Source organism: Mesoplodon densirostris, chromosome 16 (assembly GCF_025265405.1).
Source record: "Mesoplodon densirostris isolate mMesDen1 chromosome 16, mMesDen1 primary haplotype, whole genome shotgun sequence".
NCBI classification, from domain to species: domain Eukaryota; kingdom Metazoa; phylum Chordata; class Mammalia; order Artiodactyla; family Ziphiidae; genus Mesoplodon; species Mesoplodon densirostris.
Window position 1 is genome coordinate 28,610,457 of NC_082676.1, and position 71,632 is coordinate 28,682,088.

General features: G+C 46.0%; 2 protein-coding genes across 3 annotated transcripts in view; both read right to left on the minus strand.

Annotated features, from left to right (window-relative positions):
* Window positions 1–14,293: 14,293 nt before the first annotated feature.
* FKBP1A (FKBP prolyl isomerase 1A) lies at window positions 14,294–39,695 on the minus strand. The gene is made up of 5 exons (XM_060078372.1): window positions 39,514–39,695; window positions 39,387–39,434; window positions 21,035–21,147; window positions 17,320–17,484; window positions 14,294–15,387 (listed from the first exon to the last, which is right to left on the minus strand). Exons 1-4 carry the CDS (start codon window positions 39,548–39,550, stop codon window positions 17,356–17,358), a joined length of 327 nt encoding a protein of 108 aa, XP_059934355.1. The 5' UTR covers window positions 39,551–39,695; the 3' UTR covers window positions 14,294–15,387; window positions 17,320–17,355.
* Window positions 39,696–64,310: 24,615 nt separating this feature from the next.
* NSFL1C (NSFL1 cofactor) overlaps window positions 64,311–71,632 on the minus strand; it is a 20,062-nt gene continuing 12,740 nt past the window's right edge. For both annotated transcript variants that reach the window (XM_060120340.1, XM_060120341.1), the window contains 4 exons: window positions 71,330–71,439; window positions 70,813–70,950; window positions 65,861–66,025; window positions 64,311–64,712 (listed from right to left, as the gene is read on the minus strand). In XM_060120340.1, the coding sequence (XP_059976323.1) occupies window positions 64,550–64,712; window positions 65,861–66,025; window positions 70,813–70,950; window positions 71,330–71,439 (576 nt within the window). In that variant the 3' untranslated portion in view covers window positions 64,311–64,549. The remainder of the gene's footprint in view (window positions 64,713–65,860; window positions 66,026–70,812; window positions 70,951–71,329; window positions 71,440–71,632) is intronic.

Sequence of the window (71,632 nt, forward strand, 5' to 3'; positions counted from 1 at the left end):
ATTTCTCTGGCAGGGTCTCAATACTTGCTGGCATTTCAGACATGGCCTCTGGAGTCAGGCCAAGCTTGGATTTGAATCCTCTTCTTGCCACTTATTACCTGTGTAATCCTGGGTTCTTTCCCCCGCTCTCTGAACCTCAGTTTCCTCACCTGTAAAATGGGCTACAAAAGCCCATCTCGTGGGGTCGATGTAAAATTTCGGCTGAGGTCAGGGCTGAGCACAGCCTGACTAGTAATTAGCCTTCATGATCAGCTGTTTTCTCACTACCCGCTCCTGTATGCAACATAGTTATTGTCATTAATGATCACAAAATAAAATAAATAATAAGAATAATGTACAGAAAAGAAATTCAGTGTGAAAATGTTCTTTTATTAGACTTCACATTTATATAATTGTGGCAGTGAAAAAATGAACTAAATCAACAAATACAGTATTATAGTACAAAAAAAGGAAAACAGTAATGAATTAATACTTTTAAGTCATATTAATGTGTTTTTTTTGTTGTTGTTGTTTTTACAAAAAACAACACATTAAGAAATGCTTCCAAAAAAGTGAATCCGAGAAGTTTGGAGTGTGATCTGCACATGGAGCGATGGTGTGAGGTCATTCGGGCTCTGTTTCTGCCCCTCACGGTCACAGCGCTGTCACTGCTTATTCACTTGCTGTTCAGGTGCAGGGGTGTGCAGAACACCGGAGGGTGCACCAGCTGTGTCTGGAGTTGAGTTTAACCGTTACAAAATGTTACCAAACTTGAAACGGATGCCTGTAGTTGAATCTGGGTGTGTTGGGAGCCAAGTGCATGATGAAGTTCTCTGCATTAGCTTCCATGCAGAACACAGTGTTTATTACAGGAAAAGTAGTTTTAAAATGTGCTAATAGCCTATTATTAAAACTTAACAGTAACTACAGTGACTATTTAGAACCTAGACTAACAAAAAATTTTTACCAGGAGGAGAAATTTAATCACTGACTTCGGTTAGAATTGCCAGTGCACGGTGATAACAAAAAGCAGGCAACTTTCAGTGCTTTCATTATTGCTTCTGAACTCTCTACAGATAACACCCCGCTCACTGCCTGCACTGCGCAGCCTGCCTTTGCCCACCCTTGGCCCTCCACTGTGCTCATCCCCTGGTAAGTGTCATTTTGATGATCAACGCAAGCTTTAACCATTGGGCATCCCCAGAGAGGGGTGAATGAGGGAAGGAGGGAGGGAGCCCAGAACAGGGAGCCATCGCCTCTTGAGTCCCAGGCCTGACTCGTTATAACAAGCTGTGTGTCTTTAAGAAGTCACACCCTCTCTGTGCTTCCAACGGGATGGGTTATCCCTCCCCTGCTTTACTCAGCCTGGGTGATGGAGAGGTCGGGCCTAGGGGCAGAAGCAAGTGACAAATGCATGCCTGCTCCAACCCTGGACACCTCTCTAGGAGTCGAACCCACGCTGGCACAGCCTCGCTTGCTGTTACCCGTCCTGCTTCAGCTGCCTAGCTATCCGTAGGCCTTTAATGCCCCCCGCCACGTGAAGGGGCTGATCTCCAGTGCCCTGGATGCCCCCAACTGCCAGTGACCCCCTGCCACTGGAGTTGCCACATGGTTGCCACTGTGGCCACCTCTTTCCCAGCCTGTACAGTAATGTCCTCCCAGTGTCCAGCTGTTGCAGAGGCCCCACAGGCCCGGACTGGGGCCCCAAGAGACCTCCTCTTTCAATCCTGTCACTCGGCCGTCTGCTTTCTTGTAGGCTGTGCTGCAGGGGAGGTTGGTTAAGAGGCAGCCTCATTCCCTGCTCCGAACATCTGCTCCCTTTCCACGTTTAATCTGATGGCCGTGGGGACACCAGGCTGCCTGGAAGAGAATACACACTCAAATGCACACCCTAATATCAAAAGGATTTAGCCAAGGGTACAGATCTCATGGAAGCAAGGTGGCCACAGGGGCAAGAGCAGATGCAGCAGGTGGTGGCTGGGCTTCTCCCTTTCCCTGTAGGACCTGGCAGTTGTTGCTACTTTCTCTGAGTGGGTAGGATCCTTCCAGAGCAGAGAAAAAGGCTGAGTGCTTGCTATGCCACAAGGTCTTTCACATTCACATTCCCTCGAATTCCAGGAGAACCAATATAGTAATATAGGTAGTTCCCCAAAAGGAATGGTTACCAAGGTTTGTTACTAAAGTTTGTTTATCCTTTCACCAACGGAAGGACATTTTGGTTGCTTCCAGTTTTGGGAGATTATGAATAAAGCTGCTATAAACATGCATGAGCAGTTTTTTGTGTAGACATGTTTTCAGTTCAGCTGGGTAATACCTAGGAGCACAATTGCTGGATCGTATGGTAAGAATATGTTAGTTTTGTAAGAAACTGCTAATCGTCTTCCAAAGTGGCTGTACTGTTTTACCGTTGCATCAGCAGTGAATAAGTGTTCTTTTTGGTCTGTATCCTTGTCAGCATTTAGTATTGTCAGTTTGGTGGATTTTAGCCATTCCAAAAGGTATGGAGTGATATCTCATTTTAATTTGCAATCCCCTAATGACATATGATGTTGAGCAATTTTTCACATGCTTATTTTGCACCTGTACATTTTCTTTGGTGAGGTGTCTGTTCAGATCTTTTGCCCATTTTTGAATTGGGTTGTTTGTTTTCTTACTGTTGAGTTTAAAATGTTCTTTGTATATTTTGGATACCAGTCCTTTATCAGATATGTGTTTTGCAAATATCTTCTCCCAATCTGTGACTTACCTCTTCATTCTCTTAACATTCTAACACAGAGCAGAAGTTTTTACTTTTAATAAAGTCCAGTGTAATCAATTTTTCTTCTATGGATCGTGCTTTTGGTGCTGAATTTAAAATTCATCATCAAACCCAAGTTCACTTGGATTTGCTCAAATTTATCTTCTATAAGTTTTATAGTGTTGCATTTTACATTTAGGTCTAAGATCCATTTTTAATTTACTTCTGCAGTAAATTTAAAGGCTATGTCTAGCTTCACTTTTTTTGCCTATGGATGTCAAATTATTCTAGCACCATTTGTTAAAAAGACTTCTAGCACCATTTGTTAAAAAGACTATCCTTTTCCTTATTGAATTGCCTTTGCTCCTTTGTCAACGATCAGTTGACTATATTTGTGTGGGTCTATTTCTGGGCTATTTATTCTGTTTCATTGATCAATCTGTCCTTCACCAATACCACACTGTCTTAATTACTGTGGCTTTATAATAAGGCTTCAAAGTCAGGTGGTGTCAATCCTCTGACTTTTCTTTAGTATTGTGCTGGCCGTTCTGGATCTTCTGCCTTTTCATATATACTTAGAATCAGTTTGTCAATGTCAATAAAAAAATTTACTGGGGTTTTTATTCAGATTGTGTTGAATCTATAGATTGAACTGGAGAGAACTTACACCTTAGAAATATTGAATGTTTTTATCCATGTACAGGGAATATCTCTCCATTTATTTCTTTCTTTCATCAGAGTTTTATAACTTTCCTCATGTAGACCCTGTACATATTTTGTGAGATTTATGCCTAGGTATTTAATCACTTTTGGTGCTAATGTAAGTGGTATTGTGTTTCTAATTTCAAATTCCAACTGTTCATTGCTGGCGTATAGGAAAGCAATCAATTTTTACATATTAATTTTATATCCTGTGACCTTGCTATAATCATTTATTAGTTCTAGTTTTTTTTGGTCAAGTCTTTATGATTTTATAAATAGATAATCATGTCATCTGTCCACAGACAGTTTTATTTCTTTCTTGCCAATCTGTATACCTTTCTTTTACTTATTGCATTAGCTAGGATGTCCAGTATGATGCTGAATAGGAGTGGTGAGAGAGGACATCTTTGCATTTCCTAATCTTAGGAGGAAAGCATCCAATTTCTCACCACTAAGTATGATGCTAACTGTAGGATTATTGTAAATGCCCTTTATCAATGTTTGAGAACGTTCCCTATTATTCCTAGGTCGTTGAGTTTTTATCATTAATGGGTGTTAAATTTTGTCCAGTGCTTTTTCTGCATCTATTGATACGATCGTATGATTTTTCTCCTTCAGCCTATTGATGTGAGGGATTATAATAACTGATTTTTGAACGGTGAACCAGATTTCCATACCTAGAATAAATCTCACTTGGTCATGCTGTATAATTTCCTATACATTGTTGGATTCAATTTGCTGATTTTTTTGAGGCTCTTTGCATCTGTGTTTATGAGAGATATGGGTCTGTAATATTCCTTTCTTATAAATGTCTTAATCTGCTTTTAGTATTGGGGTAACACTGGCCTCACAGAATGAGTCAGGAAGTACTACCTCTGCTTCTATAAGTATTTTCTGGAAGAGATTATAGAGAACTGATATCATTTATTCCTTAAACGTCTGGTAGAATTGGCCAGTGAAACCATCTGTGCCTTGTGCTTTTTGTTTTGCGAGGTTATTAATCATTGATTCAATTTCTTTAATAGATATAGGTCTATTCAGATTATCTATTTCTCTTTTTATAAGTTTTGGTAGTTTTTGTTTTTTAAGGAATTGGTCCATTTCACCCGTTATCAAATTTGTAGGCATAAAGCTATTCATAATATTCCTCTACTATCCTTTCAATGTCCACATGATCAATAAACGTGACCCCTCCTTCATTTCTGATATTTGTAATTTGTGTTTTCTTTCTTTTTTTCTTGATTTTTTTTCAAAGAACCGGTTTTGGTTTCATTGATCTCTGTTGATTTCCTGTTTTCAATTTCATTGATTTCTAGTCTAATTTTTAATTATCTCTTTTCTTCTGCCTATATTACTCTTCTTTCATTTATTGAGGTGGAAGCTCAGATAATTGCTTAATCAATAATTAAGCAAAAAGGTTAATCAATAGTCTTTTCTAAAGTATGTATTTAATGTTATAAATTTCCCCCTAAGCACTGCTTTTACTGCATCCCCCAAATTTGATAAGTTGTATTTTCACTTTCGTTTAGCTCAAAATATTTTAAAATTTCTCAAGGCTTCTTTGAGCCATGTGCGATTTAGAAGTGTGTTGTTTAGTCTCTAAATAGTTTGAGATTTTCTAGTTGTCTTTCTGTTATTGATTTCTAACTAATTCCATTGTGGTCTATAAGCAACCTTTGTATGATTTCTATTCTTTCAAAATTTTAAGGTGTGTTTATGGCCCAGAATGTAGTCTGTCTTGGTGAATGTTCCATGTGAACTTCACAAGAATGTGAGTTTAGCTGCTGTTAAGTATTTTGTAAACATCAGTAAGATCTAGTTGATCATTGGTGCTATTCAGTTCAATTATATCCTTACTGATTTTTTGCCGGCTGATCTGTCAATTACTGATTGAGAGGTGTTGATATCTCCAACTCTAACAGTGGACTCATTTGTTTCTCTTTACAGTCCTATCAGTTTTTGCCTTGCATATTCTTTTTTGCTCTGTTGTTAAGTGCATACAAATTAAGGATTTTTATTGCTTCTTATAGAATGACTCCATCATTATGTAATGCCCCTCTCTATCCCTGATAATTTTTCTTGCTCTGGTCTGCTTTGTCTGAAATTAATATAGCTACTCCAGATTTCCTTTGATTGATGTTGGCATGGTATATCCTTCTCCATCCCTTTACTTTTTAATCCATGTGTGTCTTTATAAAGTGGGTTTCCTGTAGAAAACATATAGCTGAGTCTTGTTTTTTCATCCACGCTGACAATGGATTTGAATTGATCTTTTAGTTAGTGTATTTAAACCATTCACATTTAAAGTAATTATTGCTATTACTGTTTTGTAACTGTTTTGTATTCATTCTGCTTTTTCTTTTAAAATTTTCCCCTCTTTTCCTGACTTTCTCTGGGTTTTAATTTTATGATTCCATTTTCTCTCTTCTCTCAATTACTTCTTTAAAAAAGTTGTTAACGGTTTCCATAGAGTGTGCAATATATGTTTGCAACTAATCTAAGTCCACTTTCTTTTATGTTTTTAATTATTGAGATACAACTGACATAACATTATATTACCTTAAAGGTGTATAACATAATGATTTGATATTTGTTTATAAGTCCACTTTCAAATAACACTATACCACTTCATGGGTATACAGTACAGGTGCCTTATAACAGTGTATTCCCAATTCCTCCCTCTCATCCCTTGTAACATTGCTGCCATTCATTTCACTTTCCATATGCTATAATCACCCAGTTCATTCTTGCTATTATTACTTTGGACAAATAATTATCTCTAAGACTAGGAGCAAAGATTAGGAGCAAAGATTTTACTTTACCTTCATTTCTTCCTTCTCTGATACTCTTCCTTCCTTATGTAGATCTGAGTTTCCAACCTGTATCATTTTCCTTCTCTCTGAAGAACTTCCTTTAACATTTCTTGCAGGGCAGGTCTACTTGGCACAAATTCCTTCACTTTTTTGTTTGTCTGAGAAAGAGTTTGCTTTTCCATTTTTGAATGATAATTTTGCTGGATACAACATTCTAGGTTGGTGGTTATTTTCTTTCAGCACTTGGATATCTCACTCCACTCTCTTCTTGCTTGCATGGTTTCTGATGAGAAAGTCCAGTGTAATTTTCATCCTTGTTCCTCTGCTAGTAAGATGTCCCCCCGACCCTATGGTTTCTTTCAAGATTTTCTCTTGTCTTTGGTTTCCTGTAGTTTGAATATGATATGCTTAATTGTATATTTTTGGGTATTTATCCTGCTTGGTATTTTTTGAGCTTCCTGGATTTGTAGTCTGGTGTCTATCATTAATTTTGGAAAATTGTAATTCATTACTACTTCAGATATGTCTTCTGCTTCTTTCTCTCTTCTCCTTCTCATTTTCTCATTATGTGTATGTTATATCTTTTGTAAATGTCCCACAATTCATAGATATTCTGTTCTAGATTTTTTTCCACTTTGCATTTTTTCCAGCTTTATTGAGATATAATTGATGTATAACATTGTGTAAGTTTAAGGTATACAATGTGACGATTTGATACACTTATGTATTGCAAAATGATTACCACAGTAGCATTAGATAATACCTCCATCACTTCACATAACTACCATTTCTTTTTTTGTGGTGAAAACATTCTTAGAAACTTTCAAGTACATAATACAGTATTGTTAACTATAGTCACCATGCAGTACTTTAGATCTCAAAATTTATTCATCTTACAACTGGAAGTTTGTACCCTTTGACCAATACCTCCCAGTTTCTTCCATCTCCAGCCCCTGGAATCCACCATTCTACTGTCTGTCTCTATGAATTCGGCTTTTAGTGCATACTATTTTAGGACTGTTATGCCTTCTCAGTTTGGGGTTCACTCAGCTTCTTAAATCTGAAGGTTTATTATGTTCTTTTGCCAAATTTGGGGATTTTCCTGTTATTATTTGTTTGTATATTTTCTGCACTGCACTCTTTCTCCTCTCCTCTGGGACTCCAATGACATAAGTATTGGCGGATTGGGTATTGTCCCACAGGCTCCTAAAGTTCTGTTTGTTTTTCTCATCTATTGTTTCTTTGTTCAGGTTATATAATTTGTATTGGTACATCTTCAGGTTCACTGCTTCTTTCCTCTGTTATCTCCGTTCTGCCACTGTGTCCACTGTTTTTTATTTTTGTATTTTTTAGTTCTAAAATTTCCATTTGGTTTTCCTTTATATCTTGTATTTCTGTGTTTCAAGGGTGTTAATAGTTGCTTGTTGATCCTTTTCCTTTCTCCCCCTCCCCTCTTCCTTTTTTCTTATGATGGCTGCTTTAAAATCCTTGTCAGATGATCCCAACATCTGTGTCATCTTGATATTGGCATCTGTTGATTGCCTTTTCTCATTCCAGTTCAGACTGGTAATATTTGATTTTATCCTGGACTTCTTTGGGTATTATGTTACAAGACTCTGTTCCCTTTTAAAACCTTCCATTTTAGCATGCATTCAACCTGTTGCAGTTCAGAATGCACATCATGGCTCACTTTTGTGGTCTGTGTGTTTGAATGTCAATTTAGTTCCAAATTCAGGGCTATTTTGGTCTGCCTCGCTTGTGCGCTACCCAGAGGCCAATCTGAAACCGTGCAGTATTCCACGTCACAGTTCAGTTCTCAACGATTTTTCTGTTAATTCTGGTGGGTTTCACACATAGGACACTTGAGTGTGTGCCCAGGACTTCATACACAAACTGAAAGAATCTTTCTGCAGCTCCCCCTTCTCTGTAACCCTCCCCACACACTCTGGCTGTGAGGGGGTGGGTGCTGCCCCTTTGTCACCTTTGCTTAGTGCAGAGCAAGGAGAATGACAGGGCTCCACCCTGCGCTGTCCATAGCACGCTGTGGAGTGTGTGGGGGGGGCAGGGGTGTCCCCCTGCCCCCCCCACCCTGATCACATTAGTGCAGGGTGAAGCTGAGACCACCATGCTGTGAAGAGGCCTGGGCATGTCTACTGGAGGACAAGAGGCCACATGAGAAGATATCTAGAAGTGATAGGTCGAGACACAGAAATGTAATGTAAAATTCTTAGAGTAGCTTAATGTTATTTTCTACTAAATTGCCTTTTTCTTTAGAATTATTTATATATTTAGGGTATGAGATTTTTGTTGTATTTTGCAAAAATTTTCTCTCCATTATGGCTCTCTTGCTTATGGTATTTATGATACAGAACTTTTGTTCTTTATTTCATTTTTAGGTGGTCACATCTATCCATAATTTCCCTTATGTCTCTGAGATTCTGTTTCTTGATTAAGCAGGCTCTTTCCAAAGATTTACTTTAATCTTATATTCTTCAACAACAACAACAGTATAAGCAATTGGTGCAACATGGTGGTAACTGTAGAAGAGACAGTGAGGAGTTTGAACTAGTTGCCTCTACGGATTGGCTGGAGTAAGGGCCAGGCAGGAAAGGAGAACTCCTTCCCTCACAGTCCAGCCTGAAAGTCACACTGATGAAGTGTGTCCTGAACCTGACCGCTTCCTTACTACCCTCGCTCCTACCAGTCGGGTCAAGGCCTCCTTCATCTCTGGCCGAAGCAACCCCAACAGCCAGCTCCTTGGTGTGTGCTTCCCTCCTTAACCCCGTTTCAATCATCCATGGCTGTGAAATAAACCACTTTGAAACCCGGGTCTTAAGTCTCACGGTTCTGTGGTTTCCCTGAGCTGAGGTGGTTGATCGTTTACGTGCTGTTGCTGGGGCCTTGGCTGGGCGGAATGTCTAGGTGTGGCTCACTCAACCTGGCTGGCAGTTGGTGCTGGAAGTTGGCTGGGTCACCAGCTGGGACTGTGGGCTGCAGGCCTCAATTCTCCTCCATTTGGCCTTTCCGTGTAGCTTCCAAGAGGAAGGAAGTGGAAGCTGGCAGTCCTATTAAGGTCTGGGGTTGGAAGTCCCGGAACATCCCTTCCACTGCCTGCTAATGGTGAAAGCAGTCACGAGGCCGGCCCAGAATCAAGGGGAGTATAGGAATCACCGGGGGCCGTCTGTGGAGACCAGCTACCATGATCTCCTTCAATTTTCCGGTTTCCAGAGACATCTTCTAAAAACAAAGACATCACTCCCCGGCTGAAATCCACCAGTGCCACGACCACGCTCACTATATAAACCTGTAACGTAACACCCTGCCTTAGCTGGCCCTTGCCCAACTCCTCCCCTCACACCTCTGCTCTCCTCAAAAGGTCTTACTGTTTCCCCGGCACCCCTAGTTCACCACCTCTCAGAGCCTCTGTACTTGCTGTTCCATTATCCTGGAACAGTTTTCCTCCCAGCCTTCAGCTGGCTACTTCACTGCTCTCCTCACTGCTGTCACACTCTGGATACTGGACACTATTTATTTGTTCATGTTCTGGAACTCCACTAGAATGGAAGGTCCTTGCAGGTGGCACCTTTCTCTCTCCTATCCTGTACTCACTTCTAACACCTAGAACAGCACTGATCACAGGGATGGCATACCATACATATACTCTGTGATTAACTGTATTTCCCTAAATCTTGGGCATCTATTGCTTTGAGAAATATACAAATTAATTCTCAACTAGGAAAAACTACAGTGGCATTTGGCAGACAGATCCAACAATATATCGGACCTACATACTGACTAGCAAATATTTCCACCTTCCTAATAAAAGCTGACAGCTGTTTTCCCGTGTACTCTATAGGGCAGCTGCTGCAAAGCCTGGCTTCTGATGGTCTGTAATCAATCTGCCCGATGCATGTAGGGAACTCGGGGAACTCAGAAGACCCACTCTGGGCAGAAGCCAGGGGAGTGCTGCCCTTGGCATTTTAATTTTAATGCATTTTTGGTGTCAGCTGTCTCTTATTAATTCACTGAATTTAATTAGAGAGCTGAACAAGAATCCCTAAACTCTGCTTTCTCGGTGGTTCCTAAGAACACGGTTCAGTCCAAGGCTGTCAACCAAAGTGAACCCACATTTATCCAGGAAGCAGGTGCATGCTGAGGGCAGAATTCTTACAGACACACATCTCACATGTGTCAAAGACAAATCTAAGTCCAAGATAAAGTTAATAAAGCCTGTTTATTCAGAAACCTGCAGCATGGGAACTCTTTTGCTGTCACCTTTGCTTCAGCAGCGGTTCAAAGGTGTCAGGGAGTATATTTTATTGAATAAAAAGGAAATACTGACGCAGTATCTCATTGGAAAACGTTCCCGTAAGGCAGGATTTGTGGAACGAGGGACAGACTAACCAGTCAAGTACATTTGGCCATCCTCGGTTAGCTGCAAGGGGCCAGGCAGTTTGGGGACATTTCAAATAAGGGGCAGAGGGTGTGTGGCCAGCCCTTTCCCGGAACAAATAGGGGTCAGTAGAATGCTTTTTTATATTCAGAACTGTCATCCTGGTTATTGGGGGGCGGGGGAGTGTGTGGCCAAATGATAATTACAGTTTTAGAGCTGGAAGTTATCTTGAAGTTCACCTGGTCACTCTGACCTACCATGCATGCCCCAGCCCCCACCCTGAATCCATTCAACAAATGGAAACACTCAGACACAGGGTAGTTCAGTGTCTAAGCTGTAGCAAAGGTCAGAAGCAGAATTAGAGTTCTCCTGAATCTTAGAACTGTGAATATAACCGTCATGCTTCTCAAAAATAAAACAAAAATGAAGAAAAGGAAAATAAAGTCAGAAGATCCTGGATACTGTTCTGGGTGGGGCTCAGAGGCTCTGGGCTTCAGGGGAGCCAGCACTGGGGAAGGGGTGATGTGTCTCTGGTCCAGATCAGTCAATTCTCCACAGATTTGATTCTGACCAAGGAACATGAGGGAAAAGTGGGTGGGTGGGTGGGTGGGTGTCTCGAAAAAGAAAGTGCTTGTTTTTTAAGGAGACCATGGAAGGGACAACCCATTTTCTGCCATGCAACGTAGGTGGGGTTTGTTTTCGGTGTGTGGGAAAAGGCTTATACAACTTGGCAACACAAACTGAAAGTCATAAAAATCTCTTTTGACCCTACAGTCCTCCTTCTAGTGTTTTATCCTATAGAATCAAGATATTTAGGAAAGAAAAAAACTACATGTTTAAAGATGTATATTGACCTTTTGTTTTAATAAAAGCAGAAGATTGGAAATAACCTAAGTAACCAACAATAGGGTGTCAGGAAATGTGAAAGACTTTGAAAGAGCTTCCTTCCCTCCCCAGTTACTGGGTGTTCCATTTACCCATCCACCCTCCACCCGCTTCTGGGTTGTCTCCACCTTTCACTCTCTTTAAGATACTTTACAATGATGTACATTGAGGGAAACTGATAATGCAGATGATTCTTGTGCAGAGAAATGCAGATTTCATCCAGTGGAATTTAACTCATTGTGTGTGGATACTGGCCAATTTTGCCAGTTTTGTATCTATTAAGCAAATTCATTTCAGCATTCCTACTGGGCTTATTATTAAAACGTCTTACCGGTTCTCTCATTAATTAATGAGTTAACTAAAATCTTTCACATGTTCATTTTGTATTTGAGTCATGATTTTACTTCCTAAAAACATTTGTCCTTTAACAAGGTGGTTAAGGGAAATTCCCTGGCGGACCAGTGGTGAGGACTTGGTGCTTTCACTGCCGGGGCCCAGGTTCAAACCCTGGTCGAGGAACTAAAAGATCCTGCAAGCTGTGGACAAAAAAAAAAAAAAAAAAAGGCAGTTAAATTTAGTGTATTCATTTGATTTACAGCCCTCTTAAAATAGTTATAAAGACCTTACAGCAACAAGAACAAATATTCTTTTTTTTTTTTTTTTTTTTTCTTTTTTTGCGGTATGCGGGCCTCTCACTGTCGTGGCCTCTCCCGTTGCAGAGCACAGGCTCCGGATGCGCAGGCCCAGCGGCCATGGCTCACGGGCCCAGCCGCTCCGCGGCATATGGGATCCTCCCAGATCGGGGCACGAACCCGTATCCCCTGCATCGGCAGGCGGACTCTCAACCACTGCGCCACCAGGGAGGCCCAAGAACAAATATTCTTAATCAAAAACATTCAGTGGAGAAAAAAACAGAATGCAAAATTTATACTAGGCTGTGTGACTAAAACTAAAAATGGCAGGTGCCTAGGGCAAGAACTAGAGGGGAAGAAGGAAAGAAAACTGAAGTCTGATTTGTTAGAGCTGTAGCATCCTGGAGATTTTTTAAAAATCCTGATTTGTTATTATTCTGTTCTGTTATACATTAAAAGAAACAAAGACCCTGTATGAGTTTCCTCTTGCTCAAACTGCCACTGTAACAAATCACCACAAACTTAGTGGCTTAAAATAACACAGATTTATCATCTTACAGTTCTGGAGGTCAGAAGTCCAAAATGGGTCTCACAGGGTTAAAATCCAAGTGTTGGCAGGGTTGGTTCTTTCAGGTCCTAGGGGAGGATTCTTCTCCTCACCTTTTCCAGCTCCTAGAGACTGCCAGCATTCCTTGGCTTGTGGCCCCTTCCTCCATCTTCAAAGGCAGCAGCATGGCATCTTCAGATGTCTTTCCGTCCTCACATCTCTGACTCATTTAAGGACCCCTGTGATTACACTAGACCCACCAATGTAATCTGTGACAGTCTCCCCACATCAAGGCCCTTAATGTAATCACATCTGCAAAATCCCTTTTGCCATGTAAGGTACTCACAGGCTCTGGGAATCAGGATGTGTGCATCTTTGGGGCCATGAGTTCTGCCTGTCACAGATACCTGACCCTGATCCAGATGATTTCTTTGAACTTTTAAGTTCGGTGAGAACTAAAAGCTTCCCTCTGTGTCTGAGTGCAGGAAGACATAGCATTTAAGATCATACTGAAATTTAATTCTGTAACAGGCAACACTATGGTAGAAAAAACAAAACAATTGTTGCCTCTGGGAGTGGGGTGGGGACTGACTGGGAAAGGGCATAAGGGAACTTTCTGAGATGATTTTCTGTATTTTGATAGGGTTTTAGGGTACAAAAGTGTAAACAAACATTAAATTCTAATGATACCTATTTAGGGGAAATTGTAGCGATGTCTGTTTATTCTGAAATGTAACATAAAGGGACAGACTGACAGAGGGATGAATAAATATGTGATAAATAGGTACAGAGTAACATGTTTATGGCAGAATCTAGGCGGTGGGTATATGGATATTCACGGGAAAAATCTTTTATTTGTTGTTTGGCAATTTTTATAAGAGAATTTTGGGGAAAATAAGACATAACCCTGAAATGATACTCTGGTGACTTAAATTAATAAAAGGATGGATTTGGAAAAGCATTAAGCAAGTCTTTAAACCATCTCTTTATTTAAAATCAAAGGCTCTCAACCAGGGAAATTGTGGAAGGTGTCTAGAAAGGTGTGGGACACCACAGTTTTTGGTGTCCATGACCAGAGGAGGGGAATATTACTAGCATATACAGGGTAGGGCCAGGGAAGCTACCGTAAGCAGACTGTCCACGTGACAAAAAGCCTCCACACCAAGTGTCACCAAGGAACACCTATTTAAAACCCAAATCTTCCCTTCGTAACATTTCATCAATTTGCTGGTAGCACATCTCCAAATGGGTGGTGGCTTAGTTCTTCTGCTGGTTGCATCCCCGACTTCTTGGCAACCCCAGGGAACCCAGCATAGAACTCTACCCAGACCACACATTTAATGAACATCTGAATATGGGCAAGGGGGTGGGGCTCCCTGAGGACCCCAGCCTGACCTCCACAAAGTTCCCTCCATGGGTGAAGATGCAGATCTACTGCCCCCCATCCCATCTCCCAAGAGGGCAACGGGGAAGGATGTTCCTGCTGCAGTTCTTCTGCTAAGACACAGCCTCCAGCACTGCACCCCCACTGCCACACCCCAACCCCATCCCCTTGCACCAAAGGGCAGGGGGAGGCACCTAAAAGTAACCACCATCACGCAGAGCTGAGAAAAGCCAGCATAAAGCACTTTTATTGCAATAATAAAACTTGAAACTCATATGTAGTGCAGGGGGTGGGGTGGGGGTGGGCGAGTAGGCAGCAATTTCTCTCACCAAATCACTACACAGGACAGCAGAGGGTGAGAGGGAAGAAGGAGAAGCCAGGAAACTCTGAGATCAGCAGGGGGAGCTGAGCATCAAAAAACAGGAGATGCTGAAGCTGTGATGACCAGCATCATTTTCTTAAGACAACACTCAAGGATTTGTCATGATGGCTGGGCTTTCATGGGTGTTAAAGTGTCTACAAACAGCACCTTCAATTTAACTTTCGATTAAAGTTCTTAAAATTTAGGAAGTGGAGCCTGGATAGCTATGAGATTACAAAAGTCCTGAATATCCATTAGAAAAACCACAGGATGGAAAAAAAAAAAAAAGCCAGGCCATGAAGAAGGCTTCAGAGGTCCCTGCTGGCCTGGTGACACACACCTGTAGTGTCCAACATCTCAGTGAAAATGATCTGCTTTCAAAAGGCAGAGGGTTAAGGGGAGGGTGGGAGTGGGACAGTGGAGGCAAAGGCTCTCCCCTTCCCACTTTAGTTTTGGGTAGGGCTTTTAATTCAACCCGAGGACATCTCTCAACTTGGAGAATAATTCGGCCCTCAAAAGCGCCTCAAATCTGCTATGGCTTTGCAGCGCAGCAGCAAGAATGTTTAATATATAATAGATAAAACTTTCATCCAAAAAAAAAATAAAATAAAATAAAGATTCTTGCACTCCCCCCAACACCAATTCCTATTCTAAAGTTAACCCATTATTTGTGCTGTTAATACTTGACTAGTACTTAACTGGAAACCTAGATCCAAAGGACTGAAACTCAATCTTCACCCCAAAACGAAAACAAACTAAAATGGGTAACTTGAGGTTTATGGCATATAGTTCAGGTCAACACACATACGAGGAGAAAGGGGAAGAGCAAAGCCGGTGACAGAACACATTCAGTCAGGGAAGATGTTTATACAAAGAGTGTAGTGGAACATCAGGAAAAGCTCCGTACGGACTCGCTGTGCGCATCTGGAGGCGCCAGATCCTTCCATGGCACATCTGTTGGGGACAGAAAGTTGGTGAGTTCCAGCAACTCAATGCTTTTTGGGTGCAGTAGGGACAGCCACAGGCTGCTGCCACACCAAGTCCCTTCCCTAACAGCTGTGAGGTCTGACTTGGCCCTCGCCCCTTCTGCTCCAGCTGGGGAGGGCCCACTGGGCTTGGGCTGGATTCCCAGGTGAGCAGCCTCCTTCCTGCTCACCTTGGTTGTGTTTTTTTAAACCTAAGGTCACATTTCTGTTGCTGAGGATAGCAGGAGAGGCAAAGCCCACCAATGCAGCTGACAATACAGTTTCCGATTATCAATGAGTCTCCAACCTGGCTGCATATAGGAATCACCTGGGGGCTTTAAAAAACCTGAACACTTGGACCCCACTCCCAGTGGTGGCGGTTAACTGGTCTGGGGGGTGGCCTGGGCATCAAGAGAGTCTTTAAAGCTTCCCAGGGGCTTTAATGTGCACAGCCCGAAGCTGGTTTTCCTCATGTTGAACAGACTGAGAAAACGTCTGCAGTCTTCATTCACTCACTCGAACCTGTAACCTTCTGGGTTTGCCCTTGGGCTTTCCCTCAAGACCCTTTCGAGAAGCTCTGAGCTGTGCTTCGGCAGTGTGTGGGGAGGCTTAGGCCAGGGTGACTCATAGCCATTCAGCCCTCTCTCCCCTCTTTCTCCCCTTCCCCTGTCCTTCCAGATTTCCAGAAAGGCTGTTCCCAAATCAGGGTAACTCCAAGGCTTCCTCAAGTATATTATGTTCAAAGGACTCAGCTTTCCAGGGTGGGGACTAGGTGTAGACCTCTGGGCAGAGAGAGGCTCTGTAAAGTGTCAGAATTCCCTCCCGGCTGGAGTGACAAGTGGAGTAGCCAGAGTCCTCAAACCTGACCAGGCCTGGATGACCCAGGTGTTTAGGGATCAAACCACTGGGAGGAAACAGCTAATAATAAAAAAGGCTCCTCTATTTAAAAAAGTCCATAGTAGGACAAAGGTACTCCATAACAGGCTGGCTGCCACTTGCTACCATTTTCAAACAAAAGCATTCTCACCCAGCCCCTGGCTGTGGCCCTCTGGTTCCAGGGGCGGGAGGGGAGCAAATGCAGAGGTCTGGGGCCATGTGGAAAGAAGATGACAAACATTCATGTGTTTTATGATTCTAATACCCACACGAAAAGTTAGGTGCCATTAGGATATTGAGTTTGGTTGCCTAGAAATGAGGGTAGAGGAAGGAAAAAAAGGTCCAGGAAGGAGATGCAGGAAAGGGTTCTGTCCTAATTTGCCACTGTCTGGATGTGACCTTGAGTAAGGCCTCTCTCTCTGGGCCTCAGTCTCCTCACTTGTTGCACAGAAACGCTGACTTAGGTCCCTAAGAGCCTCTCCTAGACTGAGAGCATCCTTTACACTTCGTAAGCATCCTTAGGCCTCACCTTTCAACCCACTGATAACAAGCTGGCCTGCTGTCTGTCCTCGTGTGTCCTGGGCTTGCTCCCCGAGGCAGGTGGCCCAGGTGGTAATGCCTCTCTCATATCCTCTAACAGGCAGTAACCACAGACTGTATGGATGAGGGAGCTGCAGAGACTAGGCAGGGCAAGCAAAGTCAGTCATCCCAATCTTACCTCTAAAGAACTAAAATGCTGGCACTAAAAATTTGGCCTATATTTCCAGTTCCCAACTCAGTTTTAGTTTACAGGCTACATATAAAAATACTTAAACAGCTACCATCAGCTGCCCCATCCCCATGAGTTCTTTCAAGAGCACATGCCGTCCCTTTCCAAGGTGTACACTTAAAACTGAAAGGATAGCCAATAGAGGAAGAATGTAAACAGAAAAAAAAAAAAAAACCATGGCATTTTTGGTTCTCTCTGATGCTCATCAAACACTGTGCATGACGTGGGAGGAGCAAAGGGAGTTAAAGGAAGGTCCTTCAGCACAAAGTTCCTTACCCAAGAATGGGGAGCTCAGGGAGGAGGCCATTCCTGTCATTCCAGTTTTAGAAGCTCCACATCAAAGACGAGAGTGGCATTTGGTGGGATGATGCCTGGGTGCCCAGTGGCGCCATAGGCATAGTCTGGGGAGATAGTCAGCTTGGCTCTTTGACCCACGCTCATCTGTGAAAAGAGCAAGGAAGAATGAATGAGCTGAGGCACCCCCCAAATGTCTCCTTAAGAAGCAGAGCTGTGGTTACCTGCCAGGACGGTGTGACTAGGACATTCCAGTGACTGCACGGCTGCCTGGGCAGCGGGCACGCCCTCTATGGGATGTGGAGGTAGGCGATCAGGCTGGATGAGCCCTATATCTGGCTCCAAGGTAGCCGACAGCAGATGAAAATCCCTCTCGACTCCAGAACCATCAGGCTCTCAAGCTTTCTGTCCAGGCCTCACTGATCTGACTCTGGGCAGCCATCACTCTAGAAGTGTCACCACCTAATCCTTCAGTGGCCTGTCACTAGAGGCATCTATGCTCTTCAAAAAGGAGTGCTTTGATCAAAACTTTGCTTTAAAAGAAAACACACAGAAAGTAATATTTGAGGCAGTCTACTTTTCTATACTTTCTAGATTTATACTTGTACTCAGAAATACAGAAAAACTAAAAAAGACAGTATGATTTTCTGGGGTACAAACTACACTGTACAAAGCAGCATGCTACCAACTGTGTGAAAAAGAGTAAAGTATATATTTATACCTGCCTGTATAAATAGAAAACATCTTTGGAAGGACACAAATAATACCACCATTTCTCTATGGGGAGAACCGAGGGTGGAGGGAAAATTTTCACTTATTAAAATGTATTTGTAGTTTTTCATTTTTCTAATCAAATACACAAGCTTAAATATTTATTTTCTGAATAGTGAGCAGGTTCTCTGCTCTATTCCCACCCTTTACCTATCTTTTTTAAGTCTCCATGCGTGCGTTCCTGGCTCTCTGACCCAGAACAAGAGATGGTGACTGAAGAGAAAGCTGCAGGCTTACTTCCTACAGCTCCCCTCAGAAACTGGGACATGTTGGACCAAGGTAGTAAGGACAGTTGAAAGCATATGGCTTAATCTAATAAAATTCAAAACAATCATATCCTTTTACCCAGCAATTCCACTTCCAGAATCTGCTAGCAACCCAAATGCCCACTGCAAGGGGAGTGGTTTCACAGCACATGTGCACCACGGGTTAGCCAACAGAAAGAATACAGTGGCCTTAATTATACTAACGTGGAAAGATGTCCAAGACACATCGTTAGATGAAAAAAGCAAGCTGCCAAAATAGTACATGTGGCAGGATTGCAGACCTGTAAACACAGAAAACCAGAACACAACATCAAAAGAATAGGAAAAGGGGCACAAGACAACCCCCCTTCTTCCTGTGCTTTTAACTTAGTTGCTAAATAAATATTCTACAGAGGAGTTTAAAAGAAGATGCTCTATGTAGGTCTCAGACCACCCAGACTTCTCACAAGTAACAGAGCTGTGACTGACCCAAAGAACCCTGGGTGCAGGGGGAGACTGGGCATCTCCCCAACACCCCGCCATGCCTCACCAAGCCTGGCATGTGCAATAGACTGGTAACACTATCTTGGGGGCAGCTATGGCTCCTGGAACACACAACGCAAGGACTGTTCCAGCGCTGGAACAGCCACAGAAGATGAGTTGTGGGGTGGACAATGGTTGGCACGGGAGATGGGGGATGGGCTACAGACCCAAGAGCCTGCCAGACTTCTGGGGTGGGAACAGGACGGGACAGAAAGGTATAGTTGAAGAGGTTTCCAAAGGGAAGTAAGCCACAAAGATCCTCTCCTTTTTGTACTGCCAACCCTCAGTCATGCTGGAACAAAAATCTAGACACCCGGGAATGGGACAGCTTAAAGTTTCTGAAAGTTCAGCAGTTTATTTGGAGATAAATCAGTGATATTTTATAGAGGAAGTAGAGCAAAGTGTATTCTGGAAAAGAGAAAGACAAATCCTTCTCTCCACACTGGTTAAATCTCCAATTCTCTTTGGTGAGAGGAAATAGATAATTCATCCATCGTGGCAGGGCCTATTATAAAGCTCGCTGGGTCTCAGGCCACCGTAAACATCCCTTTACCTGGTTAGTGCCAAGAAGAAAATTCCTGGGCTCAGTGGAAGGATAAAATCCAACTGAAATTTGGCAACCCTGGGTCCCCTACTATCTACTGGGAATTTTGAAGAGTTGGCAGAACAAAAGCTGTTTACACAACTTTGGAGGTGAGAGGTGAGAGGTGAAGAAACACACTTAAGACAAGCAAAATGACTCTCTCCGTGAGTCTGACCTCGCAGAAGTGGTCCTACACAACATGGTCAACAATAAGACAAACACAAATTAAAATGATACCGAGATAACCTTTTTCACTCATTATATTGTCCTGAAGCCAAAAGTTTTTAACAACACACCGTGCTGGAGGGCCTGGGAGGAGCAGGCACCTTCACAGCCCGCTGGTGGCAACTCAGAGTAATCCCCACAGATGGCAACCTGGCCGTATGTCAAAATCCAGTGCACACAGCCACTGAACCACTCACTCCACTTTTAAGAATTTGCCTATGGCGACACTTGCACAAACGTAAAATAAAGTCCATTCAAGGTGAGTCACTGCAGTATTGTTTACAATATCAAAATACTGGAAATGACCCAAATGGCCATCAACAGGGTACTGGTCAAATAAATTATAGCACACCCAAGGGAATACAGGGAATACAGGCACACCTCATTTTACTGTGCCTCACAGATACTGTGTTTTTTACAAATTGAAGGTTTGTGGCAACCCTGTGTTGAGTACATCTACTGGTGCCATTTTTCCCATAGCATTTGCTCACTTCATGTCTGCCACATTTTGGTAATTCACTCAGTATTTCCAACCTTTTCATTATTATTATTTGGATGGCGATCTGTGATCTTTGATGTTACTACTGCAAAAAGATTATGACTTGTTGAAGGCTCAGATGATGGTTAGCATTTTTTTGCGATAAAATATTTTTTAATTAAGGTATGTACAGTTGACCCTTGAACAACACGGGTTTGAACTGCGTGGGTCCACTTAAACGTGAATTTTTTTCAATACTAAATACTACGTGATCCGTGGTTGGTTGAATCCCTGGATGAAGAACTGTAGACACAGAGGGCTGACTGTAAAGTTATACGTGGATGTTCAACTGTTCAGGGGGTGGGGGAGGGATGCCCCTACCCCCACATTGTTCAAGGGTAAACTGTCCATTGTTTTTTTAGACATGACGCCATTGCACACTTAACAGACTACAGTACGGTATAAACATAACTTTAATATGCCCTCAGAAACCAAAAACTTCACGTGACTTCTTTTATTGCAAGATTTGCTTTATTGTGGTGGTCTGGAACCGAACCTGCAATATCTCTGAGGTCTGCCTACACTATGTAGCTCTATGAGGAGGAGAGCTTCCTCCTCTTTTATGTCCTGGTATATAAAGTATCAGAGATGGATTAAGTGAAAAAGCAAAGCACAGAACAATGTGTGTGGGGGTCTAAAAGAAAAAAGGGGGGGCACTTAAAGAAATTCTACAAGATACATTAATAAAAGGAGTTATTTGGGTGAGAGAGCTAAGAGTAAAAATTTTCCTACCTATAAACGTAATTTAAGAAGTAGACACTAGGAAACACAACGAAACAACGGAGAGCATACCTGGGCAACCCCTTCTTCCCAGCCTCGGATCACCTCCTGCTTACCCAGCACAAACTTAAAGGGCTTGTTTCTGTCCCGGGAGGAATCGAATTTCTTTCCATCTTCAAGCATCCCTGTGGAAAAGGGCAGTTGTAACATGAGCAACGAGGAGTAATGACATGAGGCAAGTCAGAGTCAGCAGCAGAGTGCCGGTCCCATGGGCCAGCACTGGAGGGCCCGGCAGGGTGTCCTAGGAGGATTTCCTGTGTCCTCAGTGGGCCTCTGAGGAGCTGGGGTAGTCCCTCTACTCCAGGCTTGTGAACGCTCTTCCCCAGCTCCAAGCAGTAAGTTGATACAGAGGCAGGCAGCAATCTACCTTGTTCTGGAGAATGGGGAAGTGGACACACTGCTAGCAGGAATTCCCAGCACCCTGTGGGTTTCCTCCTAGACAGAGTAACTGTGGGCCCTTTAGGCACACACAACAGCTCAAAGTCACTCCATGTGCAAGAAGCCATATTCCTTCCTCAATTCATTAGTCATCTTTTACAGAAATGTGGGTAGTGTCAGAACTTAACTGAACTGTAGGATACCAGTTGGTGTCGGAGAATCAGAGAATCGGAGAAGTGGCATTGGAAGACACCAAAAACCTTTCACCAGTGAACTGCTAACGACGCTAAACTGTGGGCAGTGTTTCCACTACGAGTAAGAGACTGGGCTAGGCACTCTCCACATATGAACTTATTCAATCCTTCCCACAGCACTGTCCCCATTTCACAGAACTGAGGCAGAGAGAAGTGAACTTGTAAAGCTAGGCTATAAATCCAAAAACCATGTTCATTCTACTATTCCAGTTTCCCAGAAGCGAGACAACCCATAATGTCAACCTCGACTAAAAGGGGGCATTCCAGAGATGGAGATGCCAGTGGGTGAGTGCCACGACAAAAGACGAATAGACACCTGCAACTCCTTGATCAAAAAAGACCATCACATTGGTTTCTCCGGAAGCCAGTATCAGCCAATTGTGATAGCTGTCACTGAGGTCCTGAAAACTCACTCCAGGATCCTAGACGGGAAGGGCCCAGCCAGTTGCTGACATGTAACTAACACAAAGCTGATTTCATTGGAGGCAGAGATTGGGCAGCCACCATGGTTCTAAATTAAGCAACACTCAGAAGACCCAGCAAAACACAGAAGTCTGTTGTGTTTGTATGTTTTCAGAGGTGGAGGGAAATCCCAGCCTAAAAAACAATGTCAACACTGGTAGGTGGAATGGGGAAGCAGAGCTCAATTGACAGCTTTATCACAGCTACCAGACTTTCTGTATTTTGACAAAATAGGAAACAGAGTGGGGGAGGGGGGAAGGAATTGCTGTCCTAACAGAATAGGAGGGGAGACAGATGTCCTGGGCGCAGAGTGGGTGCTGACACTGCCTGAAGCCTGGAGCTGAGGACTGAGAGGGAGACAGGAGGATGGAGATCTACCCCTGCCAAGTCAGTGCAGAGCCAGGAACTGGCACCCCAGAACTAACAAGTTGGGGTGTAAATGTAGCTCCTCCTTTACCAGAACACAATCACTACCTGATAAAAGGAATGACAAACGGCAGGACTTGAATAGTTTTTTATAAATGAGAAACTGGGAGAAGACCAGGTCTCCACTTTCCATAATACTACGGACATTCCCTTTAACCCATTTCAAGTTCTTCATACACTGACCCCACCCCAACTGAACTCAGCATTAAGGGTGAGAGGAGACTGAAGACCAGAACTAGCCTCTTCCTGGTCTATGCTCTTTAGAGCAGACCCTGAGTAGAGCCCCAGGGCTTCCTGAGCAGCCACGGTAGACAGGTAACTACTAGGTGAGGAAGCCACGTGGGAAAGAGCCAAGGATGGGAGGGTGGTCTCTGGCCTCTAAGTCCTGACTATCTGCAAAGCTGGCTGGACAAAACTCAAAAGAGAAAACCTGCCCAGAGGGGCACCTGAAACACAGGCTGTAGCACATTCCAGACCCTTGGAAAACCCAGACCCAGCACCCCCACCCCCCATCCTAACAACATCAAATTTCCAGGAGCAGCAACAGCCTGGCCCAGGAGATGAACTGGAATCAATCCAAGCCTTCCTCCTATGCCAGAGTTGGTGTGAGGTGGCCGTATGGGCCAGTTTGGGCACTTGGACCAACTGTGAAGTCTACTGGAATCTTGCAGGAAAGACCTGCCTCACTGGTAAAAAAAAAAAAAAAAGAAACACATCCAGGAAGAAAGCTCCTGCCCTCCCTTCCTGTTGCAGCTGTCATGTGAGGATGTGATGTCTGGAGCCATGGCAGCCACCTTGTAACCACAAAGTCAGCCAGGAACCCCAGAATGGTAGTCCCATTGCTCTGAACCAGCCCCAAACCACCTCCTTTAAGACCTGCATTCTGAGGTGATTAAAAATCTGCTTTGCCTTAAGTCAGATTTCCAGTTACTTGCAACTGAAAGTAACCTAATTGGAATGAGGTAAATATTTTATTTGACATTTACTTAGTACACCCCACTGTAGCGCTGCCATGAGAGAAGTAACAAAGAAATGGAACTCAACAACCCACATCAGTAAGAGCTATCACTGTGACGACAGACCAGTGTGTTATGTCAGGACCCAGTACACACATAAATGTGTATAAATGAAGCAAAATTTACATGTAACAGTTACTATGTGGGATGCACTTCTCATTTCTAAAAAGACTGCTGATTTTGACTCCCTAGATTTATTTCATGATACATTAATGGGTTGCAACTCAGTTTAAAAAAATACAGTATACCTACAAAAGAATTATACTATTTCCTACCAAATTTGAACATGTGCCTAATCAGAGCAAGATCGTATTTTGAATTTTATTTATTTATTTATTTATTTATTTTTGGCTGGGTGGGTCTTCGTTTCTGTGAGAGGGCTTTCTCTAGGTGCGGCGAGCGGGGGCCACTCTTCATCGCGGTGCGCGGGCCTCTCACTATCGCGGCCTCTCTTGTTGCGGAGCACGGGCTCCAGACGCACAGGCTCAGTAGTTGTGGCTCACAGGCCCAGCTGCTCCGCAGCATGTGGGATCTTCCCAGACCAGGGCTCGAACCCGTGTCCCCTGCACTGAAAGGCAGATTCTCAACCACTGCGCCACCAGGGAAGCCCAAGATCGTATTTTGATTGCAATAAAAACCACTGGGTACTGAGACAGACTCCCTGCACTTTCCTTTCCTTTTATTCCTGATCAAATGCATTGCCAAGCAACTTCTAGATGTTATATGCATCCATCCTGCTTTGCCTGAAGGTGAGATGTTTCAACTGTCTGACTGGTACCAGGCTAGGGGCACAGGTGAGACTCAGCCTCTACCTGCTGCTGAGCCAAACTGGAGAAGTGGATGCTCTTCAGTGCAGAGACTGTGGGTCTGGGAAAATATCCCCCTTAAGTTTTTCTGGGACACTGAGGGGCAAAAAGAAACCATAAAAGCCAAGATACAGGATTCCTAACTAAAGGGGCTTTAAGCAGGAGCTTTGCCAAGGATCCTTATTCTCCTACCCTATTTCGGATGAGCTGTTGTCCCTGGGAAGTTGACGTGAGCCTCACTCCAGAACTTGAGAGCATGGTCATCCTCTGTCAATCTCACCTACTTCCTCGGAGAAGAAATCTTCACAGGGACAGTTAGGTGGTGGTGTTGGTAATGGGTTCCTTACATGTGAGGAGGGAATTTCCTATAATCTAAGTCCAAAGGGTAAACGATATCCAAAGATCTGAGCAGGATGTCACACAACTGGCACAGGCTAAGGGGGCCAGGAGGTTCTAGAAAAAAGGCTTCTCCAATGCGGAGGAAGAGACCACCTTCTTTATGGCTATAACTTGCAGGGTGAGGAAGGAGGTGATGCAAGAGAGGAAGCAATGTCCATTAAGAAGCAGGAATGAATGTGCATACAGTGCTTTCTGGAGTGGGAATTAGGTTTGTCGGTACTGAATGCAGAACATAAGAGAAGCTGTGACATCAAAACCAGTAGTTTCGGCCAAGATGGAGGAAAAGGGATCAGATTTACCCTCCTAACTAAACAACCAAAAATTAAAACAAAAACAAAAAGGCAACAAGCAAAAGAAAAGAAATGAAATGAAAAGAAGAGAGAGAAACAACCCAGACAATAGTTAAACACTTAAGACACTGGACACTGCAATGAAAACCTGTGATCCCTGAGAGATGGGAAACTAACAAGGCGAGCCCTATGACTGCCCCAGCTTATATCCTTGGGAGTTTCCAGGGAGAAGAAAGTGGGACGGAGCTCAAGTCCACAGGACAAGTACCAGGGAGGAGAGAGCTGTAGAGGAAGACCCTCAGAGGTAAACAGAAGGTCCCCCTTGGGCATTCAGTACAGTACTAATCAATGCACGTGTTTGAGGAAGCTTCTCAAGGCCTGGAAGAGCATCCAAAAGGTTTAGAAGAAACAGTGCTCAGATCTTACACAGGGCTGGGCTCAGTGCCTGTTCCCATCAGCCAGACTGAAGAAAGTCATGGTTCATGAGGCACTGGATAGGAAACCCAGGAAGATCTTGCCTCAGCAGTGAGGAATAATCAGCCCCAAACTGAGCACTGCTCGGGACCCTCCTAGCAAATCGTAAAAGCAAGACCCCAGGGACTTCCCTGACAGGCCAGTGATTAAGACTCCCTGCTTCCACTGAAGGGGGTGTGAGTTTGATCCCTGATGGGGAACTAAGATCCCGCATGCCGCGTGGTGCGGCTAAAAAATGAAGGAAGAAAGGAAGAATTAAAATTAAAAAAAAAAAAAAAGCAGGACCCCAAAGGATCAAACTATTTCCAAGTAACTTAAGTGCTTCCCAGTACAAAGCTCAAGAATATTTTTAGGAATAAAAATATCCAGCACCCCAAAACATAAAATTCACAACGTCTAGCATCCAAAGATGACCAAGCATGCAAAGAGGCAGGAAAACACAACCCACAATGCAACTAATCAATCAACTGAAAACAACTCAGAACTGATACAGAGGTTAGAATTAGCAGAGAAGGACAATAAGATTTAAGTCAAACTTCCAGGGATGAAAACTACAATGCCTGAGATGAAAAATACAGTGGGCTTTTAGAACAACTGGATATCCGTAGGCAAAAAGTAAAAACCTGGATCTATACTTCACATCATAATCAAATATCAACTAAAAATCAACTCTAAATGAACACTATAAAACTTCTAGACGAAAACATAGGGAAATAATCTTGGTGACTGTGGGTTAGGCAAAGAGTTCTTAGATTATGAGGTTAAAAAGCACAATCCATAAAGGATAAAATGAACTTCATCAAAAATGAAAACTTCTGCACTTTAAAAAATACTTTTAAGAGAATGAAAAGTCAAGCCACAGACTGGGAGAAAATCTTTAAGAAGCATATATCTCATAAAAGACTTGTGTCCAGAATACAAAAAGAGCCCTCAAAACTCAACAAGAAAACAACTTAATTAAAAAAGGGCAAAAGATTTGAATAGATTTCACTGAAAAAGATTAAAAAATATTAAGTAAGCACATGAAGATGTTCAACCTTATCATCATTACAAAAATGCAAGTTAAAACCACTAGGAAGTATGACTACTACCGACTAGAATGAGCACAACTAAAAAGACTCATCATATTATGTATGTACGGGTGAGGATATCGGGGAACTGGAATTCCCACACATGGCTGGTGGCAACTTAAAACAGAACAACCACTTTGGAAAAGTTTGGCCGTTTAAGTTAAACATACACCTCCCATTTGACCCAGCCGTTCTACTCCTGGATATTTAGAGAAATGACACTTACGGCTATACAAAAAGACTTATTTACACAAACGTTCACAGCAGACTTACCTGTAACAGCCAGTAACTGGAACAACCCAAACATCTGCCAACTGGTGAACAGATAACCAAATATATCCATACAATAGAAAATTATTTGGCAATAAAAACGAATGAATTATCGACACATGGAACAACATAATCTCAACATAATTATGCTGAGTGCAAGAAGCCAGACAAAACAGTACATACTATATGATTCCACTTATAAAAAACTTCAGAAAAATGCAAACTGACCTATGCTGACAGAAGGCATATCAGGGGTTGCTGGCGATGGGAAGAAGGGGGAGGTTTCAAAGAGGAACAAAGAAACATACCCAAACTTACGAAGCTGTACACGCTAAGTAGCAGCAGTTTACTGCATGTCAATTATGCCTCTGTAAAACTGTTATTTAAAAAAAACGGGGAGAAAGGGAAACAAGTGAGATTTACTAAAATCCTACATATGTTTACCTCCTTCACCCAACCTGGCAGTGGATGGCAGGTGCTTCCTCTGTCTGGGAAGGAGCAGGTAAAGCAGGCAGCAAGTCAAGCCTCAGCAGTTGCTCCCATTTTAACTCTGGACATCTCCGTGCCAGGACCTGGAGCCCTTGAACAGCGAAACCACCTGCCAAGTTAGTACTGTAATTTCCTAGAGAAAGCACGCTCTGCTGAGAGAAGGCAACTGAGGTTACAGTTCAGACATGACAGCCACTCTTAGCAAAAACCTGGATCACCAGCATGACCTTCTATCTGCAGAACTGACTGATTCCACTTCTGATTCCACACAAATCTATACCTCATGACCCAGAAATTGCCTAGGATAGCCAAGTATTCTCGATTTCAAGAATTAATTCTCGTCTCTCCTGACTGAACGCAGCTCAAGGTCACAGACCTGGACTCAGAGTTCTATGTCCCTGTGGCACTCAACTCAACCCCTGGCACTCACAACACTGGCACTCATGAGCGCTTTTCGATTTGCTTCATTTGCATGATTTTTAAGAATGAGCAGGACAAGCGTGAGGCTTCCATTTCTGGACCTCTTCCCTATATGGTAAGAAGAATCTGAGGGATAGTCCCAGAATGGCAGATTTTACTTTTGGCACTTTTAAATTACTAGTCAGTAAGAAAAATGTGAAAATTTGGGGGGTCTCCAGTTAAAAGCACAAGGCCATGAAAAGAGTGAAAGCTATGGCTGCCTGAGGGACTGTTAAAGCAGCCTCTGGCTGGAAGGCAGTTGACATCACCTTCGCCTGGGTCTCCTCCCAAACTGTTTTAGCTGTTCTTTGGGGGAAGAACCAGACTCAAATCCCTGGAGAGGGAGCAGGAGGGCTTTAAAAAAACAGAGAGAGCGCGCGCATGAGTGTGGGGAAGTCTCCAGGTCCTCTCCCCGGCAGCATTCCTCCCACGGCTTGGCTCTTTAGGCTCTTTCTGCTGCTCATCTGTTAGGGAGGGTTCTTTCTTGCTCCAAATGAACCAGCAGAGGCAGACTTGGCCAGCAGCTGCTGTGCAAAGGTCCCTCGGACTGTGTCTCTGATGCTCAGCCCATGTCATAGAAGCAGTGGTTAAGACCCAAGGCCAGGGAATTCCCTGCCTGTCCAGTGGTTAGGACTCCATGCTCTCATTGCTCTCCTATTCATGTCCAATGTTTGCTTATTAATCCTATTTCTTCTGTTTTCCAGAAAACACAGTGGCAGGAGCTGTCAGGTATAATGGTTAAAGGCATGAATCCTGGAGGCTGGCTCCAGATTATTACAGTAAGTCCCCGCTGGTCTCTCTGTTTCTGCCCTTGCTCTCCTACAGTTTAAATTTGACATGGCAGCCAGAGTGACATTCTTTTAAAATACAGGTCAGATCCTATTACCCTTGTGTTCAAAACCCTCCCCTAGTTCTTCATTTCACTCAGAATAGAAGCTGAAGTCCTTATGTCTCTCATTGCCAAGGGCCCCGGTTCGATCCCTGATCAGGGAACTAATATCCCACATGCTGCACAGCCAAAAAGTAGAAAAAAAAATTAAAAATTAAAAATAAATAAATAAATAAAATAAACAAAAAAATCTTAAAAAAACCCCACAAGACCCAAGGAGCACCCCTGGCTTATCATTTCACTTACAATCCAACAGAAAAGGAGCCACCTCTAGGGCACCCTGCTTGGTAGAAGGCAGAGTCCGCAAATACCCTCTACCGGGTAAAGGAAGATGACTTAAGAAGGCACTGAAGCTATGGCCTCACCACTTGTAGTTAAAGCTCATGACTCACAATGTGGTTTTCAGTAGCTGATGAATCTTTGCAGGTGGTTTTCACAGGCAGCATTCTACAGGGCCCTAAATATGGCAAGTTTTAAAACTAAAAAACAAAAAACCCAAACCTAAACCAAACAATGACAACAACAACAAAACAGAATATCCCAAACCCCAAACTTTCAAAACTATATTAAAATTCTTGCCATTTACAGTTGGGAGAAGGAGAAAGGATTTCTACTTTTAACTCAATACCAGGTAGTTTCTTGAGTACAAAAAGTGCAACGGTTGAATGGTGGTAGGGGAACCAAACTGAAAATCACCAATTTTTCTGAAGATTTGCCTTTGAAGCCACTTGGAACATCCCCAAATGGATGTACTGACCTAGGCACAGATGGGCACACTGACCTAGGCTGAGCTGCCTCCCTTCCTCCTTACTATATACAGAAGCTCTCTCAACTACCGTTTACTGAGCTGCCTGGCCAGAGGCTCTTTATAGAAACCACAGCCTGCACAGCCTCGGGCTGTGAAAGCTCCTTCGTGCCCCAGTCTCTAGCTCATCCTCACTCCATCTTTCCCACGTGAGTTTTATGCTTTCTAAGGGTCAATCAGCTATGTTTATTCCCAAATCCATTTATGTCAGTTATACTTACTGAAGATAGATAATATAAATAAATGAAATATGAGTGTGAACAGAAAAAGAGCAGTCCTAGCTGATATTTTGGAAATACTCAATAAGGCAATTCACTAAAAAATATTGCTAGTGAATAACTGTGTGTGGATGAGACTAAATGTATGTTCGGAGAAAGAAGTCTTAAAAACCTGGAAAGGTTTGGCACTTAGATGACCTCACAACAGTCCTTGCTCTACTTTAAAGAAGCCAAAATTAGTTTTTGCAAGAACCTTGATAGGAAACTCCACCAGAAGACCCACCCTAAAAGAAAGACCCTGCCCTTTAGTAAATGATTTATGTTTGGATTTAAATAAAATGTTTAGAGAAACCAAGTCACTTTTATGATTAACACATCAACTATCCCCTTGTCCCAATCATGATGGGTGAGATTCTACACAATGAGGCATTAATTCAAAGCTTATGTCTTTGTTCCACTTCCGGGCCTCTGCAGTTGAACTCAGGGTAGCCTTCCTGAACTGGAATTCTGAGAACCCCATGCACGTGCTATGATCACGAGTCAAATTCCGACCCAAACAGAGAACCAGCTTCTGCTTCCCCTTCACACAAAGTGCAAGAACATTTCTTATCTGTTTTCTGAAAATGCTTCTAACCTTTGGTTAAATTCCTTTAGGTTCTATGACCAAAAGTATATTTTCAAAGGAGGGCCCATGCGCAGAATTGCAGGATGCAAACCAGAATGCAAGCTCTGGTGGGCATGCCTTTCCATTTTCTATTTTATCACAATATAAGAAGACTGCCACATTATGTCTCATGGGGGTAGGGAAGAGATGCACAAAAGGAAACACTACTTAACAGTGGCTATCTGGAAATGGTAGAAATATGCATGATCTTGAATTTTTTCTTTTTTCTGTTTTCCAGAAAACACAGAGGCAGGAGCTGTCAGGTATAATGGTTAAAGGCATGAATCCTGGAGGTTGGCTCCAGATTATTACAGTAAGTCCCTGCTGGTCTCCCTGTTTCTGCCCTTGCTCTCCTACAGTTTAAATTTGACATGGCAGGGCCTCCCTGGTGGCGCAGTGGTTGGGAGTCCACCTGCCGATGCAGGGGACGCGGGTTCATGCCCCGGTCCGGGAGGATCCCACATGCCGCAGAGCGGCTGGGCCCGTGAGCCATGGCCGCTGAGCCTGCGCGTCCGGAGCCCGTGCTCTGCGGCGGGAGAGGCCACAGCAGTGAGAGGCCCGCGTACCGCAAACAAACAAACAAACAAACAAACAAATAAATAAATTTGACATGGCAGCCAGAGTGACATTCTTTTAAAACACAGGTCAGACCCTATTACCCTTGTGTTCAAAACCCTCCCCTAGTTCTTCATTTCACTCAGAAGAGAAGCTGAAGTCCTTACAACGGCCTACAAGGCCCTGTAAGAGCTGCCACCCCACAGCACCACCTCTCTGACTTCATCTCTGATTCCTCTCACACTTCTCCACTCAAGAACACTGTTTTCTTATGTTCTGTATACACACACCAGGAATACTCCCACCATAGGGCCTCTGACCTTGCTGTTCCCTCTGCCTAAAATGCTCTTACCCACTCACACGGATTACTCCCTTACCTCCTTCAGGTCTTTGTTCAAATGTCACCTTCATTGTTCTATCTAAAGTTTCAACTGTTCCTGTTCCCTCAGCACTATTGGCTAATGTCTAATGTTTGCTTATTAATCCTATTTATCATCTGTCTTTCCCATTACAGTTTAAGATCTATGAAGGCAGGGACTCTGCCTTCTTCACGCCTGTATTCCTGGTTCCCAGAACAGTGCCTTGCATATAACAGATGGTCAACAACACTTGTAGAAAAATCAAAGGCACCTTTGCCCCCACCAGGCCTTGCACACACCCGGCAAGCCCCTGACTGAGCCACACACATCCAAGACCATGTCGTACTTCTAGCCCCAAGTGTGGGCTGCTCAAGGCACTTCCCTTATAATGTTAAGCACAAGGGAAGGCACTCCCTACAGGGTAGGCACCTCCAGGGCAAGGCTGAGGCTTCCCCGCCCTGCCCAGCTCCTAACACATTTGTCGAATGACTGAGGGAAAGGTTTGGTGTGCTGACCTGTGTGTGTGGGTGAGAGAGGAAGGAGTGGTTACAACTTTATCAATCCACAGGGACTGGGCAAAGTCCAAAATGTTGTAAATATTCTCTTTCTTATTCTAACCCAAAGGCAACAGAAGTAGGATACCAATCGTAACAGGAATGTGGGCTTTCTACACTCCAGCTGGAGTGTAATGCCAGGTCCTAACTGACCACTCAAAATGGTCACTGAGTACCTACTCCATGCCAGGCACCAACGGGGAGAGAACCTGGAGAACACCACTTGTGTGGGTCTGGCCTCCTGCAGCCTGCAGTCTCCTGGGGAAAGGGTAGAGGTAACTACACGCAGCCTGTGAGGAAAGCAAAGGACGGGAGCCTTGCTGGAGACAGAGGCGTGAGTGTGTGTGCATGTGCGAAGACACACTTTAGTCAAGGGTCAGGGGAGACCCACTGAGGGGGTGTCATTTAAGCTGCAAGAAGAGCCTGCCATGTGGTGGGAAGCGGGGGCAGTGTGGCTGCACCTAAGCACAGGGGCAGAGACCTTCCTGGGGGGAAAGCTTGGTGTGTTTGGGGAACTGAATGCAGGCCAGGGTGGCCTGAGCTCCTGGGAAGGGAAAAGTAAAGGCAATGAGAGCAGAGACAGCAGCATCCAGGAGCTGATTATCCCCTTTTCTCTCCCTTTCCTCCTCCTGCTCTTTATACTGCTAGAGTTTATCGGGCCAGAGTTAAAGGGGCCTGAGGGAAGAACTGCAAGGACTCACTTGAGTTCCTCAGTAGGTAAAAAAAAAAAAAAAAAGGAAAAACAGAAATACGAATCAACAAGTACTGCCACGAGCACCAAAGGGAGAAATGGATAACACATGCCTAAGTTATCCAAAACACCCCTGGCCTTTTCCATGGGAAATAGCAGGTGACAATACTATTTTTAGAGAAAACTCCAAGGCAGACAAATGAGTTTATAGATACAATGAACTCAATCAGTACTTTACAAAAGTCAGTTTTTAACCACCAAACATGTTCAAGTTAAAATTTTTATGGTATAAGTTATACCCAATAAAGTTGTTAATGAAAAAAAAAAAAGTCTATGAGACCCACTGAAAGGAACCAGAGCTCTTTGGAGAGGTGACTGATGCCAGTATCAGAGAAGTAAAACAAGGAAATGATTAAAAATAGTGGAAGCGGGCTTCCCTGGTGGCGCAGTGGTTGGGAGTCCACCTGCCAATGCAGGGGACGCGGGTTTGTGCCCCGGTCCGGGAGGATCCCACATGCCGCGGAGCGGCTGGGCCCGTGAGCCATCCCACTGGGCCTGCGCGTCCGGAGCCTGTGATCCGCAACGGGAGAGGCCACAACAGTGAGAGGCCCGTGTACCGCAAAAAAAAAAAAAAAAAAAAAAAAAATAGTGGGAGCATGTCAAAAAGGTACTGGAGCCTGCCTGAAGAGGCTCCTACTGGCCAATTTTGGGACAATGTGAGTATCAAAAAGAATAATGTATATCTATGATTTTAAGGCTCCAAGTAAAATATGTGAGTTCCTAGTATACTAAAGACAAACAAATAAATAGATGGGGGGGGGGGGGAAGTCCCTTGTCACCATGCGGGATGACTATAAAGCCAATTCCTGACCTTGGTGATTGGTGATTAAAGAATTAAGTTTTACCCTGTGTAATAGTAGAATGGTAGTTAATAAATGTAGAAGATATGAAAAAAAATTTAAATTACCACTTCGTAAATGCCAATGAAATAGTTTCTTCTGGTAAGAATCATCAATTGATGTAAAAACCAGTAGGTGAAAGGTTGATGAGGAGCAGAGAACGTGGAGGATGTCCAAGCACTTCACAGACAGCCCACTAATTGCAAAGGGTAAAATGCACCTTCACAAAAAAGATCAAATTTAGCATTACAAATAGTGATGTTCCCCACGGTGTGCTGAGTACAAAGTGCACAACATTCTGTAAGAAGTCTTCACGTTAAAATGTTTTAACCAGAAACTAGTTAGACATTTCAACTCCTAGTTTACTGGAAATCAAGGCAGTGGAAGGAGTTAGACAACAACCAAGAGAAAACAATGAGACAGACATGGGGTATTCTATAAGATAATAAGCCTTCTCTCTTTGGAAAAGCAGTGTGAGGTGTGAAGACTCTTCTAGATTGTTACTACAGACATAATACCCAACTGAACCTCAACTGAAATCTGGTTTTCACTGTGAAGACAACTGGGGTAGATTCAATATGAATTTGGCTTTAGATACTACTGAATCATTTAAAATTTTCTCAGATGTGACCAGTAGCAGGATAGGGAGAATACTCTCATTCTTACAGCATGCTCAGGAACTTAGCGGAGAAGTATCATGATGTCTGCAAATTACATGGCTCAGCAAAAAACCCGACATAGATATCTACCTACATATACCTATAAGTAGAGAGAAATGGCAAATATGACAAAATGTCAACCATCGTGGAATCTAGGTAGTGAGCACATGGTATTTATTCTTTTTTTTTTTTTTTTTTTTGCGGTACACGGGCCTCTCACTGTTGTGGCCTCTCCCGTTGTGGAACACAGGCTCCGGACGCGCAGGCCCAGCGGCCATGGCTCACGGGCCCAGCCGCTCCACGGCATGTGGGATCTTCCCTGACCGGGGCACGAACCCACGTCCCCTGCATCGGCAGGCGGACTCCCAACCACTGAGCCACCAGGGAAGCCCTATTATTCTTTTTTGATTTTTCTCTATGTCTGACAACTTCACAAATAAGAGTTGCACATAGATGCAACAATACTATGAGGTCTTTGGTTCATTTAAAGCAAGTGAGCCTTCTTCTGCTCTCACCTGTGGAAGAAGAGAGCTTGGCATCTGTGTGATTCTGTTTTTTGGTAATCACAGTCCCAGAGGAAAGAAAATAATGCTTCCATAGCAAGGTCTATTTTCAAAATGTTAAAATCCAGTTATGTTAAGGAAACTTGAGGAGAAAAAGGGCTGACACCTTAACTTGCTCACACAGCCAAGCTGGTGTAGCCCAACCCTGCCCCTCTCATACCCACCTAGAAACAACAACAAACACTAAAAACCTCCCTTGGTCCCCAAATTGAAGAGAACAACTGCAGCTTTCTTAGCCAATATATTCTGTAGGCAATGTGTAGGCCTGTTTTGAGGTGAATCCTCACTCAGATTCATCTCTTTTTTATAATTACCTATTTCCCCATCTGTGAAATGGAAGGGTGATAAGGTCTCAGCCTATCCAACTCTGCCAGTGCTAAACTGCAGGGACAATACACCACTTAGTGCCTAAGACGCAGGGACCTTTAATGAGATTATGTGCAGTAACAGCGTCACTGTTGCTGCCCATCCCAGAATGCACCTGCCCCCAGCAACTCCTCACAGCAGGCACTGTTACTCCCATTTTACAGATGGCACATGGAAGCTGAGAAAAGCAGATCAATTCGCCCAAGCTAAGATCTGAACCCAGCAAAGGACCCACATCTTCTTTGGGGATCACTGTCCACCTGGTACCACCTCTGCACACGCTATACACCCAGGACACAACCAGGGCCCTGTTTCTGTACTTGCCACCAGGAGTCCACATAGTAGCCAGAATGCAGTGTGTCCTGTTAAAGTCCAAATCAGCTCATGACCCTCTAATGGTTCATCTCAGAGAGAAAGCCAGCGTTTTGATAACAACCTACAAGGCCCCACCATCACCTCATCTCCTGCCACTTTCTCCCTCACACAATCCACTCCAGCCATGCTGGCCTCCTCACTGTCCCTCTCACACACCAAGCATGCTCCAGCCTCAGGGCCTCTGCTGGAGCTCCTCCCTCTGCCTGGAACACTGGTCCCTAGACAGCCACACTGCTCACTCCCCAACTTCCTTTGGGCAAATATTAAAATGTCATTTTGTCAGAGGCCTCTTCCAACCACCCTCACTAAAAGCAGCAAAGCCCCTTCCCAGGTCCTCTGCTTTAATCTCTCTCCACAGAGCTTCTCACCACCTGACGTGTCACACCTTCGTGCTATTACTCTCATCCCCACCAGATCAGGTCTTTGTTTAGATCATTGGCCGTGTCCCTGCGCCTGGCTGGTTGCTGTTGCTCAATCTGCTATCGGAAGGAAAAGGGTCCTGTTGTGGCCCTGCCCAAACAGTTACAGCCTGTCTGCCTGAAGCCGCCACACATCGTGGAATCCATCTGAGCAGTCTCTGCTGGGGGCGAGCCTTTCTCCAGACATCAGATCATCAGCCAAGAAACACCCAGCAGGGGAGTGGGTGGAATAAAGCAGAGAGGAGAGGGGAGACAGAGGCTAAAGAAAAGCAAGGGGCTGGGGTGGGGAGGGGGGGCGGCTGCAGGAAAGGGACCACACCTGCCCTGGGAGCTGCATCATCCCTCCCAAGTGGACCTCCTGAGGAGATGAAGCCAAGAGAGCCTTGGTTTTTCTCAGTCAGAAGCCAGGCTATAGACAACTTAAACCCGATCCCAAGGACAAGATGTCAACGATAAAAAAAGGAGTCTTCAATCCACTTGAGGCTGCTCTGACAATGGCAGGCACGTGGCCGCTGATGTGAGTAGAAGGGACATCAGGCTGCTGTGTGTCAGGACAAGCGCAACTATAAAGACGATGAGGTCACCGGAGGCAAGGAGAGAGCCATGAGGATCCACCTGACCCTCAAAGCACGTGTGTGGCAGATTACCATTCCACCTCCGTCCTGCCACCTCAATGCCCACCTGTCATGCTACTAGGAGGTGCTTGGCTGGCGACAGTACAGTTTGCATTTTCCCTTCTGGCACTACGATGAGGCGGCACAGGCCTTTTTTGGGGCGGAGCTCAGGCTGTGCTCTGCCAGAGGCCACAGAAGGCACCAGAGGGAGCCCAGAGAGTAGCATCCAGGATACAGCTGGCAGCCACCAGTAGCATTTAAAACATCCATGTGGTCAAAGTCAGTCTGTGATAATCATATCTCTGGTGACCGAGAGAAGGTTGTGGCTTCCTTACTTCCGATGCTAATTCTTAGGAGCTGCCCCCAAATCAGCTGTAGCAGACACCTGGCCAGAGCGGACTGGATCTAGAGTATTCACCCGACCTGAACCTGGGTCAATGAGATCCTCCCTCCTAGGAACTGTAACCACTGGAGCCACACAGCCAAGCAATCTGAGCTAGCTCTGCAGAAGAAGACAGGAACGGGGCACAGGGGTGGGAGGAGGGTGGGTGGGCAGGCAGGAACGTCCACCATCTACGACTTGGGAGAAGCAGGAAAACAGAAAGCTGTAACAGGAGACTACTGAGGCAGGCAGGTAGAGAAAAACACAGATGAAAAGTAGGAGCATCATGAGAATTTCTCCGTTCTCAAGGTCCAGTGGGCCTCTTGCCTTTGAGGACCCCCAGGTTTTTATGATACTCCCCACCATGTTCCCTCGAGATGGATTCTGTTCCCAGTGCCTTCAAAGCCATAACTGCTCTAGATGAAATCTCAAAGCGCCTACTCATTCCTCTCACGCCCCCACAGGTCTCAAATGGGTTCTTTCTGGGAGGCTGGTGGCAAAGACCCACAGGAACAAAGCCGCCTGCCCAAGAACAGCCTATTCTGTGAGTATGAGAGGCAGGGCTGGCTTCTCACCAGGGCGTCTCTGTAGGGCTTATCAAAATGAAATAAAAAAGAAAGCTTTTGTCCTAATGCATGCCAGGGTCCTGCTGCTGTTCTGGGAACATGTGGGTGGGTGCCGCCCTCGAGGAAAACACAGACTTGGAGAAGAGGCACTGGGAGCCCTGATGGTGCTCTGGGTCCCACGACCATCTGTTCTCTTAGGAAAAGGCTCCAGACATGCTGTGTGGGGACACTTCACCGAGAGGCACAGTGAAATGCTGTTCTGCCTATATGTGGGTGTCCAGTCCTACCATCAGCACCAGAAGATGGGTGATCCAAGGACAAGAGGCACAGACTTGGGAGGGGGACAGGTGTAGCCAATTATCCTAATGTGTCTACCTACAAACTGGGAGGAGAAGGGGTCAGAAGTCACCTCATCATCTCTCTGAGTCCCTGTCTCTGCCCCAGTTGGCTGTGGGAACTGAATGAACTGCCCACTCACCCAGCACTGTAAAAGGCAACTGTTACCCTTCGCATCCTGCAGATCAAAAACAACCAAACTTAGCAGGTTCTCCTCCAGCAGACCTCCTAGGTGCTGACTGGGGTCTACAAAGACAGCCATTTAAAACATCAAAACCACTTTCCAGCTTCGTTTGCAGGCATGAGATCGTTCCCCATGAAGACAGGTTTCAGTACCTCCTCCTCCTCTGGTAGCCTTTTTAAAAGTTCAAGTCCCTAACTCCCTCCACCCCCGGCCTCTTTTTCTACACATGGAGAAGGGCCAGAGGAATAAAAAAGCCAGAGAACTAAAAGCACACAGGAGGTGGGAATGTTAGTCGCTTTTTTTTTCCTTCCCAAAGAAAGTCATTTCCCTCAACAGGGGGCTCCCCCCCATCACCTGGAAGAGAAGGGTAAAGCTAATCCCTGAGCAGCGGGGTCAGAACTGCCTACAGACTACCCAGGAGGAGGAGGAAAAGGGAGGGAAGGAGAAGAAACAGAGGAAGGAGGAGGAGGAACAGAGGAAAGGGTGGGAAAGCAGAGAAAGGGGAAGGAGGAAAGGGAGGGAAGGTTGTTCACATGAACAACTGGGGCTACACCAATCACCAGCACACCCCTACAGCTAAGAAGTCTCCGCCTGTTCAGCCTCCTCCCTCCCTTCCCCCCCACCAAGTACAACCCAGGAGGACCTTGTAAGGGCATGGAGTAAAAGATGGTCTCCAGGCATATGACTGTCATGTTAGAATTGTGGCTGAGAGTCTAATTTTTCCTTTGGCTTACAGTACTGTCTGTTTCCCTAACTGGGCCGCAGTTTCCTTATTTTTAGAATGGGGATAGGTCTCTACTCTTAGAAGGGTTGGGGGGCTAAATTACATGTTCTGTCAGCCTGGGCCATCACTGCCACGGAGGCATGGTTTTGTGAAGTGGCTCAAAAGTAAGAAGAGGAAAAAGACCGTGCAGATCTGGTTCTTCCAAGGCCGGGCTGGGCCAGAGCAATGACTTAGAAAGGGGGACGTCTCCCCACCCGCAGCGCAGGGCCGAGTTCCCCGGGGAAGAGGCTGAATTCCCACGGACTGGGAATTACTTCGCCCTTCTTATCTCCATCGAAGGGCGGGGAGGAAGCGGGGATAGGGTGTCAACCGGGACACAGAAATGATACAGATCTTCTCTGATGGTCCTTGGCCAGCGCTCTGCCCATTCCTGAGCGTGTGACTTGGAAAAGTGACTTCGCCTCCCCAAGCCTCAGTTTCCCCATCCGCGCTGTGGGCAGAACGGCAGCATTTGAGGCACAGAACCGCTTCCGAAGTGCGGGATAACGTCGGGCCCGGGATCAGCGCTCGCACACGCCGGCTCAGACCGTCCGGGGTTCCGCAGGCCCGATGCCGTCCCCTCGGGGGCGCTGCCACCGCCCAGGCCTCGGCCTCGGGCCACGCGGGCCCGCCGCCGCCACGCCCCGGGCCTTTGCCCCCAGGCCGCACTGGCCGCCCACCAACCCCACCCCGCGGGCCCGCCGACTCACCCGTGTAGTGCACCACGCAGGTCTGGCCGCGCTTCGGGAAGGTGCGCCCTGAGGAGACAGACGGGCGCGGTGAGCGGATGCGCGCGGCAGCCGGGGCACTCCGAGGCCGCTGGGCGCACCTACTCACCGTCTCCGGGGGAGATGGTCTCCACCTGCACTCCCATGGCGGCGGCGGCGGCGGCGGCGGCGGCGGCGGACGCGGGGCAGGCGGGCGGCGCGACGGCCGGCGCGACAGGCGGCGTGGACTGAGAGCGAATCTGGCGGCGGTTCCGCGGCTGTGCCTCGTCCCTCCGCGGAACGGCTGCGCACGCGCGCGCCCCCGCAGCCCCGCCCTGCGTGCGCGCCCCACACGGCGCGCACGTCCCCGGAGCCCGGGCCGCGGGCCAGGGGGGCGGGAAGCCCGGAAGCCCCGAGGCCTCCGGATGCGGTCGTTCCGGAGGGCCGGGCGGCTTCTCTTACCTTTCCTTTCTTCGTTTTTCCAGCCGGGCAGGCATCTCTAACCCAGTTGCCGCATCCGAGAAATGGAAGTCAGAATTGGGGGTCGGCCAGTTACCAGTTACTGACCGGGGGACTGATAAGTCCGTGCACTTACCCCGTGAAAAGGATGGTTGTGAGAGGTCCGAGCAATGTGCGTTCGCGTTAGCATTCAATCAGTGGGTCACGATTCTGAGTTCTGTTTTTCTGCCTTGGAGGAGGCGTCAGCATTTACACTGCCCTGCATGAAGCCTGTCCTCTCTAATCCGAATTCATTCATTCATTCATCCATTCACAGCTTGCATACATATATTCTTATTGAGCACCTACTCTGTGCCATGCACTGTGTTAGGTGCTGGGGAAACGTGGGTAAAGGAAACTCCGTACCTGACATTACAGACCTTACGGTCTCGCGAGGAAGAGACAATCAACCACGCAGGTAAATGTAAAGTTTCAAATCTGTAAGTACTGTGAGAGCGGTTCATGGCATTGTGCTCTGAGGGACATGAAATAGAGATGCCTAACAACGTGGACTGTGGTGACCTGCTTCCCTGGGGTAGCCAGGTTTAGTCAAGGTCGGAACGTATTGACCAGCTGTGTGTGTGTTGGGGCAGGTGAGGCAGAAGGAACAGGTAGAGGCATTGCAGCCAGAAGGAGCATTGTGACACAGTCTAGGACCTGAGGGAGGCAGATGTGGACCAATCCTCTGGATTTCCCTGCATGTGCTCCTGAGGTGTTTTAAACATGACCCCAAAGTTCTTTAACACTCTTCTCAGCATCTATGTCCCCTCTTTCCCTAGAATCTCAGGGAGCCTTGTAACTGCTTTGGCAATTTTCGCATTATTTAGGATATGGGCTGTAACGGAAACCAAATTAACAGTGGCTGAAATGAGGCAGAAGTTGGTGTCTCTCTCTTGTAACAGTCTAGAGGCAGGTAGGACAGCTTGACTTCACAGGCTGTCCAGGAACCCATGCTCTTTCTACTTGTGCTTCTCCATTCTTAAGATCCTACTCTCATATGCATGGTCCAAGATGGCTCTCCAACATATTTGCATTCCAACCAGTGGAAAGGGAATATGACGGCATAACCCCCTCTCTTTAAGTGCATGACCTAGAAGTTACATACATCTCTTCCTCTTACACCTCGTTGGCAACAACCTATTGTATGGCCAAATGTAGCTACATGGAAGGCTGAGAAATATAATCTTCATTTTGGGTGGCCATTTGCCCAAATCAGGCATTCCGTGCCTACTGAAGAAGAGAAAAATGAATATTAAGAGGCAAAGTTTAAAAGGGAGATCCCAGCAGTTGCCAGGACACTATGCCACACATACTCTCTTCACTGTACCACTACCTAGAGAAAGTCAGACTGCAGAGAGTTCTTGGGTCCAATATCAGACTTTGTTTACCTTTTCCTGTGGGGATTCACCAAGAACCTCATGTTTGCACCACCTCTTCTTCCCTGCTTTGAGGAAAGGAAAGAAAACACGTGGTGCCCGTTTGAGCCACCAGTGTTGATGTACTGGGTAGGCCTGAGGTGAATTGAACCCCAGAACTGATGCATGCTGTGCAACACAATGGACACTTATTAAGCATTTGTAAGATTTTTATAATAACTGGAAGAGTTCGTTTCCAAATTGGTTTTGATTCTATGTTCATAATCTATAGCCTTAGTTATTAATTTTTCCACGAAAATGTGGTTTATTTTCCTACGTGACTTAATTTGTTATTGTCAATTAACAACAAATTTGTTAATTTGTTAGTTGTTATTTTAAGCCTAGTTATTAGTTAATAAAAATGTTAAGTGTTCAAATCTTTTAAAATCACCTATTTAGCAACCAGAAGAACTTAGAAATAGTGAGTAACCCTAAGAGGTGGGACTGGGAGAAAGAGCAGGAGATTTCACTTTTCATTTAATATCATTCTTAACTGATTGACTTTATTTTTACTCTGTGTGTGTATTACTTTTATGGTTTATAAAGGAGACAGGGAGTAATTTGAATCTCAAAGTGTAAGCATCCCTGGTGACAGGGTAAGTGATTTCTTCCCTGCAGCTCCAAAATCTGAAAAATGGGGCTTAGACTTCTTTGGATTTATCCTGTTTCAGTTTCATTCAGCTCCTTGACCGTGTGTTTATATCTTTCAACAAATATGAAAAGTTTTCAGCCATTATTTCTTTAAAAATTTTTTCTGTACCACTCTATTTCTCCTGTTCTTCTCAGATTCTGATGACACAATCATTAGGTCTTCTGGAATTGTCCTACAGGTCCCTGAAATTCTGTTCATTTTTCCAATCATTTTTCTCTCTGATGTTCAGATTGGATAATTTTTATTTTTATGTCTTCACTGACTTGTTTCTCTGCCATCTCTATTCTGCTACATACCCATCCAAGGAGTTTTAAAATCTTTGGTTATTTTTATTTTTCAGTTCTAAGATTTCCATTTTGTTCTTTATATGTCCTATTTATTTGTTTAAACTTTCTATCTTTCTATTTGTTTCTAGATGGTTTGCCTGTACTTGCTGAAGCATTTTTATAGTAGCTGCTTTAAAGACTTTGTCAGATAATTCCAACAGCTGTGTTGTCTCAGCATTGGCATCTGTTGATTGTCTTCCCATATAAGTTGAGATTTCCATGTTTCTTCTTATGTCAAGTGATTTGGAATATACCCTGGACATTTTGAATATCATGTTATAATACTTGAGTCTTTTAAAAATCCTATAAAGAACGTTGATATTTCTGTTTTAGCAGGAAATTGACCAGATTAGGCTTAGGCTGTGAGTTTCAACCAGCCTTCTGTGGCTTTAATGTTATTTTTATTTCCAGAGCCTTTCCAATGTCATTTGGATCTGTCCCGGGTATGCACCGCTCAGTGGTCTATCTGGGACTTGGGCAGTAGTTTATCCTGTAATAAATTCTCAAAGTCTGTGTGAGCTATTTAGTACTTAACTCACACATGCAAAACAGGGGGAGGAGCCCAGAAATTCATAAACAATGCTATTAGGTAGCTTTCCTGAACTCTTCCCTGTGATTGCCTCAATAATGTTTGGTTCACTGGGGCTTCCCTTTTTGGTCCTCTAACCAGAAATCTGGGACATTATTTACCCTGTTATGTCAGTCAATTCCCATGACTGCACCTGTATTCAGGACCAAGCAGTGAGTGAAGAGAGAGAAAGAAAAAGCAACTGGAGTTTGCCCTATGCTCTTGGGGCCATCGCTCCTCTGACTGGAGAGGAAGGTTCCCATCTTTCAGAGTTTTAGGCTCCCTCAGGTACAGGCCATCATTGCTGTTGCTTTAGCTGCCACCCTCATCATAGGATTTCTTGAGGGCTGCAGTGAACGTGAACAGAAAAAAGAAAGAAAAAGCTGGGAGATTGCCCTTACTCTGAGTATTAGGAGACTTCTTCTTGCTCCTCAAATCAGAATTAGAGGGCTTCTCTGAGAGCTTATCTGTCTGCCCTGGTGTATACTTCCAGTTTTTTGTTTGTTTGTTTGTTTTTGGTTGTGCAGCGAGGCTTGTGGGATCTTAGTTCTCTGACCAGGGATCAAACCTGGGCCCTTGGCAGTGAAAGTGTAGAGTCCTAACCACTGGACCTTCAGGGAATTCCTATACTTCTAGTTTTCAAGCTGCACTGAGTCCAGGCTGGGAGGTACTGGAAGAAAAAAATGGTTAACTCACGGCTGGATTGGTAGTACTTCAAATTCTGGTCTGGTTCCTCAATCTATCTGCTACTACTTATTCTTCAGAGTTCTTAAATAGCTACTCTCTGCATTTTGTACAGGTTTTATACTTGCATTCGTTGGAGGAAATAAAGTGCAGTGTGCTTACTCTGTCTTACCTGAGCCAGACCCAGTCCTGTTTGATTCTAGAAAGAGCTTTTTCCAGAGACAGAGAGGGAGAGTGATAAAGCAAGTGTAAAATGTTAACAGTTGGGGAATCTGAATGACTATAATGTGAAGTCTTCATACCAATTTTGCAACTTTTTTGTAAGTTTGAAATTATTTTCAAAAAAAATTTTTAACTCTGGATAAATGTGGCTAGTATGGAAAGTCCTCATTAAAAAATGGTAATAAAAAATAACAATAACAACAGAACCATTTCTTTTTATTTAAAACAATCAGTCTGGGGGTAAATATTGAGACAACTCCTCAAAGCTATTTCTTGCCTCCTTATCCCCCTATCCACCATCCCAAGATGGTGTCTGGGAAGGTAAAGGCTTAAGATCCTCTTGGAACTAGAGGCAGGGGATGCTGCCTTGGGTGTTCATGTGTAGTACCCATGGAGAGGTGGCCAGTCTGATGTTCCTCTGGGCATCTATGGCTAAAGATGTTTCTGGTTGTCTCTTGACCCCGAATGCAGTGTGTTTTAAAACCCCCCAATGATTATTTTGCTCATAAATTTCCAATTTGAGCAGGGCTTGATGGGGAAAGCTAGTCTGTGTTCCATGCATTGTCACCTGGGGCAGCTTGAAGGCTGGGGCTGAAATCATCAAAAGGTTCACTCACTCATATGTCTGGTAGTTGATGTAGACTGTTGCTGGAATCTCAGCTTGGTCTATCGGCCAGGGTCTTAGTCAGCTTGAGCTACCGTAACAAAATACCATAGACCGGGTGGCTTAAAAAACAGACATTTATTTCTCATAGTTCTGGAGGCTGGGAGATACAAGATCAAGGTGCTAGCCAATTCTGTTCTTGGTGAGGGCCCTCTTCCTGGCTTGCAGACAGCTGCCTTCCTGCTGTATCCTCACGTGGTGGAGAGAGGAAGCTCTGGTGTCTCCTCCTTTTTTAATAAGGCATTAATCCTTTCGTGGGGGCTCCACCCTCATAGCCTCATCTAAACCTAATTACCTCCCAGAGAACCCCCTCCAAACACCATCACATCGGGGGTTAGGACTTCAACATATGAATTTCAGAGAGGACACGGATACTCAATCCATGACAGCCAGAATACCTATGTGTGGACTTTCTATATGGCTGTTTGGCTTCCTCACGGCATGGTGGCTGGGTTCCTATAGGGAGTGTCCCAAGAGAACCAGGTGGAAGCTATATCACATTTTATGACCTAATCTTGGAACCCACATCACATTACTTACTCCATAGTTAACCCCCTTCCTCAGATTAAAGGAAAGGGAAATGAGACCCCACTTCTCAATGGGAGGAGTGTCAAAGTCACATCATTAAGAAGAACATGTCGGATGGAGGATCTTGTTATGGCCCTTTTGGGATGTACAATCTGCCACAAAGATCTCAATGATTATTAAAATACTGAAATACCTCCAAAACAGTTACTACGTAGCAGCAGGGCCCCAGCCCGAGCAGATGCATGGGAAACTTCAGGAAACATTATATGCCTCACCTAAGATGTAGGGCTTTACTTCCTGGTGTGACTTTTCTCCAGTGCTTTTGATTTTCCCCTTATCCTAACTAACACCGCCCTCCCCAAGATTTGTGAGGAAGCCAGGACACACAGACATCTACCCACCTGCCTCCCACCCTTAGCGACCCCCACCCTTCTCCCGTAGTGGAATCTTTCTTCCCCTCTAGCAAGGCAACAGGTAGCTGACCTGATGGCAAGAAATGCAGTGATAGGTGCTTTGCATATAGTGGTTTATACAATCCCCATTCCAATATCACTTATTAACCCCCTTTTACCAAAAGGAAAGCTGAGGCTTAGTGACATTGGGTAAGTTGCCTATAGGTAGCCTGAAAAGTGGCCTCCCAAAGAAATCAGGTTGTAATGCCTGGAAACTGTAAATGTTACCTTACATGAAAACAGAACGTTTGCAGGTTAGGCTAATGTTCTTGAGATGGGGAGATTATCCTGGATTATCATGGTGGGCCCTAAATGTAATCGCATGTATGTGAGAAGCAAGCAGAGGGAGACTTCACGCACGCGCGCACACACACACACACACACACACACACACACACACGAAGGGGATGGGATCATGGAGCTGAGAGATTTGAAGATGCTGGCTTTGAAAACTGGAGTGATGCAGTCACAAGCCAAGGAATAACAGCCACCAGAAGCTAGAAGAGCCAAAGAACAGTTTCTCCCCTAGAGCCTCCAGAAGAAGCATGGCCCTGTCGACACCTTGGTTTTACCCCAGTGATACTGATTTTGGACTTCTGGCCTCCCAAACTGAGAGAATAAATTCCTGTTGTTTCAAGCCACCAAGTCTGTGGCCATTTGCTTCCACAGCCTCAGTCAACTAATACATCACATAAGGCCAGAAATGAGCCCAGGTCTATCTGGCCCCAACAGCTCTGCTGCTTCCTGTGCACTGTGGAGCCACAGTGGAGAAAACAAATGCCCCCCCCACCACCACCATGGTGGCAGTAATGGAGGTGGAGTGGGTGTGGAGAACCCACTTGGGACCATTATTTGGCTTGGGGAGCATGGTGTGCTTCTAAAAAGTTATTGTTATGAAGATCGACTTTGCTACATGTGGTAGTCTGAAAAATGCTCAGGCTTCTGAATCACTGGGGATCCTAATGTGGGTCCCCAGGATGGTGGGCAGGGACAACCCAGGATGAGGGATGCTCCACACATGCTCCTCAGAGGGGACAGTCATGCTGACCTGAAAGTAATATGGTCAGACAGGCTAAGAGATTCCAAGCGTTAGGCTAGCGTGGATGTAGCAGATGGGAACACATCAAGCCCTGGTGGATGGCAGCTGTTTATTCTTTACATAAACAGCAGAAGCAAGGTCAGCCATGCTGTCAGCTCCCTGCCTCCCTTGTCCACAGGATGACTTTGAAATGAAAGGGGCCAGACGACGTGCACCAGGACCGACGGGGTTTTACAGCCTGAGCTGTACCCTGTGGGGAGGAGGGCGCGCGGAAGCCCCACCTCATCAGAACCAGGGTGGCCAAGACAGCAGAACGGGCCTCGTGGCAGCTTCTCACAAGACTGCCTGACTTCCCATGTTCCGGCAGATCTCGCGGGTTCCACCAAGGCTTAGGTCAGCTGTGGTTAAGCCTTTCCTCTGTGGTCTAGGTGGATACGCGCAATGTTGTTGGGGCACCAGCACAGAGCATTTCCCTACAAATATGAGCCCTTCACAGGGAACAAGGAACCCTATGAAAGTTTCCAGGGTGAAGTGGGAAGAGCTGTGGGCAGGGGAGTGGGAGTTCTGGGTCCTAGATCCAGCGCTGCCAGTGACTTGACGTGTGGCTTGGGTAAGTCCATCCCCCTCTGTGGGCTTCTGTAAAGAGAAGGGGTTTGTCTAGGTGACCGCCAAGGGCCAGGAAGGCTGTAATGATCTGTGACTCTAGAACAGTTCCTGGCACGTAGTAGAGGCTCAAATGTGAGTTGCTGAATGAAATGTAAGGGCATGATCAGTGAGGGGGTGGGGGAAATGGTATGCATTGAGGCCTCCCCTCTGCTGGTGGTGAGATGGGGGCAACAGAGGAAGAGGCTGAATGTGTTCACCCCTCTAAAAAGCCCAGTGGTGCCCGAACACCCTTGGGAAGGGCTTAGGGACATTCCTCAGCCAGTGTGGGCTGCTGTCAATTACAAGAGAGCTGAAGTGTAGTCCACCGTTAATTTCCAAACTCTCTGTGAAAGACACAAGTTGCAGAAAGCCGACATCACTCTTGACAGTTCCTCGGAGACTGCCCTGTTGGAGGTGTCTGGCTCTCACTGAGTCCTCCAGGACCACTTTATCCTTCAGCCGCCTTTTCCTTGGATGAGCTCCAGACGAGTCTACTGTGTTTGTATGAAAGGCAGACCCGGTCACCACCAGTGCCTAAATTCCCTCCCTCTAAGAGGTGAGGGATGGAACCTGCCTCTCTCCTGATGCCCATTTGGGGAATTCTCCACTGTCTTTTTTTTGTTTGTTTTTGTTTTTTGGTTTTTTTTGCGGTACGCGGGCCTCTCACTATTGTGGCCTCTCACTATTGTGGCCTCTCCCGTTGCGGAGCACAGGCTCCAGACGCGCAGGCTCAGTGGCCATGGCTCACGGGCCTAGCCGCTCCGTGGCATGTGGGATCCTCCCGGACCGGGGCACGAACCCGTGTCCCCTGCATCGGCAGGCGGACTCTCAACCACTGCGCCACCAGGGAAGCCCTCCACTGTCTTTATGAATTAGTATAGTAAAGTGCACTGATCTTAAGTGTACAGATAGAGTTTTGAAAAATGTATACACAGTTGTAGCCAGCACCCCAAACAAGATATGGACCATTGCCATCTCCTTCGAAAGTTCCCTTATGGCCACTTTCCTGTCAACCACCCCACAAGAGGCAATCACTGCTCTGATTTTTATGCCTGCAGATTAGTTCTAGAACAGCCCTGTTCCATAGAGCTTTCTGCAATGATGGAAATGTTCTATATCTGACACACACACACATACACACACACACATTTACAGTAATACACTGGCCACATATGGTTATTAGGTGCTTAAAATGTGGCAGGTGCAACTGAAGACTGAATTTTTTATTCTATTTAATTTTAATTAGTTTAAATGTATAGTGGATAACACTGTATTCTTTGTTTCAACATAACATCTTTGAGATTTGTTCATGTTGTCATGTGCCTCAGGAGTAAGTTTAAAATTTTTTTTGAAATTTATTTTTAATTGTGGTAAAATATACATAACATAAAATTTACCATTTTAACCAGTTTTAAGTGTACACTTCAGTGGCATTACATACGTTCACATCGTTGTGCAACCATTATCTGCGTCCACCTCCAGAACTTTTTTGTAACACTGAAACTCTGCACCCATTAAACAAAACTCCCTGTTCTCCCCTCTCCCCAGTCCCTGGCAACCACCATTCTATTTTCCGTTGTTGAGCAAGTTTCTTTTACTGCTGAGTTAGCCTTTTACTGCTGAGTAGCCCCTCTACCTCCCTCTCCTTCTCCCTCTTCCTTTCTCTCTCTCTCTGCTTTGCGTATGAGTTCAATCCCTGACAGTTAAACGTACACGTGATACAATTCAACCACAGCCCTTGGCTTTTGCACGTTCTCCGTGATCAGAGGAGGCTTGTGGTGGCAGAGCCATGGCTCCTGTTCCTCTGACTCCCACACTCTGGGTGCCCTGCTGGGTAGCTGGTACTGACACGATGTCTGCTCTTTGTGAGCTCCTGATGGGGAACTTGAGTAAGGGCACCCACACTGGCTGAATTCCCATGCGGTGTCCAAATCGCACGCATGTCCTCTCCATCATGTCAGCAAGTTCTCCGATAGCCCCAGGGTCTTCTTAACCCAGCTCCTCAGTACAGAACCGGGCCTAGAACTCAGACTGGGGTGTGCTCTCCTGGCCAGGCCGTGAGCTTCCCGGAGCACTGGGGAGGGTGCTGAGCATGTCGGGGTGTCAGGGGAAGAACTCAGGGTTTGGGCAGGACTCCGCATTGCCTCTGTGCTCCTGTGTGACGTTGGGCAGGTGACCTTACTCTGAGTGCCAGTTTCCTTCTCTGTGACAGGAGAACAATAGGCACTCTCATGCATCGTTTGTGGGGACATATATATTAGAATGGCCTTGCAAGAAAGCAGTTCGGCCACACAAATCAATAGCCTTAAATATGTGCTTACCAGACTTCTGGTGGGACAAGTTGACATAGACCCATTTCTCCCTGCCCCCCCCCCCCCGTTGAGCAAGACCATAAAGCAAGGGGCAACCAAAGGAGCACTCTGACAGGTAGTAGAGGAAGGTGAACCGATTTGGAACCCCAGCACTGGAGGAACAACACAGAGGCAGGGCACCTTATTTCCCCTACCCAACAGAGGAAGGCGACCGGGACCTATCATTTCCCGACCCCCAACCTAGCAACAGAAGGCAGCCCAACAGAAGGCAGCCCAGGTAGGCAGCCCTGGATGAAAGGGGAGCCGCTCTGCCAACATCAGGTGATCCCAACACCACTGGCAAGGGGGGTCGATGGGGAGTCCCACTAACAATAAGCACGCAGGGGAAGCACCCCCCTTCCCCACAGGGAGACATGGGGTGAGCAGGCGGGGCAGGCAGGAGGGATCCTGCCACAGCAAGCAACCACAGCAGGTCTGACACGTCCCTCCCCAACAGGAGACACACAGCAGCCAGGCCCAAGGAAACCCCTTCCACCCTCTTGGTAGCATAAGCAGAGGCCACTGGGAAACCCAGGAGCACCAGCGAAACCAAGCAGAATAACATAATACCAGCAGAGTCTCTAAAAATGAAACCGTCCGTGGAACCACAGCCTGCAAAAGTAGTCCAGGACCTGCACGTTCAGCCTAAACAGGGTGATTGCCTGCTAAAATAAAGACTTTAACTAGGACCCAGAGTTTCCAAACATACTAGACAAGCAACTGACTCCAACACTGAGTTGAATCCGATGTTAGAATGATCTAACAAGGATTTTAAAGCAGCCATCATAAAAATGCTGCAATAATCAATTACAGAAACAAGGTGGGGGGGGGAACAGAAAAAATCTCAGCAAGGTAATAGACCTTATAAAAAAGAGCCTTCAGTAGAAACTCATGTTTAATTTAATATAGATACAGATGGTTACTGATAGAAACATTTATAGGTATGTGTATATTATGGGTTAGTATGCATGCATGTATTTCTTTGCTCTGTTAGCTGAGATGGCCTAAAAGAAAGACACTCAAAGAGCAAAGAGCATACCTAACACCCGGACCTTGGTTTCGAATACCATTCTCCAATAAGAGAAATTGGGGCTCCTTGGATAAATAGTTGATTCTCGAATGAGGGTAGAAATATACAGGATGAGGCTGGAGCATCTTGTAGTGATAGAAAGTTGAAGAGTGCTCAGGCACCCCCCACCCACCGGAGAATCTGGCAAAGGAGGCTGGGAGAGGCCAGGTGCGTGAGAGTGGGGTATCCTAGAAGCCCCAAGGGGCCAGTGGGCCCTATGTGGAGGCTCCCAGGAGGACAAAGGCTCAGAGCAGTGGCCATTGGACTTGGCAGTAGAGGTGTTGACGAATTTGACAGAGCAGAAAGGTGGGACAAAATGGTCATCACACCTGGGCTGCTCCATCTTCACCAGGGCAAAGTGGCTCTGGCCAGGCTGGGCTCCACTCTGCCACCCTACTGGGGCTCAACCAGGTTCAGGGGTGGATGAAGCCTCGTTTAATACTTTGGTGACAATTCTTCTCTGTCTGGAGGTCACCACAGCCTCGTGCTCACAATCCCCAGGGCAGGAGAGGCATTTGGGGGTGCCATCAGGAACGCACGGCCTCCTCTGAGCAACAAGAGGAAGGAACGAGAAGCACACTTGGGCCTGGGTGCTCGGTCCCACCTCCGCACCTCTGTTTGTACATGACTCTCGCCTGGAGGGTCTTTTCTCCCCATCTCCCGCCTCTTCAAATCCCACCGCCTCTTTGAGTCCTGGCTCAAGGCCTGCTTTCTCTCGAATGCCTTCTCTGCCCCCATTGATCTCTCCGTCTGCCCTGAAAAACCTCTGTGACACAGGGTCATCTCCTATGTGTCCTTCCTGACTTCCTAACTCAGCTGCCACCTCCTTGAGGGAGGAAATAGTGACTACTTCTTCTGCCTCCCTACAGAGCCTAGTAATGCTAACAAAAACCACAATAATAATTGCTAACAATTATTGAACAGTTCCTATTATATTAACTCATTTCATCCCTGCAACATCTCTCAAAGGCGGGCTCTATGATTTGTCCCACTTTACAGGTGAGAGGACTGAGGCTCAGAAAAGTTGAGAAGCTGCCCAAGCCACACAGCTCATACATGTAGCCAAGAAATAGGCCAGCTGTTAGGAACCAATGGAAAAAGGTGTACGATGCACTTAGAACTGTGCCTGGGGTATAGAAAGTGCTCAGCCATCCAGAGAGCATTTACTGAGTGCCTACCATGTGCCAGGCGCTGTGCTGGGTGCTGTGGATTCAGCTGTGAGCAAAGCAAAGTCCCTGCTCTCCTGGTGCTCATAAGCTGTTCCTGCCTAATCCCTCCCACTGCTGTTCCCTGGACCTGGAACATTCTTCCTCCAGGTACCTGCATGACTCGCCCCCTTGCCTCCTTCAGCTCTCTGCTCAAATGTCACCTTATCAGTGAGGCTTCCCCGGAACTCACCACTTAAAATTGCAACTTGATCTCCCCTTCCCTGTTTCCCCACAGCACACACTTCGGGTCCCTCCTGTGCTCTGCTTACCACTCACCTATGTGTAATGTCTGTTTCCCCCACAGACATCAGTTCTGCGTGGGTGGAGCTTGTGTCTGTCTTTTCCCTGCTGCAGCCCCAGTGCACAGAACTGTGCCTGGCACACAGTAGGGCCTCAATAAATAGATGCTGAATGGATGATTAATATGGCAGGTGGAGGAAATTGTTATGAAGCAAAACGAAGCTGGTTGAAGCTAGGGGTCGGGGAGGCCACTTCTAGGAGGTGACGTTTGAAGAGACCTGAATACAGTGTGTGTGTGTGTGTGTGTGTGTGTGTGTATTTGGGGAACAGGCCATGTAAAGTTCTGGGTGGAGTGTGTTCCAGGCAGAGAGAAAAGCACGTGCAAAGTGGGAGGGTGCTGGGTGCATCTGAGGAACAGCAGGGAGGCCCAGCGTGGGGGGCAGGGCTGGGGGGGCCCTCAGTCCCCCTCTCTGTGCCCCAGTTTCGTCATCTGTAAAACAGAGGAGACAATGGTACACCCTTCATAAGGTTGTTGTGAGGATTTAATTTCTCATTCTGCTGTGGAAAATTTTCATTTAAGCACTCAGAAGAGTGTTTGGCAGGAAGTAAGCACTCAGTGAATATTAGCTGTCATCATAGAAAAAAGTCAGGGAGGATCTACATTAAATGACAAATTGTCCCTATCTTGGATGGTGATAGTGGATTATGGAGGCCAGTAACTTTATCTGTGTGTTTTTTTTATGTTTCAAATGATTAGGTATACCCAGAAAAAATAGCTATTAATATATTTCCTTAAAAAATGTCCTTGTGCAGTGGGGGCATTCTCAGATAGCTTGGGTTTGGAAGACATAGGGATGATGGTTGTGGAAATGGAGGATGGGGGAGGGGGAGATGGGGGAGGAGCCAGTGCTGGGGATGGTGGAGGAGGGGGAGGTACAGGTAATTGTGGGGATGGTGGTAAAGGTGATGGCTGCCAGGGGAGGGGGATGGTGGTAAAGGTGATGGCTGCCAGGGGAGGAGTGGTGGAAGACGGTGGTGCAGGCAGTGGTGCATGTGGCTTGGAGCGTTTCGTCTTGTGACCACTTGGAAATAGATACCTGGTAGAGGGATCCTCCGACCTCTCTAAGGAGGGAGCATATTTCACTTTCCATAGAGAGACTACATTGAGTTTCTTTGTGAAACATCAGTTTCCTGTGTCCACCCCCTTGATTGTGGTACAGATGGGCCCCAGTGGCCCACACTGGAACCACCTGGCAATGGCCCGCTGAGTTACTATAACTCAGCCCTTGACCTAACTTCTCCTAAAGCCAAGGGCTACGGCCCCGGAGGACATCTACTCCACCCCTTCTCATTCACTGACCTTCCTGAGGCCCAGCCCCAGAGCCCTGACCACTGAGAAAGACAGGATCTGTCCCCACTCTGCCCCCAACCAGCTAGACCTGCCAGGTTCCATAAAGCCACCAGGGCTCCAGTGACAAATCTCAGAGGCACAAGGCTGTGTTTCTCTTGACCAGATAGGTTCCCAGTGAGTAGAATTCCTCCTTGATTGAGCTCCAGGTTGGGCTTTGTGAAATGAAAGATTCCAGACCCCTCCAGCCACTTCTCTGCATGACGGTTTTCCTGCACATCTCGCAGGCACTGCAAAAGCTGAGCTTCTCATACTCCCACAGGTCTGTGTCTCCCACCAGCTTCTCCATGTCTCTGATGGCACCACCATAAGCAGCGGCCAGAAGCGGGGCACCCTCCTGGCTTCTCATGCCCCCTTCACCAATTGAAAAAATCCTACTCCCTCTCCACCCCTCAAATCACCCACTTCTCCCCACCCCACTGCCAGCTTCGCAGGCCAGGTTCAATCACTCTCTCATCTCCCACCCTGCTGATTGCAGATCCCTCCATGCTTCTCTCTTTTTCATTTTAAAGTCCTTTATTCATGTGTAACATACATATAGATAATTACAAAATCAAAAGTGTGCATCTTGATGAATTTTCACAAACTGAATACACTTGAGAAACCATCACCCAAACAAGAAATAGCATATGACCAGCCTCTAAGTAAGAAGTCCCCTTGGGCCCTTTCCTTGGCTCCTTTTCTTTTTCCCAAGGGTACCCTCTATCTTGACTTCCAACACTACAGATTAGTTTTAGATAAATGGAATCATGGGGTATTTGCTCTTTTGTGTCTGGATTCTTTTGATTGACTTTATGTTTGTGAAATTCATCAGTTATTTGCAGGTAGCAGTCATCGGTTCATTTGCACTGTTCAGAGTATTCCACTGTGTAAACATACCACGTTTATTTATATATTCTACCATTAATGGAAACTTTGGCTGTTTCTGTAAAAAAATTAATAAACAGAAACCGCAATTAAACAGAGTGGGGAGACCAGTAGGGGGAGCTCTCACACCCTGCAATGATAGCAGAGCCCAACAGGAAGAAGAAGGACTCCTCTTCTCTCCTGGCAAGGACTCAGCCAATGAAAAGCCATTGACTCTTTGTTTACTACAGCCCTCCAACTTCCTTTTCCCCTCTATAAAAGCGACCTCCTTTCCTTGCAGTGCAGGGACTTGCACGTGGCTCACCACGGTTGCAGACCCTGAGTTGCGATTCTCTGCTGATCCTGAATAAATCTATCTTTGCTGGAGAAATATCTGGCAGCCTATTTGTTTCATGTCAACATTTCCAGTTTGGGGCTATTGAAATGCCTTTTTTAGACAAATGTGCTCATTTCTCTTGGGTACACACCTAGGAGAATTTGTTTTCCAAGGTGATCCTAACAATTTACACTCTCATCCACAGTGTATGTGTTACCAATCCATTCCCTTCCCCCAGCCAGCATGATCTTTAATAGGCAATAAAAGTGCACAGTTCAAAATTCTAAAGTTTAAAAAAAACACCCAAAACAGTGTAACATAAGTCCTCTTACTCTGTCCCTGAGCCACACAGGTGCCTCCTCTCCCCACAATCACCGTTTGGTGTGTCTCTCCAGCATGTGTGTGGTGTCTATACAGATACAAGCAAATACATATTTGTATCGAGTTTATTTTACATGGATGGAAGTGAAAGAAAGCAGAATATGTCATCCCAAAATGTGCCTCTTTTTTTTTTTTTTTTTTTTTTTTTGCGGTACGCGGGCCTCTCACTGTTGTGGCCTCTCCCGTTGCGGAGCGCAGGCTCCGGATGCGCAGGCTCAGCGGCCATGGCTCACGGGCCCAGCCGCTCCGCGGCATGTGGGATCTTCCCAGACCGGGGCACAAACCCGTGTCCCCTGCATCGGCAGGCGGACTCTCAACCACTGCGCCACCAGGGAAGCCCCCAAAATGTGCCTCTTTGACATAAAAATTATTTTAAACTGAAGACAATTAAGAAGCAGCAAACCCAGAAGCTTCCCCCATTTTCCCCCCTAAAGGCAGGATATTCTCCTTTTATTAGAGACAGACTTTTCAGCCCAGAGATGACACCAGAGGAATCTGCAAACAAACCTTCTTCCATTTGTTCCCTCCCATTTATTTACTTTCCCACAATCTGCCATCTTTGGAAGACTAAAACTGCTTTGCTCTGTCCTGTCATTTCTCTACAAACTTACTGTTCTTTGTTGAGGATGCTGGAATTCTAAGCTGCCATTTTGAATTACAGTAAGTTCCCTACATACAAACCTTCAAGTTTTGAACTTTCAAAGATGCAAATGTGCATTCACATGTCCAATCACGTAAGTTAGCTCACATGTCTGGCATACATTGTCATGTGTGTGCACCCTCTACAAGTGGTTGTACTTTTGTGTACTTTACCGTACAGTGCTGTATAGAGTATAGTAGTACAGTATCTTTTTTCTTTTTTTGGCTATGCTGGGTCTTCGTTTTGGTACACAGGTTCTTCAGTGCAGGATTCTCTAGTTGTGGTGCGCAGGCTCCAGAGTGCGCAGGCTCAGTAGTTGAGGTGCGCAAACTTAGTTGCCCCGTGGCTTGTCGGACCTTAGTTCCCCTACCAGGGCTCGAACCTGTGTCCCCTGCATTGGAAGGTGGATTCTTAACCACTGGACCACCAGGGAAGTCCCCGTACAGTATCTTTATTTCAAGCCCAGGATGTCCAGAAGCAAGCATAAAACCAGCAGTGATGTAGCTGGTACTAAGAAGAAGAACCAAGCTATAACGATGGAAACAAAATAATTGAGAGAGTGGAGCGAGGCGAAAAGATGGTAGTCGTCGCTTGTTCTTGTAACATGAATCGTTCAACCATTGTCAGGATTCTAAAGAACACGGACAAGATCATGGAACATGTGAAGTCTGCTGTGCCAATGATGTCAACAAAAATATTGAAGAAGCATGGAAAAGTGATGGAGGAGGTGGAGAAACTTCTTAGTGTGTGGATGCAGGATCAGCATCAGCGTCGAAGTTCCGGCTCAGCTTAATGCTGATTGAAGAGAAAGCTAAAAGCCTTTATGAAGACTTGAAGAAGAAACACAGCGAAGAATCAGAGGGTGCATCTTTTACTGCCAGCCATGGCTGGGTTCATCAGTTCAAGGCTAGAGCCAACTTTCAAAACATAAAAGTAAGTGGCGAGGCAGAGAGTGCAGATATGGTAGCTGCCAGGGAATTTCCTGAAATGCTTTGAGAAATTATTGATGAAGGCGTGGATTTACCCGAGTAGGTTTTTAATGTGCATGAGACAGGACTGTACTGGAAGAGGATGCCAGACCGAAGTTACATCAGTAAGGAGGAAAAGTTGATGCCAGGCTATAAAGCAGCAAAGGATAGGCTAACTGTTGTCTGGTGGCAATGCTTCTGGTGATATGAAGCTGAAGCCTCTCTTAGTTTATCATTCAGAGAACCGAAGAGCCCTTAAAAACATAGCCAAGGGCTCTCTTCCTGTTGTGTGGAAGAGTAACTCCAATGCATGGGTTACACAGGCCATTTTCCAGGAGTGGTTTTTCCACCACTTTATCCCAGAGGTAGAGAAATATTGCTTGGAGAAGGACATCCCATTCAACATTCTTTTGCTGCTTGACAGTGCTCCAGGCCACCCCCCATTCACAGACGACTTTCATCCCAATGTCAAAGTGTTGCATCTGCCACCGAATACCATGTCGCTCATCCAACCTATGGACCAGGTAGTTATAGTGACTTTCAAGACATCATTTACATCACACCTTTCGTCAGGCTGTAAAGGCGAGTGACAATTCAGGAACAACGTTTTGACAATTTTGGAAAGACTATAACATCTACAAGACCATACAAACATTGACTTTGCTTGGCATTTGTTTACAGCCATCACCATGAATGGGGTTTGGAAGAACCTTTGCCCACAGTTTGTTCATGATTTTTGTGGATTTGAGAAGGTGGATGAGGAGTCCAAAGAGGTCTTCATCAACTTAGTGACCCTAAGTGAGAAGCTGGAGCTAGATCTGCAAGAGGACGACTTCATTGAACTCCTTGCTGTGCAACACGAGGGGCTTACTAATGAAGACTTGATGGAATTGGAGGCCCAGAGAAAGGACCAAGAGAGACAAGAGGAAGAAGAAGTAACTGAAGAACCGAAGAGATTCATGAGGTGGGGAATGGCAAGGGGATTTTCTTTATCTGAGGAGGCACTGTTAGTTTTTGAGGCACAGGACCCAAACATAGAACGGTACACAAAGGTTGCAGCAGCCTTTCAGAATGCAATCCAGGGCTACCATGTCATCTATGATGAGAAAAAAAGAGCTACTACCCAGACATCACTGGATCGTTTTTTTCAAGAGGGTAGATAGAATTGAATCCAGCAAGGAGCCAGAACCTGTGCCATCAACGTCACGCGTGAGTGAAATTGCAGCTTGCCCTCCATCTCCTACTGCTGACGATCCTTCAACTCTACCATCTCCCACCTCCTCTCCCTCCTCCAGTCAGTGACTCTTCTTGCCTGTTCACTCGGTGCCAGCCCCTGTATGTATGCCAGCTGTTGTACCGTACTACTGTACTTTTTTGTATGTGTGTGTGGTACACGGGCCTCTCACTGTTGTGGCCTCTCCCGTTGCGGAGCACAGGCTCCGGACACGCAGGCTCAGTGGCCATGGCTCACGTGCCTAGCCGTTCCGTGGCATGTGGGATCTTCCTGGAGCGGGGCACGAACTTGTGTCCCCTGCATCGGCAGGCGGACTCTCAACCACTGCGCCTCCAGGGAAGCCCTGTACTACGGTACTTTTAAGGTACTGTACTGTAAGATTAAAAATGTTTTCTTTATTTTTTGTGTTTGTTTTTATGTATTATTTGTGTGACAAGTATTATAAACGTATTAAAGTACTATATAGCCGATTGTGTTAGTTGGGTGCCTAAGCTAACCTGTTGGACTTAACGAACAAATTGGACTTACGAATGTGCTCTCGGAACAGAACTCGTTCATATGTAGGATGAGTTACTGTACTATTTGTTAGGTTTCTCCTGTGTGCTGTGCACTGCACGCATTACTAAACTCTTTTCCTCTTGTTAATCTATTTGTTAGAGTCCTAGCTAAAAACCTAAGACGGGTAGAGTAAAGTTTTGCCTCCCCTACAGAAGCAAACTACATGTTCCAAGGGAGGGTGGGAAATGGTCCAGCACACATTCTGGAACCAGGTCCTCATGTTCACATCCTGCCTCCTCCACCTACTGGCTGCATGGCCTTGGGCAAGTAATCTACACTCCATGTTTCTCTTTCTTCTCTCCCTAATGGGGTTGGTGTGAAGATCATGGGTTAAAACTTGTGAAGTGCTGAGAACAGTGTCTGGAACACAGTAAGCCCTATTCTTGGAAATGACTTATCAGGTGTCTTGGAGAACATTCATTTTCATGCATGAGCACTCATTCTTTAAAAATGGCTGCAATGTATTCACTGTGTGAATGTGCCATAATTTACTTAACCATCTGGTTAAATTCATTTAGAATCTTGTATTACAAAGACTGATTCAAAGCTATGCATTCATTCATGTGTGCGTACCTCACTTGGCTCCCAGAATGCACTACACACTCCGGGGCTTCCTGGCCTTTGCACCTTCTGCTCCCTCCTCCTGAAACATTCTTCACTAGCCCTCTGACCACTTGGCTGAATCCTGCACAATGTCCAGCTGTCAGCACCAAAGTCCTCTCCTTGGGGAAGGCTCTCTGGCTCCCTGACAGGCCATGTCTACCTGTGACAAGCTCCTGGGGTCTGTCTTGCCCCTCACCTTCCTCAGCATCCTTTAATTACTGTCCCTCTCCCCTGCAGACTGTACATAGGGTGCAACCTTCAAGGAACCCCACCATGACCCCTTGGGCCTGGCACCGAGGAGGTGCTTACCAACCCTTGTCAACTGATGGCTACAGTGGGCTATATTTCTCACTTGTTTTAATCTCCTAAATCTGCAAGAAACCTGGATTTTAGAAAATGTATTTCCTTGGGCTCAAGATCTCAGCTGCCCTTAGCAAGCTGAGGTCTGAGGTCACAGCTTATCTGCTTTCTGCCCTGATGCAGGTAACAACTAACACTTAACGAGTGTGTGCCTATACACGTTATTTGATTTAATTCTCACAGTAACCCTCTGAGGCAGATATAATTATTATCTTCCTTTAGAAATGAGGACATTAAGGCTCAGATAGAGGATACGGCCAGTAAGGGGTGTGGCAAGATTCAGATCCAAGTCCAGCTCAGGGCACTGGGCACTTTGTCTCTTGGTCACTTCTACCTCTGCCCTTGGGGCTTCAGGAATTTGGTTTAGATAATTGTCTGGCCTTTGCAATAACTCTCACCCCCCAACCTTCCCCCCCCCACCCCCAACTTTAGATCTCTGTCATCTGGCTGGTGAGCTGAATGTTCAGATGGCCAAAGTCTCTCTTGAATTCTGGCCACAACTGGTGATTTGGGGACCTGTCTGGCCTGTCTGGAAGGAAAGCCATCCCGTCTCCATGGGGTCACGTGGTCCCACCTGCTAAGAGCCTTTGGTGTCTCTGCTGATTGGGGCCTTGCCCTCCAAGTTCCTGTTTGAAAATCATCCAGAAAAGGACAAACCCGTCCCAGGGAGAGAGGTTGCAAGCTGACCTGCCATCTTATGTCTGAAATCTTTGGATACACCCCATCACTTTCAGGGAGTTGAGGTGTCCCAAATCTGCCCTGGAGGCTGAGTGTTGCTGTCAAAACTAACAGTACTGGCTGATCTGGGGACACAGGCGCTCACAGGTTTGGGAAACAGTGTTACTAGCATACAGTAATTGTTACTAACAATACAATAATTCTGCTGAGAGCCCATTTTACAGATGGGAAAACTGCAGAGCAGAGAAGTTGAGTTGAGGAGGAAGGGCTTGACCCCAGGGCTCTGGAGTCCATTCTTGGTTTCCTTAGTCTTCTCTCATCCCACAAGTCCAGAGGGGAACTTAGTGTTGTCCCTCAGTAGGGACAAGATGCGGTCCCTGGCACTGGCTCCAGGGACTTGTCCAACGTCATACCTGGTAAAAGATGGAACCTAAGTTCAGAGCCAGATCTGCCTGCCCCATGCCTTCACAAATCCTTTGGGTTTGTCTCTTGAGGAAGGAAAACTCTTCTCCTCCTTGTTAATGAACATCCTTCATAGCCCAGCTCAAGGGTGCCCTCCTCCCAGAAGTCCTCCTTGATTTCCTGCTGCCCGTCTCCCCATGTGTCCCAATCATTCCTCCCACCGCTGTCCTTGGGCCTGTCTTCTTCACAGCCGTAGAGCTTGGTGGTCAAGGGCCGTGGCTTTGGAGTCAGGCAGCTGGGGGATTCAAATTCTTGGTTCTGACTTTTACTTGGTGTGTGACTTCAGGCAAATCCCTTCACCACACTAGGCCTCAGTATTTTCCTCCACAAAATGGGCTACCATGGTACCTTTGGGTGTTGTCAAACTACATGAAGTAAGGTATATACAAGGTCTGGCACAAAGTTAGTGTTCAAATTATGGTGGCTGCTATTATCATCAGTAGAAGCTAAAGAACTGGTCCCGGCATTGAGGATCTCAGGTGCTCACTGTGGAGGTAACTGGCCCTTAATAACCTTCCTAGTCCAGCCCAGGCAGGGTGGGGAAAGTGCTGGGGGGCATTCCCTTACACCCTGGGCCCCCTCCCCACACACACACCTGTTTTTTGTTCTCTTTTCCAGAAGAAGCTGAAGCTATAGCACCCTTTAGAATGATGCCCCCCTGTGGCTGAATGGGAACCTGCTTTGGGAGGAAGGGAGTAGATGGGGAGGCCTTATCTCCGTTTCACAGGTTCATCCAACCAGTTATTTGTTGAGGACCTACTATGTGTCAGGCACTGTGCCAGGTGCTCAGGGTACATGGGTGAAGCATACAAAACCCCCTGCTTCATGGAGCTTATAATCTAGTGGAGGGACAAAGGAATCAGAGTGTATAATGCATCAGCTGGAGATTAGGATAAGACGGAGAATAAAAGAGGACAGAGGGATTAAGTGATGGGCAGGGGACAGGTCCTGCAGGGCTCTTCAGGCTTTAGAAGAAGTTTCTAGGGCTACTGAGGAGCTCCTGAGGGCTTTAAAAGGAAGAGAGTAATGGATGTGGTGACTGTGTGTGAACAGACTGTCAGGGGCAAGGGCAAGAGCAGGGGGACCAACAAGGAAGTCACTGCAGTTGTTGACGTGAGAGATGGACGATGGGCCAGCGAGATAGTAGGGAGGGATGATAAGTGGCTGGGTTTGGGATGCATTTGCAGCAGAACCTGGAGGACTTGCTGAGGGACTGGACGTGGGGCAAGGCACGAGACTGCTGAGAGAGAGAGAGACAGAGAGAGAGAGAGAGAGAGAGAGAGAGAGAGAGGTGCAGGCACACGGCACAGGAGCTTGCTCAGATCGGGAACCAGGCTGGACACTATGTTCAACGATGTTTGCTGCTCTGCTTCCCTGGCCTGGCCTGAGAAGGTGGAGGATGTTGAAGGGGGGAGGGGAGGACACAGTCATAGCCCTCGACAAGGGAGCAAAGCCCGTTTTAAAGAAGGAAGACCTCCTTACTTGGCCCTGGGAGGGAGAAGTCCTGACGCCAGTTTCCCCCTAAAATGCAGTTCGGATAGAGGGAGCAGCAGGGGACCCACATTTCTGCACCAACTTCTTCCCCCAATGAACTCAAAGTCAGCTTTAAGGAGTTCCTGGCAGGGATGGGCACACTTTATACTGTTGGTGGGCATGGGAAGGGGCCCTGAGGCTCGGGAGGGCACTTTCTCAATGCCATCCAAAGCAATCTCTTGAGGAAGCAACCAGACGTCTCCCAAACTGTATCTACAGGGTTTTGTTTAGCATGGTGTGGTTTACGAGACCAAACAGGAACAACGCACATGTTGCACACTAGAGACTAGTTTAAAATGTACTCATTAGGGCATCATCATGACAACTAACTTGCATTTTTCACTCAGTGACAAATTTTAGGTATCTTTCCATTAGGACATGTCCTATATGTTACAATATATCCTTGGCCCAGCCTATTTAATGCCAGGAGGATCCCACTCACCAGCCAATTTTTGGGATGATCCAAAATGCCTCAACTGAGAACTACCCTGAAGTCAGAAACCCCAGAACCAGTGGCTGTTGAGTATCTTCCCCCACCCCTTTTTTTTAAACCTATGAAAGCCTATCTGGATGGCTGAACCTTTCCATCTGGGCCACCAGCACAAAAAACTAGGGCTGAAAACGTCCTTACTTAGCCTTGAACCAGACTAGTGTGGTCCCTGGTTCTGTGGTTGGCAGTCCTGACCTAGGGCCAGTTACCTGGCTGGTCTGCACTGTGGTGGCTGCAACAATTACATCAGCTGCCTCACTCACTTCCCAGGGCTGGGTGGGAAGCCAAAGAGGCCTTTGTAAATTCTACACGATGCAGGTTTTAAGCGTGTTTTTATGCTTTGTTCTGGTTCTACTAATAAACATAGCAGAAACCCTGAAGAGGGGTGGGGAGCGTCGAGTGTATTTATGTATACAGGGCCGGGGCTGGGGGATGGAGTGCACATATATGTGGCATGGTGGTTAAGAGCAGGAGCCTTGGGGGGCAGATAGGCCTTACCACGTACCAGCTGTGTGACCTGGGCTTCAGGGTTGGCACTGTACAATGGGACCGTTGTGAGGCACTGAAGTACTTACAATGGTTGCTGTCATGACACAACTTCTTCAAAGCAACCCATTACAAAGTACAAAACGCCATTGTCCTCATTCTGGATTTTAATGGTCAAGGTGACAATAACCTAGTTTCTCCAGACCAGCATTTAGTTTCATATTTACCTCCAACTGTGGCAGACGCTGCAGCCCCAGCAGCCCCGTCACTTTGGGATCAGAAGCACCAAGCCAAGTCCCTTTCTCAGGTTGGATCCCCAAGGCCTCCCCCACTCTGGGTAGAAGTAGTGTTGGCTCTTGACTCATTGCAGGGGTGAAACAGAAAAGAGAAAGTGATTGGTGATGACTGCTTGGAACGAGTACTGAGGCACGTTATGATTCAAACCCAGAAAATTGAGTCAGCGTTGATTCTAAGTCTGTGGCTCATTTAATAGGGGGTGGAAAGGCTTCCATCCAAGACCCCAGTGATCCTCCTCTCTCAAACTTGCACACTTATAGGGGGAGGGTCTTGCCCTGGCTGGGACTACTGCCCACGCTGCTGCAAGTCAGAACTCAGCGGGCAGAGAACAGCGGAGTGAAGCCTGCACACCAAAGCCATCTTTGTTACTCACCCTAACTTCAGTCAGCAGACGCCTCCTGCAAACGCTAACACAGTACAAGGAGCTCGTAGCACAGGGAACCCAGCCTTTCTTCAGCATGTGATTTGCCATGCGTCAGCAGTGCTCAGTGGTATTTTGTTTCTCTTTCAGACCAAGATACCCTGACTCTGAATTCATCTGGGTTGGCACAAGCCGTTTCCCAGTAGAAAGATACCCTACCTACCTCGTAGGTACAGATTTCTGCATGTGGAGTAAATAAAGCAGTGACAGAGCAGCCTGGATGATGAGGGAGGAAAGCGCTGAAGCAGGAGGTGTAGTTAGAATCTCAGCTGGCCAAGGCCTGGAAAGCGTAAACCTCCCAGGGTTTGAGTGAAAGGAGCACAGGGGTTGTGTGTCTCTGGATCTGACCTCATGCTTCAGGGGACTCTTGTTGCTGCTCAGTTTTATCCAGGCAAGAGATATGTTCTTGTGGAGGTGAGTGGCTGCAAAAGCCTTTTTCTGTAAGTACCCCCACTCCCTTCCCTACCCAGGGGAAATCCTCCACTAGTCATCCTGGGGGCAGCAGGGGGACACACTAGTGGGTGGGTATTGTGTGCCACGTGCAATTTTTACGCAGAGGGGATGGAAAACTCCTCCCCACACACCTTAGACATAAATATGACTTTAAGATAATCAAAGCCTGCCTTAGTGGGAGAGGTTCTGTATAACATGCTGGTGATATTCCTTCCATTTTTTTGGTTGTTTTTATTTTTTTCTTTAAAGTCCATTGATCGTCACAAAAACCCAGGAAATGCAACTAAGGAGAAAACAAATGTCCAACTGAGATCTAAGAACGCAGAGCTACGGAGGAGACGTGGCACTGGACTGCTGGGTGTGCGGGAGGGGGTGGAGGGGTGGTCTCCACAGGGCAGCTGGCCGTGGGGGACACGGGAAGGAGATGAGGCTGCTGGCTGGGCCAGGCAGTTATGTTAACCGCTGCACGATGACGGCATTGAGCAGGTTGGCTTCCTTCAGGGTCTGGCTCTCGTCAGCCAGCTCTTTGTTTGGGAAGGTGGTCATGAGGACAAAGCTGGTGGCAGCCATGGCCGGCCGGGCGTCCACGATGAAGAGTCGGATGTCGCTGATCCTGGTGGAGTGGGGGGAGTGGGGAGGTGGGTGAGCAGTGTTTTTCTCTGCCGCCCCCACCCCCCGCTTCGGGAGGCTGTATCACATCCCCAGGTCCCCTCCCCTGCCCAATCCTTCTCCACAGTGTCCAAAGCTCTTATTTGGAACCACATGAGCTCATGTCACTCCTTGGTCTAAAACCCTTCAGAATTGCTCCCACTTTCCTTGGTATAAACAGCAATCTCCTGACTGTGGTCCTGAGGCCTGCCTAATTTTACACCACCCCCCTTCCCCCTGTTCTCCTACCTCCCCATTTCAGCTCTTCATCATGCTGTGCTCCCTGCCCACATTTGGGTCCCTCTTCCTAGAGGCTTCTCTGCCTGATCCCTTTTCTGTAATCCTAATCAAACTTGTTTCACAACTAACCTCATGTGAAGCCTGTCAACACTCAAGGATTGGCAAGCCATTGCCTGGGCCCCACATGTGGGTTCTGGTTTACATGGCCTATGATTGATGAAATTTAGACACTGCTATTCTAGAAAAAGGAGTTGCCAAATATCTTTACTGGCAACAGTCCTCCCCTGCTAATCCCTTCATCACTTTGTGCCTCAGTTTCCCCATCTTTAAACTGGGGAGGCACAGTTGCTTTGATCCCAGATGATCTGAGATGGAACAGGTATTCTAGAATTCTCAAAGTCCAGATCTAGAAGAGACCTTAGTAGCCTAGTGGTTTTCAGAGGCTGCTGGCGGGCAGGGAGGTAGAGGAAGCCAGGTGGGTGGGAGAGTGCACTGCATCCCCTCTCCCCTCCATCAACCACAGCAGTTCAAATTTTATCTGTTCTACACTTGGGCTTTAGCATGAAACTTCCTTTGAACAAATTGTTTGGTGGCTAAGAAAACCCCTCTGAGGAATCCAATCCCCTAATTTTAGAAATGAGGAATGAGACCCACACAGGGGAGGGAGCAAGTCACTGGCCACACTTAATGGAAGAGTGGGGACCAAACCAAAAGCTTCAGACTTGCATACCTTCCTATCCCACTGCCTCCTCTGAGGAAAGCACGGAGTGCCTGCTGGTATTTAGGAGGAAAGAACTGCTCCCTGCTTCTCACCTGTCTGTGGGAGTTTCTGGGACTCTCTTAGAATAAGCCAGGCCACATAATGCAAGGTACCTGTGGCTGTGGTTAAATTTCTGCACCAGCCTCCCGCCATCAGCAAGCCGTATTTGGATGTTTGTGGTAGGCTGCGACTCATCGACTGAGATGGAAGAGCTGGCTTTGGCCTCATTTTCTGCCTGTTGGGCTGGAGAGCTGGTATTCAACACCGGGGGGGCAGTGCTGAGGAGAGAGGATCGCGTCAGGACACAAACAGAAACAAGGCCCCACACAGGAGGGGAATCCTGTCTCAGATTTTTACTGAGCATTTGCTACGTCTGGTGCTGTTAGTTGCTACTGATATAAGGAGTGTCCAAGACAGAACCCCTGTCCTGATGGAACTTAAGAGGTCCAGCGGAATTCCCCTCAACCCCCAAATCACTGCTAGCTCCCTCACTCCTGGAGTTGGGCATGTTACCAACCCCCTTCTTCCTTGGTGTCCACAACTGAACAAGGGCTTGAAGGGAGGAAAGCAGTATGCATGACAGTCTGGGTCAGGAGAAACTGGGACCTGATGCTGGAGGACCCAACAGACCAGGATGAGTTTGAGCCTCAGCGAAAGGCTGGGGGCAGAATGGGGAGGGGGCACTCCAAGTCTGCAGCTGAGGCAGGCACGACACAGCTGGGCAGGTGACTGATGGAATGAAGGGGCAAGTCCAGATTCCTTTCCTCTGATGGGAGTTTCCAGGCCTGCCTGCCCCAGTGCAACCTCACTCATGTGAGTATCTCATACTCATGTGTCAACTCTCAGGAGGTGGTTGAGATTTCTGGAAAGCCAACTAAGTGCCTGGCACCGCAGGGATTAATTATACAATATGAACAGGACACAGTTCCTACTGCAGTGTTGAGAACTCAGATCTTGGAATGAGATGGAACAGGGTATGAATTCACCCACTAGCTATGGTACTATTGGGCTAGTTATCTAAGCTCCCTGACTTTCAACAAGGGTAGTAACAAGGTTCTTTAACAAGGACGCTTGTGAGGATTAAAGGGGTGCTACACTCAGGGTGGCTGACAAACACAAAATGCACACGAACTCCCAATTCTCCATAACCGTTGGAGGCTTCATCTCTCTCATGTAAACCATCTATGCATCTCATTCTCAGCCTTTCTCTTAGCAGATGTCTTGGCCTAGACCTATGCAGAGAATAGAGGCCATTGGATGAGAACTCCCTTGCTTCCGCCCAAAGCCTCTAGTTAGATTAATTCATACACCTCACCGTTCCCTCTGATCCTTACAACCTAAAAAGGGTATTCTTAGCAAATCCAACTGAAAGTGCTTTCCTAAGTGTGTTCCCTGGGACCCTAGTCCCTTGAGTTATCTCCAGGAAGGTTTTGGAAATGCCACATATTATACCAACAGCATCACAGGCCACTAACATATTAAAGAAGGTCTTGAGAGATCGTGGGGTTAAGGCAAACTTATTTGACCACCATGTCCTTTCTTTCATGTTTCGCTTGTTAACCTCCTGCAGATTGTTTCATCGAACACAGTGAAATGTTGCCGCAGGGCACATAATTAGCAAGGAAGAACTGAAAACTGAACTTACTCTTTTCTGTAAACATGAAAAATAGTGGCTTAGAAAATTACAAAGTGGAGCTCAGAAGAGAAACCTGGCCACACTTATTGGCTATGAGAGGAGCTTCTATGGATCAGTCTCACAGCACGTGAGACTCAAATGTGGGCTGAGACACGGATAAATTACACCATCACGGGCCTGAAGAGATGCTTGGAAATAGTGGAAAGTTAAATATTGAACCTGTAAATGCCTAAGATCTACTCTGTTCTGCTCATTAGTTTTAAGGGCATTAGGTCAACTCTCTAATTAGACTCTAGGCAGCCTGTCCCTCAACTGTTTATAACAATTCCAAGTACATGATGGGTACTCACTGATGCTACTGCCTGCCAGAAAGGCCTGAATGAGAAGCTGAATCACCTGACTGCTCATTTCCTTTGTAGTGGGAATAAATTGGGCACTAAGGTGCTTTGTTGCCACAATGCTACCTCCTGAGACCCTGCCACCTGCTTTACAAAGATGACCACTACAGAAAGCATGGTGAGGGGACAAAGCTCATCCTGGCACGAGTGTCACCCTTCGCCCCCATCCCAAGTGCACTCTTGGTGTTTGGTCTCAAAATCAAGTAGATGCAGGCTTCCCAAATCTTCAGATTAGTTCCCATCCAAACAAACAAATGCAAAGCCTAAAATAAAAGAAGTTTCATGCAACTGAATGAACTTTTTCAAATTTCTGAACTGAGAAAAATCTATTCATTCACTTTATTTTTCTAGGTAAATGGAGAAAAAACAAGCATTGACTGACTTTTGAGGCAAACCTGAGAAAAATTTCTTAAACTTTTGGCTTCCTGATCATTTTAGTTAACAAGAAGACAATGGAAAGCATAGTAAAATTTATTGGAAGAAATAAAAGAGCTGTCCATCTAGTTTAGACTGAAAAGCTAACGTTCCATCTCCCTTAGCTGTATAAAACATTTTTTTAGCTCATTTTTCATTAAAAGCTAGAACTGAAATAAAATCAAAGTGGAACTGGCAATGAACATTTATGTAGCTGACAAGCATCACATCCGAGTATCAAGCTCTGTCTCGACTTGTTGATTCATCACCTGCACTAAGTATACCCATCCTGCTAAAACAGACTCCTTAAAAACATCTTCATTTTTTGAGATGTGAATGTGGAGTCTTCACACATAATAGAGTTAGACTTTCCAATAATAGAAGCATTTTCTGTTAGTATCATGAAACCAGACAAACCCAAACTGCACGGTGCTCTGGACCCTTCCTTAAAACTACTGGTGGGTGAAAGACGGATACAACCTTTTTGGAGGGCAATTTGACAACATCTTAAAAATATGAAGATCGTTTGAGCTAGCAATTTTACTTCTAGTACAACATTAAGGGGTATATAAAGATTTAATTAAGAGATATTCATTGTAACGTTGTTCATAATACTGGCAGCCACCTAAATGTTTAACATCAGGGACTGGTTAAATTATGGCACATACATAAGACAGAAAATTACGTTAGCATTAAAAATAATATTGTAGGGCTTCCCTGGTGGCGCAGTGGTTGAGAGTCCGCCTGCCGATGCAGGGGACACGGGTTTGTGCCCCGGTCCGGGAAGATCCCACATGCCATGGAGCGGCTGGGCCCATGAGCCATGGCCGCTGAGCCTGCACGTCCGGAGCCTGTGCTCCGCAACGGGAGAGGCCACAACAGTGAGAGGCCCGGTGATAGAACATTTATTTTTACTTACACCCACACACACCCACACACATATACAGACTGCAAGGACACACACACTCTGTCTCTGTCTCCCTCTCTCCCTCTCTCCCTCCCTCCCTCCCTCCCTCCCTCCCTCCCTCCCTCTCTCCCTCTCTCCCTCTCTCCCTCTCTCCCTCTCTCCCTCTCTCTCTCTCTCTCTCTCTCTCTCTCTCTCTCTCTCTCTCTCGATACGTCCCGGATACTAACTGGACATATCTGGGTGTTAGGTTTAGGGACAGGGACAGTTTTTATTCTTTATCTGTATTTTCTTTTTTTTTTTTTGTCTTTTTGTTTAACAATAAACACATTGTATTTTAATAATATAAGGGAAAAAAGTACCTGGTGCTCTACAGAGCTTACCATAGCTGACAGGTAAGTCACAGATGGATCAGAGAACAGCTGTCCCGGACTAACCCACAGGCCCCAATGTGGTAGATGAAATGATGAGCAGGGTGGACTTAACTATTTTGGTCCTGGTAAACCACAATCTATTGGTCTCTAATGTCCTGAGCTATGACCCTTGCTCCTGATGAGCCATGAACGGCCAGCAGGGAGGCAAGGGATTCTAGGAGAGGGCCAGCCAGAAGCTCAAAGAGCACAGCTGTTGGCAGACCACACTCTGATTCCTGCAGATGGTGGTGAGGTAAGCAGGGGCAGTGCCTAGTTCAAGAGCTGCCAGAGCTAGGTCAGAAACGGTGTCTTGCTGTGTAGGAGTGTGGGGAGAAATGCCAATCAGAAGGCCTGATTCCAGTCCTGGCTCTACCATAGGGAGCACCTAAGGGTATCCCTTAAAGTCCAAGAGCCTCAGCTTTCCCTTTGTAAAATAAGGATGGTACTGGAGGGGAGGGTCACCATGCTGAGTGCCTCTCGTGTGCAAATATCCCTCTGAAGGATACTGACGAAGCGACCCCATGCATGGCCAAAGCTGAGTGGGTCCCTGAGAGAAGGCTGCATGTCTGTGGGATGGTCAAGGATCTGGTGTGAGAACCCTATCAGAGGTAATAGGGACTATCAACCAGTCAGATCCTATTAGGGGTTTGAATGCAAGATGGAGACAGTGGCAGAGGACACGTGGCAAAAATTTCACTGGAAATGACAAACTCTCAGGCAGGACCAAAGAAGTAGAGATAAGAGCTGCCATAACAGTGGAGCAGCAGGCTGCAAAGGGGCAACAATGTCTCTGAGCTTCCCTGGATCCTAAACGATGCTGCTGCAGGCTGGCCGGCAAGAGTCCAGGATTCCTTTTTCCTCTGAATCCCCATTTCAAGTGACCTGAATACATGTGTCTGGTTCAGCCTTAAAGCCCTGCAGGTTACCCCTGCCCTGGACACCCTGGATGACCGAGTCAAAGCAGCAGTGTGTTGCCTTTACTGATCACACTGACAGCTCACTGTGGGGCAGTGCTCTATGTGCTCCTCCCAGCAGTAATCGAGGAGGTAAGGATTCTTATTAGTCCCACTTTATAGCTGAGCAAACTGAGCCTGTATAGCCCAAGGTCATATGGCTAGAAAGTGAAGAACAGATTTAAACTCAGGTTTGTTAATGCCAAAGCCTATGTTCCCCATACTCTTCCTCCCATAAAAATAAAATCTGAAGTACTCTGTAATCAACAGTAAAGAGCTATACAAAGTGAGCCTTACACAGGGCCTGCTGGGCCCAACAGGAGTGACCCACACAGTCCCACTCCTACCTGCCCAGTTTCTGACCCTCGCCAGTGAAGGCTTTGAAGGCTCCCTTGGGCTTCACGAAGTCCTCGTCCCGATGGTCCTCCATGTCCAAGTTCACCTGCCCACCGTGAGCTAACCTCCGCAGCTCTGCTGGCACCTCTCTGTGGGAGAAAAGGCAGTGCTGGGGCCCACAAAGAGCAGGATGGGAATGACAGCGATGGTACAAAGGGAGGAGAAACTTCTCACAGGGAGTCAACTGCTCCAGTGGCTACCTGTCCACCTCCCCCTTCTCTCATGCCTGCTCAGAGTCAGGAGTGGAGACCAGTATCTTATTTGCTGACTTGGCGCTGTCCTAGGCCCGAAGGGGAAATGTGGATACACAGGGTTTTGGGAGCAGACCTGTGAATCTGTATCTCAACTGTGCTAAATCTGCTTAAAAAGGTAAACTTCTTGAATAATAAGTATTTGAATCAGTTTCTTCTTTCCCATCTGCCATCTCACTCACTGATATGGAATCCGAAGGAGGGCTTTTCTGCTCACCCTCTGCGGATAGACTCCAGAAACTGGGCATTGGATGGGTCCTGGTAGCTTCTGAGTTCACCGTTGTCCAGGCTGAATCCACTCTTCCAGAGCTTCAACACTATATGAACCTGTGACAACAGGAGGCAAGCAGTCCATACACTGTCAGGAACCTGGCAAGCACACCAGCATGAACTTGCAAATTAACAAGTTTTTACTATTTTACTGTGTCATTATTAAAACACACAGACAGACAAACATATACTCATGCACAAGGAGATCAACCAACAACCAATGAAATAACTATTAACCTAAAATAAGAAG

Bases quoted from the DNA above. Each gene is read 5' to 3' on its own strand.
- FKBP1A (XM_060078372.1), bottom strand. From the start codon at position 39,550: ATGGGAGTGCAGGTGGAGACCATCTCCCCCGGAGACG. The intron at 39,435-39,513 runs GTGAGTAGGTGC...CTGTCTCCTCAG, and splicing joins GACCATCTCCCCCGGAGACG to GGCGCACCTTCCCGAAGCGC. The intron at 17,485-21,034 runs GTATGCTCTCCG...CTCTTTTCACAG, and splicing joins GGGAAGAAGGGGTTGCCCAG to ATGAGCGTGGGTCAAAGAGC.